The 61061-nt window shown below is 42.2% G+C and overlaps 1 protein-coding gene across 1 annotated transcript; it reads right to left on the minus strand.

The window, feature by feature from the left end:
- Positions 1–1448: 1448 nt before the first annotated feature.
- On the minus strand, positions 1449–40217 carry PAPOLA (poly(A) polymerase alpha; the record flags this gene model as incomplete). Its single annotated transcript, XM_018572148.1, has 19 exons — positions 39984–40217; positions 29088–29258; positions 28776–28842; positions 27339–27448; positions 24239–24377; positions 23660–23771; positions 22861–22950; positions 22016–22154; positions 21279–21351; positions 19967–20087; positions 19563–19647; positions 11159–11212; positions 10338–10457; positions 6422–6531; positions 4957–5078; positions 4168–4310; positions 2285–2385; positions 1980–2203; positions 1449–1533 (listed from the first exon to the last, which is right to left on the minus strand). Coding segments are annotated over exons 1-19 (2074 nt in total), but the record flags the coding sequence as incomplete, so codon positions are not given.
- Between the last annotated feature and the right edge of the window lie 20844 nt (positions 40218–61061).

Consider the following 61061-nt stretch of genomic DNA (forward strand, 5'->3'; position numbering starts at 1 on the left):
ATTATATATTATATATACACACACATACATAATATACACACACAGAGTATATTTACCTACACGCACTGTACTATACAGTTTTTCTAAACAAATTCACCACATAGGCTATTGTCAAAGGAAGATTTGAACTTGTGTTGGATGGGTGCCCTTCCTATATCTTTCCTGACACAAGTAAAAAGCTTTCCGGTAGGTTAATTAGGCTTCGGTCTGAGCTGGCCCTGGAGTCATAAGAACGTGCATGGGTATACGACTGTGGACTGTAGATTCTCTAGATCAGTGGTTCTCAACCTGTATAACCTCAGGACCCACATTTGTCCCTGGTCATTAAGTCACGACCCAAACTGCACTGCACTGGAATGAACAGTATTGCGGTACTGCATGTTCCAGTGCAAGTAATCAAACTGTGGGCGGGAGGTGTGTTTGGGGTACCATTCAAATGAATGGCAACACTAGCACCTCCCGCACCAGAACAAACAGTAGGTGCAATTGCGTGGTAGTTTGTGATTAAAACACTGACGGACACAGACGGACACAGACAACCACAGACACAATCTCACACACTCGCACACATTCTGACACACTTGCAGACATTCTCACACACTCGCACACATTCACACTCCCAACATTTTTTTAGGGGTTCAATGTAGGCTGCTGTGCCGTGATGGAGCTCCATTTATAGGTGTATTGCTTGTACAATTTCCTTGCACTCCCTGTAGGAGGTGCCAGAAGCCAGAATGTGATGTCAATCTGGTCACACAAGGGAGCTGTTAGCAATGCATGTATGGATGGAGCTCCCTCGCGATCATACCCCCAAGCCCACCCCACCTCAAGCGGACACTTGGCGCTAGGCAGCAAATTTTGAATGGCTGCTTGGGATGAGAACTGACACTGCTGTGCTATGGGGGAGGCTGAAGAGCCTCTCGCCTAGTGCACTGGAAGGCATGCGGCGACCCACTGAACATGCGAGTCCAAGGTATATCCCACTGCAATCCTGACCTCAAAACAAACCCAAAACTCGGGTGGGTGCTGATGCGACCGCAGATGCCTCCGCCAATAGTACAAAATCGATCAATGGTCACTCGCACTCCAACTTGATGCAAAGTCAATACCTTTTATTGACTGGGATAGTGTCCCATTTATTGCTATAAATGAAACACTATCCCAGTCAATAAAAGGCAATGACTTTCCATCAAGTTGGAGTGCAAGTGACCATTGATCGATTTTCCACTGAACATGGGGTCGCAACCCACTTTTGGGTCACAACCCACCAGTTCGGAACCATGGCCCACCAGTTGGGAAGAAGGCAGCAGCTGATGTAAATGGTTCTACCTGCTCAGTAAAGAGCAGTGGAATTTGTTGGTACTATGAACATAAGACAAACATGCCCGCTGCTACTCTGAAAAAAAAAGAAGGAATGGTTATAGGAATCTCAAAACGAAACATCGTACTCTTCAAGTAACTCACCTTTAATATTTCCATTTCACATGGACTTGACTCATCTGAGTCTACAGCAGTGCAGCCATTGGTGTCATCCTATACAAAAGAAAGAGAATTCTTTATGTAGTTTGTGGCCAGACAAGTGATCTCTCTGATAGGCCCCCATCTCTCTGTAACATACCCGTTTTCATGCAGACTTGTATAGCTATGAGTTTTAGCATATGTAAGTGTAAAAATGATTCATGGATATGTAATAGGACGGCTACCTGTATACTACATACGTGCGTTCTGGTACTTTGAGCCCAAGCTTCCTGATCTATCATATAGAGCTGGAAAAGAATTACTGTGGGAGACAGCTTCATATAGAAGTTGAGCTTTTCCTGTTAATGGGCTCTTTTTATTTTTTTTTGTAGCTGGAGTACCACTTTAAAAAGATACAATACATAAGGAATAGGAAAAAAGCCTTTTCATACACATGATAGTAATTATGTGTACAATTAAGGAGCACTTGTGTACACCACAAATAAAAGACAGACGATCACCTCTTCAGTTTTGACTTTCTTGGGACTTTCTTCCTTCTGAGGAGAGGATGTCCGTTTCACACCCGCTACTGGACTTGGCAGTTTCGCTCCAATGCTTATGAAAGGCTTTGGAACTTGGTTCACCAGCCGGGTAGCGGTCACCACCCGGGACACCACAGGTTTTGGTGTAGAAGAGTTGGATGGCGACATGGCAGGGTCAGCGGGGATGCTTTCCTGCATATTACCTGCAAGAAAAGAGCAATTGTAAAAACAGCAAGAAACAAAGTCAGTGTTTCTCAAAGCAGGGAAGAACATTCCAAACTTACCCCGTGACAAGTCTATGGAATTATTCAAGGACTGCACAATGCTCTCCGCATTTGGTACATTGGTCAAGGAAGAGTTCACTGGTGTTGCTGGACTGCTTCTACTGCAGGAAGAAAAAAAGGGTAACGATCAGGAGGCTTCAAAACTGAATTGTACCTACGGCCTAAACAGCTTTACCAGGCTTAATTTACAAGAACTGCTCTAAAGCATCATCCCTCCAAGAACATATTGAGCTGGGCATCAGCGCAAATCAAACAGTGGCTTTTCTGTGAATTTACAGTATTTTAAGCAAATATTGTTACTTAAAAGGAGAATTATGGGGTTAGGGCTTTTTCCCATAGTTCTCCTAAGGGTAATGGGAGGACACAAACCAGCATCCTCCCGTCACCCAAAGCTCAGTATACCGCGAGCTACGGCGGGGGGGAATCCAGTCCCTCCCCTGTCACGGCTCTTTGCAGTGACAGGATCGAAAATTAAGCGAGCGCCGGTATGTGTTCGCTCACTTCCCCATCTACTGAGCCGACCTGTGACAGTTTCATTGTCACAGGTCAGCTCAGATTATGAGGGTGAATGAAAATCACTCACCTCATAATTCTCCTTTAATCCCCAGTGTCAGCTGGTGTCGCAGCCGGGATAGAGAGTGGTGGTGCAAGCATTGCAGCATGGGAGGAGGTCACATGCTCCCCCATACATGGAAGATCATGTATTTTGGTGGTGGCTGTGGCACAGGAAGGAGTGGCCTGGTCTTTACATAGACACTTTGCTGAGATTTAATCCTTTACAGCCTTCAAAAGACTAAATGAGCAAAGATGCTCATTGTACTAATAGCCATAGAGATAATACAGAACAAGTAAAATTGGGCATCCCAAAAAAATACAAGTTGCAAACCTTACAATTGTTCAAAATGTGTTCTCACGGAAAATACACTGGGGGGAAATTTATCATAAAACTGGAACAGACAAAATCTGGAGCCCATGGCAATCAATCAGCTTCTCTCTTTAGGTGCCCATACACTGTGCGATTATCGCACGATAATCGCGGGAAATCCCGCGATTGTGCGATAATCGCAAAGTGTATGGAAGGCGTGCAACCGTTTTTAATGTATGGTCGCACGTCTTTTGTCTAAGGAGCATGTTCGTTTGTGGCATGCTCGGGAGACAAATGCCGAACGGGCCGGGCCCCTCAGGGGGGCGGGCTTGCGATGATCGCAAGTACGATCTGCCTGTCCAAGATGGGCAGATCGTACATTTTTTAAATTACTTTACAACCATGGCAAGACTAAGGTCTTGCCATGGTTGTAAAGTGTATGTCCACCTTTAAGATTTGAAAATGAAAGAGAGAAGCTGATTGGTGGCCATGCACAGCTGTTCCAGAATTTGTCTGCTCCAGTTTTGATAAATTCACTTCTCTATATTTTACCATTAAATTAACATACATCTGTTAGATAGGAAGATGCAATTGCATCTGCTTCACACTCTGCCCCTGCAGATCTTTGTAAATTCCCAATTAAGGTATATAGTAAGGAATATTGCATCCGTTAACCTCCTTTCATGTTCTGGTCACATGGCCTTATATGGAAACAAGCCGAGTTGAGGTTGAAGGGAACTTGCACTACTCTTCTTGATATTTGGAATATGCCTGCCGGGAATACATTTTCACCCCATGGGACAGTGGAATAGGCAATGAACACACACCAGGCTTGTCCGTCTCTAGCTATCTAAACCTATCTGTTTACGTCTACTTGGATATGTGATAGATCAACTAAAACCAGCTAACCCCTTTCAGCTCCTATAACAGAATAAAACAGTTAAACTAGAAATACGTTTGGTGTACTATGTTTTGTTAGTGGTTTAAAAAAATAAATAAATTCAAAAGGTCACCTTACCCCTGAGACAATCCTGAGGCATTTAATGGATTGGTCTTGGAGGTGTTGGTGGGAGAAGGCACAGACATACTGTTGTCACTGTCCACTGATAAGTCCAGGCTGCTGTCATGCAGACCCACCAGCCTTACACCGTCTGTAGAATGCTGCAAAACAAAATCCAAAGCTTAGACTAATTCTCGGAATCATAATACTACGCTCCTCTCTATATAAAGTCAACTAAAAAGCTTAGGTTCCTGAAGCTGTATAACGGGTAAATAACTGATATTTCAAACTGGACAGACAAAATCATTTTGTATTGGTCCAATAATGACCAAGGAGTACCCAAGTCCCTCCTAATAGCCATCTGATCAAGGAATGTGGTGAACACAACTCCCATGTTTTGTTTAAATCCATTTGGGTCTCTATTGGTTGCACAAGAATCAAGCTGGTGATGAAGCATCCTTAGGATGGAATAATCTGGTTCACCTGCATTCGGGTGCTTAGGAGGACAGTTGATGTGTGCAGCTGTCCTAGGCGAGTCACAGCTAGAGCTCTCAAAATCAGCAGGGGCCAGCTGTGTAACCATGGTCCAGCAGGGGTGGGTTGGGGGATCAAGCTGCATGCCTAGAACAGTGGTCCTCTCAGCAGCTCAATGTCTAAAGCAGCCCCAGTGCTGGTAGAACAAAGGTAAGACCTTCTTTACTATATGGCTGCACCCCTGGGAGGTAACTTTTCTCATAAGACTAGAATATGTCGGGAGCACTAACAAAACTGATGATGCTTGACTTTGCTAGATGTCTCAGACATTACCTTTTTCTTCTTAGGGAGCACGTGTATGGGGAGGAGCTGATGAAGTTGCTTCCTTTTCACATGCATGGCTGCAATCTTCATGTCCACTTCGAACATCTTGCTGTTTATAGCTTGTCTATAAACTACAAAAAACACAATACCGGGACAAAGGATGTGAACAAAGTGTCCTTTTACAATGTTTTTCACTCACAAGTTAGGCAAACACCTTAACAAACAGATTTACAGGGGGGCCATGGTAAAAGATATAGGCTAATGTCATAACCCAAAACGGAGTACACTTTGTTACTTGTACAATATCAGAGTGCATCCATAGTGTACTTCAAGACTACGGAGGCTCAGTAGGGCAGTCGCAGTGAGATCCAGGAGCATTCCTGCTGGGGGAAAAAAAAAAAAAAAACTGTGCTCCTTGGCTGCACTGGTGAAAATGCCACAACCAGTAAGGGTGGTCTGAATCCACCATTGATAGAAGTACCCATGCTCTGATGAGGGTAAGTCTACAAATCAGAGGAGCTGAGAAAGCCGTCCAGTCATCCTAGGACTATAAACCAAAAAAACTGGTGCAATCTGGTAATGGGAGGGGCTGGCCTACAGTTTTTTTTTGCCACTGTCCAATCCTATAGATGGCATTATAACCCATTTCAACACTCCTGTGTCCCTCAATGGATGGGAGAGAAATTGGAATCAAAGAATCCTATACAGAACTAAAATATCATATTTTCTCAGCAGTTTGAATCTGCGATTTTAGGCTAGATACCATGTTTCCCCGAAAATAAAACAGTGTCTTATATTTCCTTTTGGCTCAAAAAAACAAGGTCTTATTTTCGGGGTAGGTCTTTTTTTTTTTTTAACGTACAACAATCCAAAGTTAGTGCAAATCCAAAATGGCAAAGTTAAGAATAGGGTGATCAGGGCAATCAGGGGTGTCGTACCTTTCCAAGAGCAATTTGGTAACCAATCGCCGGCCAGAATGAGCGAAGCGCGCTTTCACTATCGATTCCTCACAGGGGGAGTGCATTTGGTATCACTCCGCCTGTGACAGGAGACGGCGCTATAGAGGAAGCATCGGCTTAGCGGCTCTGCTCCCTCCACTGCCGCCTCCCTTCCTCTAGCGCTGGCTTTGTTGGCACCACCGATTCTCTCCCGCCTCTCCTGCAGCTCTTCAAGTTCCCCCTTATGCCACCACCGGCCCTGGGAATGGTCACAACTAGGTCTTATTTTCGGGGTAGGTCGTATTTTCAGGGAAACAGGGTATATTCAATACTTGTTAACTTGATACAGCATTATCGGTTATATTTCATGGAGTATTCGGAGATCTTGTGTGTTGGTGTTTTTATATCAGCTTGGAGCTTGAAGCCTTAAGAAACTATTTCTGGAAGGTCCACATGGTTCTACCGACTGCTCTTTATAAAACATTATTAAAATAACATTTTAATAATCCACATAAAATACTTTGAAGTCTGGTTACCTGTATCTGTGAAAGACTGAATGTCAAAAGTGAGGTCAACGCTGAGGTTTTCGGAGTTTTCCATCTTTTTAAATACAAGTCCAATTACCCACATAGTCCGGAATTCTTCCCTGAAAGAAAACATAAATCATTCTAGAATTTTGTATTTAATTATATTTAGGACACTCGTAACCCTTTCACTGCTAGATTTATTTGTTTTTTTCCACCATAGTGCATATTTTAGGCCTGAAGATCACTTAAAACCCTCAAAATTCTATCATTTCTGAAGGCAGAGACCCTATAGAATAAAATGAGGGAAGTTGCAATGTTTTGTCACACGATATTAACGCAACGGTTTATCAAACTCAAATTTTTACTCAAGTAAAAATGCATTTAAAATATAAAAGACGAGGTTGTGCAAAATGAATTGATACCTGAAAAAAACAACATACCAAGCCTCCAAACTGTGTGGCCGGGAAATGCCAGAAAACGTCAGTATTCAAATGTGTCCATAGATGATGCTATAAAAGCCTGTACAGGTCATCAACTTAGAGTCGACAGTGAATGATGGCCATAGAATTGTTGCGGCGAGTGTTTCTGGCTGTACCAAACATATGTGGCACAATCATTACTCAGATTTTCACTCTGTCGCCCTCTATCCCAAGGGTCATCCTAGGTACCCAAGGGTCATCCTAGGTACCCAGGAGGGACAGGTAAGCCGCCCACGGTACATGGTGGGGCTAGTTTTGCTGGTGGGAAAGGTGGTGATGGTGGTGGTGATGGGGTGGGGAGGGTGATGGGGTTTGGGAGGAACACGGGACTGGGCATTGCACAATCATCTAGGTGCTGCAAAACAAATAGTACAGCTATTCAGCTGCCCAGCACGCAATACAATAAAAGTGCAATGCAATCTCATCCTCCTGGGAACTTTCTTCCATTAATAATGGAAGACTTGCACTTGGCTTTTTACCCACCCCAATACAAGCATGTTTCTTCACCTCCAAAAACGAGATCACTTTGGGGTGTCCACTTTCCAAAAAGTTCATTTTGGGGGTTTTCTTACTGTCCTGGCATTTGTATTTGATATGTTTTATACTATTAAAGGATTTTTATTTTTTTTAATTGGTAGTTTGTTTTTTTTATTCATGAAGTAATTTTTTTTTTATTAAAAAGCAGCGTTTTTTTAATATCACCTAAAGAAAGCTCTGTCTGAAAAATGATATAAAATTAATTTGGATCCAGTGTTGCATGGCTGAGTAATTATTAGTCAAACTATCACAGCACTGAAAAAGGCAAAAAAAATCGCCTGATAATCCTACAAATAATTATCCTGGGGGCTATGCTTACTCCCCCACTGTATTAATGGAGGCCACCCAGGCTGGACTTCAAACATGTCTGCCTTATTTCATCTTTCCCCATGTAATGGAGATGAACAAAGTAGTTAAAATAAAGACATTAATGCTTCCATGGCAGCTCACTGGAAGTATCAATGACAATGCATTTCTGGCAAGATCAACAACTATTTTCTGTAGTTGCCGACTGGCTGCAGTCACGGTTCAGATGAAGACGTTCCACCTGGCTCCTTAGCTCCATCTAGAAGTTCAACACGCCACTCAAATTTTGGATAAGTCAGCAGGACTTGGCTGAAATTCAAACAGCATATGACCAGCTAAACACTGTTGACCCAGCTTCTCCCCCCATTCCCTTCCTACATAGGTTGGAGGGGAATACTACAGTGTCAATTAAGGGACAGCTTTGAGTCTGCTGGGGCTGATGACATCACATCTAAGATGGAGGTACTCAGCAGCCGACTCTCTCTATATTTGTAACAATCAGAAATTTCAGGTTCAGGGTATTAAAAGGCAAGTGTCTCAAGTGTCCGTTTGGTTGTGGAGAATTCAGCCATCCATGCCATACTTAAATGGAAGAAATTTTACAGCAGTGCAGCCTTTGTTTTGAAAGCTCAGGACAACATTGCAGGAAGCAGCAGATTCCAGTGTGAAAAGAAAGACTGCATTTAGACTCTGCTCAGCAGATTGACGTCAATGAACACGCTTTCCCCTGTACAAGTTAACTGTGCAGACAAAAAAAAGCCATCCCTTTCATGATCTCAGCAGTATGAACACAACCTATTTTTTTTTATTATTTACCAAACAAGGGAAAAAAGGTGACTTCAAAAGTGAGGCCGCAGACAAACTTATTACAGTAAGCCATTTATCATTAACTGTGGGAAATTTTCTGAAATACATAGGCGGCGTAAATGAAGAGACCTTTCTTCACAGAGAGGGACTTTGCAGTTTGTTCCCTAGGCTTCTTACCCTGGGGAAGATGGGTGCTCTTAACAGTAGCATCCTTGATGTTGTCAAGAGCTGGCCTAAAGAGATGCTCTAAGGTCATGTGGCTGAAATGCTTCCTAGACAAGGGTACAGTCCAGCCCTATGCATAAGCACTGACATGAGGCACATGTAAGAAATGAGTGGAGAGGATTCTAACAAACCAACACAGATGAAATTTAACGCTACAGCCATCTGCTCCACATGCTCTATAAGCAAGGCATCAACCTCGGCGCAGATAGATTTTTTTTTTTAAAGGATTTTGACCAGTCAGACATGATCTTGCAAGCTAAGTTTACAGCTAGGATCTTAAGAAGGGTGGGCCTGCCAGCGAGAACAGAGCTCTCAAGAAGGCTCTCAACTGCTTATCAATTGTGTCCTCAAAAAGAGGCATTTCTTCTACTGGAATAGGAAGGCAGGAGCTGCAAAAAGGTGCTAGAATCAAACATGTGACAACATGATGGAAAGGCAACGTATAGACTCAGGGTAAGAGGCAAGACATCAGGTACTCACAAAATCTAGGCATGTGAGGGTTGGATGGCTGGATGTGAACAAAAAAAAAGTCACCGTAGGTGGGCAGCAGAAACATATCAAAGGATGGAAGCTCCATGTGGAACTGCTTTGCAAGCAGAAGCAGCAGCGAGGAGATGCTTCCTCAACACTGTATGGCAGGAAAGAGCAGAGTGCAAGTGACACTCCACCTAGTGAATAATATCAATGCGGTCCATCAGCATTAACCCTTTCTGAGGCAAAACCGGCGGTAGTTGGAAATAATGGCACACAGCAACCTGAGGTATATACCAATGCTTGACCCGACCAGCCTACTCACTGAGTCTTCAGGGACGGGCAAGTGCTAAGGCAATGCCAACGACTCTGGAACCGGAAAGTGCTCTGCAGCTCGCTTTTACCAGAAAGGAGTCTGGAAAGCACCCTACATGGAGCAGAGTGCCTGAAGATCACTTCCAGGCTATTCCTGGGGGGCTGGACATGGTACTCCAAAAACCAGGTTGAGGATGACCTCACCGTAAAGCTGCAATCGAAGAGACAAAGCAACAGGAATGATGAAGACTTGGAGAGAGAAAAAAAAAAAAATCTCAGAAAAAAAAGGGTGCTAGCAAATAATCCATCTGAACACAGCAGAGCTGTAAAAAAGGCGTTCATCCACCTCGAATACTAGCAAAAAACTGAGCCTTGCTGGTAGTGGGAGGGGTAATTCTGGCCTGGCCTACAGTTTTTTGTTTGCCAGTGTCCTACCCTCTTATAAGCAGCCGTAGATTTGAAGCTTCCGGTGTCCCTCAGTGGAGAAGCACGAAAAATACCTTGTGATCATGCCAAAATCCCAAGCACTGTTGCCAGCCCTACCCAAGCTCTTCCTGCTGAATTACATTCTAATGGAAAGCATTTCATCTAAGCCCTTGTTCTGAACTACAGAAGAAACATGTTAGTTAAAAATATTAGAACAAAAATAGAGCAGTAAGGGTGGGAGGGTTCTGGGAAAGAGGGGCAAAGAACAACTTCAATGCACGCTTTATGTTTAGAATAAGACCTAAATGTTTATTCAAAGAGAATATCCACAAAAATTTTTTTTAAATCGCAAGACTTACTTTTCTGAATTTTCAACAGGGGCTGGGAATGATTGAGGATTCACATGAGCGAGTGTGATGAATTCATTCTTTTCCAAACTTCCGACAAGAATACGAATCTTCGACTCCACTAAACCAATCCTATAAAAATGATTACAGATAAACACGTGATGTGAGTTATGGATGTAAAGAGCCATTACATTTTATATGCAGTCATTTCATATTCTCCCACTGATGAAATCTGGCAATGCCATTCTGGTACAACTGCAAAGAGGTGTCAGTGTTTATCATACATACAGCCTTGACTGTAAAGTTCGGTCTTATGAAAAGGAAAAAAAAAAAAAAGTGAAACTAATTTCTGGACGTTGCGCTTCACTGTAAAAGAAGAGGGTTCCTTACCTGAAAATCAGCAATATTCTAGAGATATCTGGAGATAATCATACTGAAAAATATGTAGGTTTCCACTGGTGACCCCTTTCTTCTTTGGGTCAAAAACGAATTAACTGATCCAGAACATGCACATCACCACTTTTATGTCTGGCTCCTATATGCACCAGCACCCTAATTAATTCCTATGAGCGGGGCCGTACTGCTCTGGATGGCTAGGACTGCCATAAATACGGAACAAATCATAGAAAGAATTGTGCTGAGCTGAGTGAATGCGCAATAGTCTGCAACCCATTTATAGGAGGCTTGTTTTTAAAAATATAAAGATGCTTGACCAAGTAATTTAATAACAGAAATGATAAAAGAAGGCAAAAAGAACAATTTGTGCTAAATGTACAAACATTTTTATGATACAGTTTAACATCTTCCCGCCGTCTGAGCAATTCTGTACTTACCATTCTAGGTGCTGCTTTTCGGTCGGCGCACTTGCAAGCAGGATTATATAATGCCTTGGAAATAAAGACAATGCCATTTTATTTAAACAAGATTTCAACGTAAAGTTTGCGTATAACATTTCACAAACTGCAGATGAGGACACAATACGTCTATTTTAGAGCTAAAAAGAGAGGGAAAAAAAAGTTATGACAAAAAAATCTTTTAGGGAAGCCAGGAAAAACTGGAGAGTTTTGTGATCTCACCTTCCGTTGATGACATGCTAAAACTTTATTAATACAGTTTAATGGAGGCAGATATCAAGCATGTAGTCTACACCTTAATACATCCTTACCATCTTGTCTTGAATTGTATTGTGATTGTAAGGTCTTCCTTATATTGTAAAGTGCTGCGCAAACTGTTGGCGCTATATTAAGCCTGTATAATAATAATATAAATAATAATAATAATAATAATAATCTCTAAGAAACCTATGGCACTGGCACCATTCTGCGCACAGGCTGTGATTTACTTGCAGCAAAGTGAAGCACCTGCTAAGCTTCAAGTGATTGAAGTGACGGTCATGTAACTAAAGCGCACATAAGTTGCTATGGTTGAAATACTTTAAAAAAGCTGTCTGACTGCCCAATAATACTTCATGGATCACGAACCCAGAGCAAGCATGCAGCAAGTAAAGTCAGATGCAGTCCATGATTCAAAATACAGACTATTCATTTCTATCAGCACAGGTATCCTTTAAAGCCCAAGGCTCAAAGGGAATCCGAGGACACAAGAACTGGGGCTGCCATAGCAGAATTCACCAACTGCATGCTTCCTCCAGGTCCGTAACAGATAGGCCAGGATCTGGATGACATGCAAGGTGCCTCTTGTAAAAGCCAAGTCTATGACTGCTACCATATATTTCTACCATCAGGAGCTCACTGTAAGCAGTACGTTCATCCTCCGCTAGCTTATCAAAACTCTCTGGAACTCCTTTTTTGTCAAAAAGTTCCTGGAGAAATAGTATGCAAAATGTATATTTTTGCAGTAGGGTAACAGAAACAAACCAAGTACAGAATTCTAATCACTTCTGTGGAAATGCTATTTAGCTAGGGTGCAGATTCTGTAGTAATCCGCTTCTCAGAATGAGAAAATTAGGCGAGAGTCATTTTTCATACGTCGGTGGTTTTCCGAATCCAGTTCTGCGAGGTTCTGCAGTCCACGATACATACAGTAACTAGGATGCAGGAAAAATCAGCACTTTTGCTAAATACAATGCACTGTCTTCAGTGACCTGTAAACTACTTTTGGTGGCAAAAGGGACAAAATATTTACCGAGCCAAAAACATATGGTATATGCTTTAAAAGTAACCTGCAAGAACAGAAGGAGCCAGTGCGTGTTTATTGTAGGTCAGTGACTAAGGTGGTAAAGCAGGGATCAGGCTGAAAGCGCCAGAACTCAAAACAATTAAAAAACACCCAAGTCAGGAGAGCAGCTTTTATCTTTCCATCCTAACAAGTTCTTGGCACAGGTACAATACCAGGCTTGTGCTAATGCCTCCCAACAGCACACTCACCCTTCCTTCATCATACCAGGAGCAAAGGAAATACCCAATATTTCCAGGTATGGGGAAGCCTGTAACTCCCTCACCTTCCTCTTATTTGACAGCATCAGTGCTTGGTCCAGTTCTGCCAGGTGAAGGTAGGGAGGGAGTACTCAGCCCCATGTAAGCTCCAACTAGAGCCACTCAGAGCAAACACAAAAGAAATGCGCCTTCCTACGCTTCTGGCAGTTGAGTGGCAAGTGAAGGCAAAGCAAGTATATGCTCCTGGGGAGGAGGAAGTTAAAGTGAACCTGTTGCTTTTCCCTGCATGCAACAAAAAAACAGTAGCCTTAAAATTTAGCTTTAGCATTATGCAAGTGTATAAATAATTTTGATACCTCAATACATATGTAAAGCAAACTCTAACAGGAACTGCACTGAAGTGTGTCACAAGCTTGCGCAGCACACTCGGGACGAACAAATAATATCAACTGACCTTGCCAAACCCTTAGTTTTATAACAGGAAATCAGAAGTTCCGATCTTTGCTGAACCAAATTATATAGGAAAAATATACTTGGATGCAGTACACTGATCCAATAGTGATAGTAGTAGCGTAAACTGCACTACCATCACACACTACGCAACACAAACATATAGACCTTTATATAATCTAAAAATGGAAAAGAAGGGTTAAAAGGATTTAAGTGGAGTTTTGCTCACACCTCCTGTCCCAGTGTCCACCATCTCAAGAACAAAAAATTATGAACAATCTTCCCAACATAAAGAACAGAGAGAACAGTACAAATCTGAAAAGGGATTATAACCTTTTCGCTGTCCAAAAGCAGAGATTTATGATTTAGGACACCGATCAATGAAGTGAGGGGTGACTGTCTAACTCAGGATGCGTTTCATTAGAATTGGCGCTGTTGGCATACATTTTTTCTTGGTTCTAAAAATGTCTACTTAATCAAAGGCTCAAAGTCCTTGACTGTACCTCCTAGTTATATGAAGAGAAAATTCTGCTACTTTATTTATTACTGCTAGTAATCAATACATATTTATTAAAATAGCACTAAAGGCAGGTCTGTCAGCAGGGAGAGTTGGGGTAAAATTCAGAACACATAGCAATGCAACACACTTTATTATGTGCATTGCCAGGCGTTATCACAGTTGTGTGACTACCCTTAACAGGGGCACACTCTGGGGGGAATTTACCAAGACAGGAGCAGACAAAAAACTGGAGCAGCTGTGCATGGCAACCAATCAGGTTCTTTCTTCAGTTTGTTCAGTTAAGATTTGAAAATGAGAGAAAAGCTGTGGCCGCTCGTCTCCTCCGACAGGACCAGGAAGATACCGTACTTCCTGGTCCTGGGGAGGGCATTGAGGGCAGCGGAGCCATGGGCTCCTTCTGCTATCAGTCAAACTGTGACTGAGTGCGGGGGACGTGGCTTGCCGCACGTCTATGGAAGCACAGAGTTAGGTGCAGGCCACAGCCGGAACACGCATGCAAGAGTGCCCCCTTAGCAGCCAGCTAGTTGGACACCCACACACGGTGGGGGGTGCTAGCGGTTCATGGAAAACTAGAAAACGAGGAAATAAAAGTGTGAAGAAAGAAAGAAAAGTTGTAAAAAAAGCAAAAAGAAAAAAAGAATTAAACTACCTCTGGCACTCTTGATTATGAAAGAAAAAAAAAAGTTAAGGTTTAAGATCACTTTCCGGATATGTATATCTCACAAAGTAAGGGTGCACATTCATTGAACAATTAACTACAAAGTCTGTGCATGCTGTTTATCACCACAAGAGGAAAGAGGTTTATCACTATTTACTGAAACAACTTCCAATGCTCACAGGAGAGAAACAAAAAAGGACAATGCCCTGAGAGAAATACCTACCTGCTACTGCCCCACTTATTCCTACTTCTTGTTTCCTGGCTCTGTAACTTTACTACTTAGCGAGTAACTGACCCGACACAAGTTCACAGCCGGTGAGCTCAGAACTCCTGATCTGTATACTTTGCTGCAGGCCAGTGATTAAGGACAAAAGCTCAAAGCCAGGGAACCTGCATTTTAATAAGGCTGGAAATGCCAAGTCAGACATTGCACTCATTAAAAGTTTAAACTGCTCCAAATATTAAAAACAAAAACACAGACACATTTGCTGACTTTTCTTTTTTAGTTTTTTCATTTTTTTTTTTTTTCATTTTTTACATATTTATTTTCGGTTCAATATGGAAAAAAAAAAAAACAGCACAAAACGTCATCATATAAACAGGAAGGGAAAAAAAAACAAAAACAGTATTTTGGGACAAATCAAGCACTTCCCAGTTATACAGAAATCTAAAAATAATCCACTGCACCAGACTGGCCAAAACATGAAAAGATCTGATGATCATGGCATTATAATTTGCAGTTCTAATGAATCTAAACAGGAAGGAGGTTTCCACAAGATAGTGAGGATGAAGTATGTTGAAAGCAGAACTCCAGGGTTGATGTGTGGATGGGGGGACAGTCTGTATCCACCAATACAGTGACCTGGAGATTATAAGTCGGACATCAAGCATATGTTCACACTCTCTCAGACTGCACAATACAAGCCTATGAGGACATTTTATGACCTACAGGCCAAGAAAGTTCCTAAGCAGATCTGATTTTTGTTGTTGTTGTGGCTGATGAAAGTTTCAGCTCCATGGAGCATTCTCTACTAAGGTCGTACACATTTATGAGGCCATGCTTTGGGTTAAATAGGAAGTCTACTTCTGCTGAACATAAAAAACCCTCCATCTCAGCTTTCCTAAAGGTGCAAACAGCAATATCGCTATGCAACCTCACTATCCTTGCTTTCTAAAAGGTGAACACTTATAATGCTTAGTATATGGATCCACCTCCAATTTATATACCTGATGTTACAGACACTTGTCGTTGTCAGAGAGGATGGAGAAGAAAGGACCAGATAGAACTAAAAGGCTAAAGTTCATCTAAACCCAACAAAAATTTTATATACTGCAGATTAAACCTTAGCTATGGTGGGTGCAATTGTGTTTTTACCATTTATTTTCCACTAGTGATCCTCCCAGTAACACACTTTCCTGTCCTAAGCTGGCTCACTGTATCCCAGCTAAGGAAAAGCCATGGTCGTCAACCTAGGATGGGACTTTAGAAATCTCCACCTCTACACACTACATGGAAGGGGTATAGTGGTCCTCAAAGATAGCTGGGAACAATGTAATTGATAAGGAAGTGATGCACCCAAGATTTCTGACAAAACCAGGTTTGTTTTTTTGCATTTCTCAAACAAATATAACAAAATCTTTCCACCCATGTTAACTACAGAATACATTGGCTGCACAGGATAAACTCCAAGACAACAAAAATGAAAAAGGACCCACGTGACATGTAAAAGTACTACAGCAAGAAACATACTGCATCCTTGTTACAGATTACACTGAAGCTTTGCAGTAATTTATATGAGGGGTATGTACAAGTACCTATGGGGTATTTACTATCAAATATGCCATGCTTTATAATCCTGAAGAAGGTAATTACTTTTGAACTTTTACAGTAGACTTTCTGATGTTAACGCAGGATTCTGCCCGATTACCTAACGTGAACATTATTATGCCAGTCCTCAAGCATCTTTTAGACACTTCCTGTCTACATGCATACACTCCAGGGCTGGCCGCACCTCATAACTATCGACAACAGTGGACCAAGTCTGCTCAATGTGTGTCTGCCTTGCTGCTTGTAGCCTCCACCAGAGGTGCTTGTGACACAATACAATCAAAACAAGAACACAATCTGAGAGAACTGTGCCACCCCATAGCAGCAGATGCACAAATAAAAGGACCTTTTATTTGTGCATCTATATATAAATCTATTTTTTAAATGGAAGCTGTGGTTTTAAAATAATTTTGTGATTGGGTTTAGAACTAATTTAACCCAGTAATCACTTAGGGCCTATTCACACTTTTATTTTTACAGCTGTATTCAACAACTTACTGCATGTAAACTAAAAATCCAAATCAAGTGACTAGGTCACATTCATGTGCTGCAATTTAATGCTTTAAAAAAAAAAAAAAAAAACCCCGGATGAAGGGTCCCATTCAAACTTAGATGTGGGTATCACTACTAGCTTACATGTTGTAAACAAGCCCTAAGTGAGCAATGAAGGCTCCTAAAAAATCCTGCTGGCTCCTGTATTGCCTTGTCCCTTGATCTATGGCTCTGCTCTAGATCAGGGGACAAGGCAATATACATTTAGATATACAGGTTGTGTAGATTACCTGCTAAGAAACGGCAGTATACTGTGCAAAGAAACACTGCTTCTTGCCTTCTGATTTATTCTCAGGGGAAGGACTAGAGGAAGATGGGCTAATTTAAAGCTTCACACAAACTCTTTGAATATTCACTTCTGTTATCCAATCATGTGAAAAGCAAATCTGTTCACTTTGAATATACAATCATGTGCAGATGAAATAAGTAAACCGGAATTTGCTTTTCTTAGTGACTGTGTAATTGAAGTGAATATTGACGCAATTTATTGCAATTGAGATACATTTTTAAAGGTATTGAGCACTTTAGTATGAAAAGCGCCTGCGGCAAGCAACATTATTCCTAGAGGCTTTTTATCACAGCACTGACGAGAACAACGGAATACAAGGAGTGTGTACAGCAAGTCCTCTGTCTTCCAATACTGAGAATGTCCCATAGAAAGGGACACCTACCAGCCTTGGCAAAGCAACACTGCTAAACCGCTTCCGTGGGAACGTGGCATTGACAGATGCTGATTTTAAAAGTTATAAAAAAGGTAATGAGGCTACTCTGCAAAAACTAACATGCAGATCTATTCACTAAAAGGTGAAGAGTTTGGAGAAGGCAGGAGAAGTGATCTAGGAGAACATAGCAAATATGGAAAAAATTCTCCATTTCAGCTCACTGTCCAGTTCAGCTATGTTGTCCTAGATTGTTCACGTCTCCGGCCTTCTCCAAACTCTTCTCCGTTTTGTGAATAACCATGATATAAAAAAAAAAAAAAAGGAACACAAAAACACATCTGCAAGTTTGCATTGCCCTGTGTATATAACCTGCAAAACCAAATCTTAAAAACAAGTTACAGTTAAGGCACAGCAATGTAAGGATTTACTGACAGGAGATTAAATGGTTTACAAACTTTACAGTCAGGGAGCAAAATTGAGAAAAAAAAAAAGGCCAGAATAAAGATTTGGCAAATACATGTATTCCCAGAACCACACAAAGTTTAATGGTATATCAGTTGCATAGAGAGAAAAAAGAAGGGAGGGTTCCACTAGAAGGGATTCATTTTTTTACAGTGGGGATAGTTAAGATGCAGAATACCATATTCAGAATACCCTATTCTATAAATAATGTATAATAATATTCTATAAAAGCAAAATTGGAATGTGAAAAAAAGAAAAAGTGGATTTCTAGTACAACTCATGATTGTAATTACTAAAGAATAGTAGAGAAACATTTTGATGGAGGAAGAAAAAAAAACCAAACAAACCACTGGGGTGGTTATTTTGCTTTCCAATACACCAAATCTGATGCAGTTTGCAACAGTTTAGAAAGTGAATGCGTCAACTATACTTTCATTTCGCAGTAAAAAGACTGATAAACCTGAATTTCTATAGTTCCACTTTTCTTTTCCCTTGCACCTTTTGTAATACATCAATTTCTAATCACAATACTTAAAAGAATATCACAGAACAATAGCTTAACATTACTATTTCTAGGAAAGAAGTATACTCCACACATACCTCATTATAAGATTTTTTTTTATTACACCCACAAAATGCACATTATTCCATAATTGTTCAGGGAAAAAAAAAAAAGGGGGGGGGGGGGGGGTGAAAAACTTACCAAACACCAGCGCAACTAAAGGAGGAGAACTTCATACGAAAGGTAACATTTGTAAGTGGCATTACCTTTCTAATATAAGCAACTATACACTTCTGCTCTTAATGCAAGACACCCCATGTGGAGACCAGGCTGTCTCAATCAATCTTATAGGTTGAACTCGATGGACATGTGTCTTTTTTTCAACCTGACTGTCAAAACTCCAGCAATTTTGTTTTCTTTCTAAAAAGGTAAGGGTTGGGGCCTATTTCTTTTTAATGCTCTCTATATCCCCATTTGGGAGCATTCATTATTTTTTGTACAGTCAATAGACAGAAGTTATTGGTTTCAAACAAGGACACAGATGGCACTTTAATGTTTCTCTTTCAACAATGTAAAGAAACACAAGACCCTCTGTCAGTTTATTACTGCTGTCTGGGTTCCCACTGCGGAGATCCCTTCTTACTTCCTGTCTGGTCCTTGGGCTACTCAGCACTTGAGTAGCCCAAGGACCAGACAGGGCGTTGCAAAGTATGCCTCACCCGAAGACATCAGGCCGTTGGATCTATACAATCCTCAGAAATTGCTGGGCTTGCCATCGACATTCCTAAAGATGGCATTTTATAACAGCTCACTAGATGTGCAGTTTAATACTATGCACAGGATGTTTTCTAAATTTAAAGATCATCTGTTTACGACCTACTCTAAAACAACCCACGTTACCCATATAAAAATATACTTCAAGGAACCCATTGAAAAGCTACATCATGAATGGAGAATCCATGAGTAAATCATAGACGTGGTTCACAAACACAACTCTGAGAAATCGTATTCATTCCCTACAATACACTTGTGACAAAAGTACTTCTAGCACTTAGCCCTTAAATTCTTTAATTGATTATATGATAAGACAAAATGAGTTTGCAACTGGTTATTCTAGTTGAGCACCTATGAATCCCGACTGACTATTCTTGGCCTTTTGCAACTGCTCACCCATTACACAAAAGTAGGCAGATAGTTAAATACATACTTGTACTTCTGAAAGAAGTTAGGAGCCTCGAAAAGTTTTGACCAATCCGCTTTTCCCAACAAGATTTCATCTGTTATAGCCAGCCCTGAGAACATAGAGACATTGGGTGAAGCCATGAGTAACAATTTCTGCTACTATTTTACCAAAAAGACAGAACCTTTACTCTAAAAACTAATTAGGGATGTCCAGATACCAGTGCCGATACTTGACATTTTCAAGAGAAGTATCAGGATTGCAGCGGGGACCTGGCTCTGGCACTCCACCACTGTCCTGAAATCATTCGTCTGTATTGTTTTAGAAAAATGGTCACATGACAATAAACAAAAATGTATCAGTAAAGAGTAAAGTACTTGGTATATGAACATCCCTAAACCTAATGCAAGTTTATTATGTGTACATTGTACCTCGTTTAAACTCTTCCACCATAACCATTCTTGTAGAAACAGATACATTGTAGGTGGAATTCTGCTGAGGGTAGGCTGGGGTGATGATAGGCATCAAGTGGTACCGATCACTGGGATTCACCTAAGATGAAACAAACAAAAACCACAGCTTTAATTGTACACTCAGGCGAGTAGCCGTATTATTAGGTTACCCAAGACCAACTGTGTTAGATGTAAGGTGATATTCTGTATACACAGAATGCAGGTTTAATGTTTATGTGTAGGCAAATGGGAAAAAATGATTACCATTAATATATGCACAAGTCCCAATGTTTTGTCTCTTTCAAACTGCATGTAGTACAAAGAAAAAAAAAGGATTTTTGAACACTAAAAAAACTCCTCCCATTCCCAGCGTGCCTTAGTTTTAAGGAAAAATTGTACCAAGAGCACTATCAAACAGAGGAGAGGAACCTGTGTCCCTTAAACTCCAAGGAGTAGCAAGTACAAAAATCCATTTTTTAACAAGACCCTAACAATCCCTTATGCCCCAAGCTGGCATCAGAAGAAAAAGTATCTACCATAAGGGTTAGACTTTTCCCAGCAGAGCAAAGAAAACCATCATTCTGGATACTAGGAAAAAAACAGGTATGCGGACAGTAGAAGGGATGGCCACAATTTTTGTTTTGTGTGCCAAAGTCAACTCCTCTTGTAGGTGACAAATGCCCCTTAATGTACAAGAAAGAAATACGGTTCTTGTGAATCTCATCAGCAATTCAGTGAGTTCCTTACTTCCTGTACTGTGCTGAAAATGCTGCACAGAAATCCCAAGCACTGTTATGAGCAATGCCCAGTTCATCTGTGAAGTACAGAACAACTTCCCCTTATGTTGTATAGGCAAAGAGAAGAGGATGTGTTCTGTAGTTCCGACATATTCTGTTCTAGAATGATTGCTCCTCCCTCCAAAGATACAGTACAGTGAGTGGGCATATTCAGTCTAGGACTGAAGTGTGTTACTGGGATTAAACCTGAACTTCTATCCTTGCCCTTGTAGCACATTTCAGGCATACCACACACATCTGTATGCTAGAGATTAGGATTATGGGTGTAGTTTGGAGACCTGTGGTATCAAAAGCTGGGTGATTCCCTTAGGTAACAGCAGAACTCCAATAATAAAGATATCCGGCAGCTTTAATTAACATCTTTGTTCGAGTCCGTCTAAAATAACATTTCCCATAAATGAACAAAATGTAAACAATTCTCCCAAAAACATTCATGTTATGACACACACAAACAGATGAGTGAATGCAATGTAAAACTGGGAAACATTACTGACCCTTGGGTCCCACACAGGCAAATTAAGATTGCACTCTTCTGGTTGCTTCAGCAACACTGGATTAGGCCATTCCCTGCAAAGGAAAAATAAAAGAAGAAACCATCAGACAATATGAGATTACCCGAGTTAATACATTATGTAAAAGTGTGATGGGTACCTTAAATATCTAACCAGACACTAAACTTAGGATGTAAATCTTAAAAATACATTCAAGTACCCTACCTATTAACAAAATGTATCTTATATGTGTATCACTCGGCTGTAGATCCTGTAATCATCTCTGAATTGGTGCCGACACTGTCCTTCCTTCTGGAGGGTGGACACTTTTGTTCCTCATGGTCCCTGTGTGTGTTGTAAAGTAGCCACTTCTCCAAGCTCACTCCCGTGATAAACTACAATCTCAATACAATGTAGAAAACTAAAAACATGACACTGTAGTCCATCACAGGAGCGAGCTTTGAGCGGTGGCTACTTTCTATTGCACAGGGACCACGGGGAACTTGGACGTGCAAGTGTTCGTAAACCTGCGACCAGACATGAATAAACTCCGATAGTATATTACACTGAATTGTAAGCCTAGGGTGCATTTTTGATTACAGGAGTACATTGCAAAATGCATCCCTACATCATAAAAGAAACTAAAAATGCAAAAAAGGTTCTCCTTTAAAAACTTACTCCGCACAGCTCTCCAATACAGCGATAATACTGCACTACAGTAACCTCTTACACAAACTCACCATTTGGAAAAGACCAAGAAAAATTTATGAACAAGAGTGGACGCTATGGCATTTGGATACAGTTGGCATGTTCTTGCCACCAACATGGCCCAGGAAACGCCACCAAGAAATCCAAGGATGTTTGAATATATGTTATGGCCTATGGAAAACAAAAATAGGGTGTATAATAAATTTTCTGTAATGTTAAGAGTTTAAAAAGTGACATTAAAGTGACAATCCCCCCCCATGCTGCTTTAACCTTTCTGGCGGTAATCCCGAGTGTGGCTCGGGGGTAAATTTTCCGTACCAAAAGCTGTAACCCCCGAGCCACACTCGGGTGTCTTCCAGGTACCTGCGAGCGCCGGCATTGCAGGGGGGCGGAACCGGCGGGAAATAAAAAAAATACTGAGATAATCATACCGCCATGGAGGTTAAGGACTTACCTTAAATGATGCCTCTCGACCCGATCATCTTCATTCCTGTAGTTTTCAGGAGTCCCTCCAGCGCAGGTGGCGGTCTCTGATCCAGCGCCAAGTGCTGTGTCTTGTGTCCCACGTTGTCTGCCCGACGTGCACGCTCATGGCTGCCTGCATTCACTTACCCCGTGTCTCTACTCTTCTCCCCGCCCAAGATATCTACTGCGAATGCGCCTGCCCCATTATACTGCATGGCCGCTCGAGAATCTTCAGACGGGAGCGAGAGGCAGAGACACAGGTAAGTAATTACCTATTTGGTAACTTTTACTTTTTTTTTTTAATGGTTTTGTATATATCCACTGTTTGTTAGTAGTAGATACATGTAAAAAACAAAAGTGACTTCAATACTACTTTGATACAACTGTTTAGTAGGAAGGAATATATGCTTACGTTTGGCCCAAAGCTTGATTGCTCTCAAAGTCAGTCTGAAGTTATCAATGTTCGGAACTAAATGGAGGATTTCATCAGTTACGCGACAACCTGAAAAGGATTAAAGTTGAACTCTTTGAACCTGTTTATGTAATCCGCTGCGTTTATAAGACATTGCACAGACAGGAAGGGGATAGGTAATACTTCCCATTAAATAATTTTTCTTGTAGAGTTTATCAGGATATAAATAAACAGAACTCTAGATACAATTCTTGCCAAGAGGAGGCTGAATTTTTCCACCCTCCTTGCTAATAAATCAAGTGAGATGTGGTGTTCCATGGTGGAGACTAAGGCTTACAAACATTTAGAGCACTCTTTGAATTTTAAGGACATAGTTACACAGAGATTAGGAAAAAAGAAATACAAAAGCATGCTAGTAAAGTTCCTGGGGCAGAAATAAAGTATTTTCTTAAATATCTGTACAGAGATTTCCGTGGAATGGTGTGTGGACAACACATCTTCTAATATGCTGCACTATGTCTGCAAACTTCCATGTTTCCCCATGGCAGGGGCTGTGGTTGAGGGCCTCTACAGCTAGTAAGTTGATTATTTTAACCCTTCTCCACCCTATCCAAAACTGAATATTTTTTTCAGTGTTTCATTTCAAACATACTGCCTTAGCCCTAACTGTGCCATCGGGTAAAGACAAATTGTCACAAAAGAATGAAAATGGGCAAGTCCATAGCTGGCCTGTATCTTAAAATGCACCCCACCCCCACTACACCAATCATGCCAACACTTTTTTTTATAGTAAGCATACCATTAAGACTCCGTATACATCTGATATCCAAGTTCTTCAGCAGACTATCATCTCGCAGGTCCAAGTCCTCAGGAATTGTCTGAAGTGCAAGTCTTGCAAATAAAATATCAATCTAAAAGTAATTTAAAGTCACATATAAGTTATGCAGCAGAGTAAATTGGCTTTAAGGGACACAATGCAAACACAAACAATATATTTCTGCTATACAGATCTGAAAATTTAGAACCTTTGTGGATACTGTATTACACTTACACATCTGCCTGCATGTTAGCTTTAGAAACTGGACAATTTACTTCTAAAGAGCCACTACGAAATAGCTTAATTACAATGCAAGTTATACAACAGTTCAAACAAATGTAAAATTAAATTACTTAAATAGGTTTTGTTTTTCGGGGTAAAAACAGCTCAATCAAGGAAAAAGCAACGGTTTCGATCCCAAGATGGCAGCTAAATACACTTTAGTAATAATTGCCCCAAGACACTGGAACCCCAACTGCTTTCTTTAAAAGTGAAAACCCAATTAAGTTAGTATTTGCATAAGAACACATCACATTAAATATAGGTCATTTCAGTTTTTACCTCAATCCCATCAAAGCAAAGTTTAATCACGGGCACATATGCTTCTTCCACAGCCTGTAAAGAAACAAAAAAAATGACAGAATTGATAACACTGAACATCTTACAGTAATGAATAAAATGGCAAACTGCGATACAGATTCTAGAAGAGTTTTAGAATACATCTCTTCTCTGCAGCAGACCGGAGATGACATCAATGTGATGCTTCTTCTTAAGGCCTCATTCACACACAACGCAAGCAAAATTGTATATTGCGTATATATGCGCGTATATCCGTATATGCGTGCACTATATGCAATCCCAGAATGCATCACTCATAATGGAATTTTTAATGTGCTGTACGCATGTATTTGTGCGTAAATAAGCAGAAATACGCTGCCCAGACGCATCTCTGTTCCATTCTGTTTTTACGCATATATACGCTACGCAAATATACGGTTCTATACGCGGCTGTGTGTATGGAGCCATTTATTTGCATAGGTTGCATGTGGTACAATACGCACGTACACGTGCGGCAGTGTGAATGAGGCCTTACCGACCATTCACAGACAGGAGCAGGTCATGGAACTAGTATACTTATCATGAGGGAAATAAATCACAGACCCGCCCACAAGCATGCTTTAAGAAAGTATGAGAATTCCAATTTTGTAGACGTGTTAGGGGTCAGCACCTCCAAGTGTCAAAGACAAAGTTTTATCATGGGAGCCAGGAAATATACTTTCTCAAAAAGAGAGCTAAGCCATTGCAGCCTACATGATTTTCTTGACAGGTGTATCAACTGCAGTGTAGCTTGCAGAGATGATATGGTTCAGCCAGCCATGGTGCTATAAAATACTGGCTGAAAAACACTTGCATGTATCTCAACAGCACATTCAGTTTTTAAGGGTTTACCTGAAGAGGGGAAGGATTAAAACCTGTCAGTTTTTATGCCATCTGGGACTGGGAAATTTCCCTTCACTTCCTGTCCTGAAGGCTCAACAGGAATTCAGAGGATATCTTTCCAATGTGAGGAATATCCCCTCAGACAGTTGTCACAGAAAGTGTCCCCACTGGAAGATTTTTTTTTCCTCAATTTCTTTTCTGGTGGCAACTCAAAATTCTGGGTTTACCCCTACTTTCATGTTCGATTACAATGATAGTGGTTCTAACCCGGGGTAGGCAACTTCGGCACTCCAGATGTTGTGGAAGTACAAGTCCCTTGAGCCACTGCAAAACTCTGACACCATGATGGGAATCACCATGATGGGGTATGTAGTTTTAGCACAGCTGGGAGTACCAATGTTGCCTATCCAGCTCTAATTCTTCACAATGCTATCCAAATCTGCCTTTAGTTATACTTTAATGCAAAAATCAGACAAATGTGGAAAAACTGACAATATTAAGACCTATGTGAGGGTAATTCTTCTCAGGACATCATGGGCTAGCAGGTCAAAACGAAGACACACAAATCAGCTCTCATGATTTAACCCCTTAAGGACCAATGACGGAATTATTCCGTCATGGTTGTCTGTGCCATAAGGACCCATAACAAAATAATTCCATCATGGATCCTTAAGGGTTTAAGCTTCCCTCATGTACTACATTAGAACTTACATATACATGTCACATCAAATTAAAGCCATTTTGGCCTTTAAAAATGTGTTGGTGCAATAAATGAGAAAGACGAAAATTTCGGTTAAAAACACACAGCAAAAATTGCTTTGGTCCTTAACAGAGACAAGCATCTGAAGCTTGCTCCTTAAGGGGTGAACAGGCATTACCCTAAGTAACACTGTAAATGGAAATGGAGAAATAGACAAATGTATTCAAGGTGTCAGGAACACCATATTAGCTTTTTTTTTTAAATGCAAGTTAAAAAAAAAGGTCTAAAAATAATGTGAGAGCAATGCTCTTCACCTGCCAATCACCCTGACTAGACAGTTCAGCCCTAGGCTTTCCATCCCAAGAATATGGTAAAATCCTGAAACTTCAAAGTGTTACACACATTTAAAGTGACCAACACTAAAAACACATCTTAACACTCAACCCTGCCCCTACCTAAATCCTTCACGTTTACCATAACCCCTTAACCTCCAGCCAACACTTACATCCCTGACGTAAAATCAAACATATAACTCAACACCAACATTTATACTAAACCTAAAAACAAGGAGCAATTTACCCTTGTGTCCCAATCTCTAGGGAACTTAAACAGCAGCACCCTGGCCCAAAGCTCAGTATATAGCGAGCTACATACTGAGAGCGCCGCAGCTGGGTTGGATCCCGACAATACTGTCAAGAGCCACCCAGCTGGCTGATTGACAGCAGGCTCTGCCTATCTAGAGGCAGAGCCAGCTGTGCCCAGCCCCTACCCCGTCCGTTCCTCCACTCAGCGCTGGAGGATCGGGGAGGGGGATCCCTGCAAGGAGTGGTGACTAACAGTCACTGCTTTCTGCAGGGAGGTGATCGCGGGTATGTGGTTGCTCACTTCCCGATCTATAGACTCGATGGACTTGTGTCTTTTTTAACCTATGTAACTATAGAGCCAACGTGTGACAGTTTAAAAAATAATATAAAATATATTAGACATTTTTCAGCAATAATAATACAAACCAGACAGTCAGCTCAAGCATGAGAGCCATGACAGTTTAAATGTCACACGTCGGCTCTAACTATGAGGTTGAGTGGAAATCACTCACCTCATAGTTCTCCTTTAATGCAATCTCAGTGCAGATTGAATCACTTTGATCAGTACTATGACCACATTATCATACTTCTTTCTGAACTGTATGACATAAAAGACCAATTACAAAGTTATTAAAGACATCCAAATCAAGCCACTTTGAGATAGTTTTGGAGTAGAAAGTGATAAGGAAACTCTGATCAGAGAGCTTTGTCTAGCAAAAAGGAGCTCTATGAGGTCTACTATAGTAAAATGGATGTTTTCCTTCTACAAAACCTCTATTAAAGCACAAAAGGATGGGAGAGATTGCCAGAAGTATTGAAATCTTCATATAATTGCTCAATTATATGAAGATTTCCAAACAAACAAAAAAAAAAACAGGATTTTTTACATTTGACTAAGAAAACAAAACTGAAAAATGTGTTGATCAAACAAAATTACATAAGAAATGGCTCTGCATCTACATTACCTTTAGTATGGACCCCTAATCGGTACGATCCAAAAGTAAATATTTTGCCTCCAACATTCTCAATTACAGACTGAGGCAGGTGCTGGTGGAGTAAAAAGGTTATGTTAGTGGTATGCGACTTACTATTCATTATCTAATAGAAGTATATCATATTATAATACACACATTGTTAATTGATTTAATTTCCACCAAAAAAAATAATAATTTAAATGTCCCTAAAAAAAGAAAATTCATTAACAGTTTCCCATCATTCAGACACAAAAAAAGGTAGAAAAAAAAAAAACACAATCTGGAGTAGTTTTTCCTTTAAAGCAAATCAAAGTAATTAGGTTTTTTTTTTTTTAGCAATGCATAAGGCATGCAGAGCTTTACATAGCACTCATCAAAAACACATTGCCTACCAACCCCTCAGACTTCAGTGTTGTATTACTATGCTACATGCGGAAACAGTATATGAATTATAACATAAAAAAAAGGAATAGCACGTGCCAAAGCTGTAGCTGAACTCTGGGCACAAAAACTCCATAGAGTTATAGATCCACTTTGTGTGTACCAAACGCCTCTGTAAACCCATATATTACCTTGTAAAAGCAGTGGCGATATCACTGCGCTGTACATAGCCTATGCAGAAAAGAGAGCTGTGGGAGAGACCCAACAGGTCCTCTTACTACAGCCTGTAGAACACTGCAGAGGGTGCGGATGGAAGACTTTGGATAGAAGACACCCTGCATCAGGAGAGCAAGCAGTAGTAACTAATCTTTATCACAGCACACCCCTGCACAGAGGCAAAGAGCAGGAATCGTTGCATGCTGGATTACTGCACAGATATGGGGGGGACCGCGCAGGACGCAACATTCAAGTAACAATAGACATAGCTCTTCTATTTAGACAATATTTATATAGCCCAGGTCTCAGCATTAATTACCTTGTTTAAAACGGATATTCTTATCAAGGGTTGAGAGGGCCATGAAGGACCACCTACTGGGTCTCTGAAGCCTTGGTCTTCCCCAGCAAGGCTTTTCAGCTAAGTACTCAGTGCATCTCCTATAGTAAGTGCTCCATACCTACCTATGAACCACTAGATGGCATAAAGTTGATTCTGCAAAAGTATACAGCAAGTAAGGCTCCATTCACACGGGGCGCTCTGTGAACCCTGCGGCAGGATTCACAGGTAACCCCGTTGAGATGTGGCCACTGTACCCATTCAAGTTAATGACAGCGTGACACCTAGGATTCCTGCCACAGGAATTCCAGAACGCAGTATAAGTCCCCGTGTGAATGGGGCCTTACTCTGCTTCAGCCTCTATCTCTTACTACAACAAAAGGGCTTACCTATAGCCTTTTGCTGAAATTTTAAAAAGATCTTAGATAAAATATCTTCTGGTGTCGGCAGACCCACTTTGGCTTACCTTCTGTTCACTAATTTCACGAATCCATTCTTTCACCAAATTATTCAACTTCCCCAAAATTATGATTCTGTTAAAAAAAAAAAAAAAAATCCATGAGATTAAAGCTTTACACAGACGATTATTCTAAATAAAGTATCTGAGGAGTTCGCAAAAATAAAAGAAAATAGCGATGAACACAGCAAACAATAGCATTCAATAGGCACTAAAAAAAAAAGTTATAATTTTATTGGTTGCTGGGGGCAAGACATGTATTTAACGGTGCATTGGTCTCTCTCTGTAAGGCCCTCTGATTTCAATAATCAATAGACTCACCTGCGCTGTAATTCCTCCTCTTCTTCAAAGACGCCATAAGGTTTCAATGTCTCTATAAGTTTCTGAGTGAGACTGCAGTCTGTCTCCTTGGGTACCGCTAAGCTGATAGGGGAGGTGATGCCAAAATTCTTCGAGATCTGTTGTTGCGGGGTTCCCTGGTTTACGATTGGACTACAAAAAAAAAGGCATGTTTTAGAACAAGAACCTAACTGGAAGGCAAAAAAGGCTCATAACCAAAAACAAAACAGTAAAATCCCTCAGCCAAAACAAATGCTAAAAATCGGTCATGATGTGCACTAGGCCAAAGAGCAGAAGCGACCAGTCTTTATTACAGTAGACACCTGCAGAGACAAAGAGCAGGAGTTGTTTCATGCTGGATAACTACCCAGATCTGGAAGAAATACACAAAGTACACCAAGATTTAGGTAACAATGAAGATATATCATGCTTCTCAAACTAGTATTTTGTTTAGAGACAGGTTCCCTTAAACCGCTTCCAGGCAGTAATATGTCAGCGGCCCACAGAAGTGGTTAAAGCAAGAACACAGCTGCTGCAGCAGCCATGTTCTTGGTGTCATTAACAGCCAGCCATGGCCGTTAATGTACAAGCTATCCGGTGTCCATACAGCTGCCGTATCGTTTGTACTGTGCGGCACCACCCCTGCCGCCGGTTTCCCCGGGCGGCGGGCCTCCCCGCATGGATTGGAGAGCGATTCAGTGGTTTCCAGTCGCTGATCTCTCCTCTGATCCCTGTACCCGGAAGTGATGTGTATTACATCACTTTGGGTGTCACCATTTACATTCTCCGGCTCTTAGAGACGGGAGAAGAAGCTGGGGAAGCAGATACCTCAGCTTTGGGGTTCCTAGGTGACATTAGGGGTCTGAAAGACAATAACACTAGAAACTAGGAACGCACCGATACTGGTATTTCGGTATTGAGTACATTTAAAAAGTAAAGAGTAAAAAGTAAATTTTTTTTCTGGTACTCGCTGATACCGAATACTGAGTACTGGAAGTCCCATTCAGGAAGCCAGGCGGCATGTAATGACTCGCCACCCAGCTTCCCGATTAGCAGGGAAGCCGTCCGACAAGCCGTCACTTGTGACGAGAGAGCATGGAGTCGGCTTCCCGGCCAATCAGGAAGTCGGGCAGCGTGTAATGACGCGCTGCCCGGCTTCCTGATACCGGAAGTATCGGGCTAGGCATCTGAGCCCAAATACTCGGCATCGGCACCGATACTAGTATCGGTCCATCCCTACTAGAAACATAAATCTGACGCAAAGCACGTCAAATATATCCCATGCGAGTTCAAAAAGTCACAACTGCGTTAATAAATTCCCCCCAATTTTTTTTCACATACATTTAAAAGAATCTTTAAAAAAATTAAAATTGAAAAAAAATGATATATCTCAATAGAACACGTTAGCAATACCACATTACTTTACGAAACAAATATCATTCAGATGATAAAAAATGCTGATCCTCCATTACCAGCCTAGATCACATGATTTCTGGCTAACAATTACTGCAGTCTGTCTCCAACTCCCCAACCATCAGTGAGATAAGAAGTAAAAAAAAAAAAAGCTGCTCCATGTGAACAAATAATGATACATTACCACATTCAAAATGATTTAAAGATAGAAGAGCTCCAACTAAAATGATTTTCTTTTGAATAGGATAGAGAAGGGTTAAGTCGGGTGAATACATGCTCCTTTTTTCTTCATTCAACCTGCCAGCAGAACAAAGAGAATAGAAAACATTCCTTCATCAACCCTTACGAGTATTGATCGAGGAATCACCTGCTGTTTCCTTCGTGGCTGCTGTCAGAATAAATGAACAGAGCTGGCAGCTCATTGGCTGCTAGCTCTTTTCGGCTGACAATTTTCTGACATGCGCTTTCGATCAGCTGATCGAGGGATCGCGGTCAGAAAGATGCCGACACCAGCCGCCACACATCGAATTTTGGCTGGTTAGATCCTGGCTTTAGATCCTTTGTGCCGTTTTAGGCTAGGTTCAAACCTAGGTGATTGAGCTGATAAGCTGTTTTTGTTTGGGCGATTTTGCTTTGAAAACCGTGCGGTTGTCTTTGAGACCCAAACTGTGCGACAACTGGCCGAAAATAGCTCCTGCACTTTGTGAGACAGGCGATTTCTAACATGCGACAAATCGAAAGGTGTGAACGATTTCCATAGACTTGAATGTAAAAATAGGATTTTGGTACTCACCGTAAAATCCTTTTCTCTCCGTTCATTGAAGGACACAGGGAACAGATCGGAGATCCTGTACTGTAGGGTAATATCGCCACCTGCAGGAGAAGGACGCTAGGCACAAAACTAAAGACCAATCACAGCCTAGGGGCGGCCCCTGCCGGTGGCCAAAACCCCCCACCTGCTGACAAGTCTCCAGTTTAGTAACAAGCAGTAAAGGAGTACACACCCATATAGAGGGGCGGGCCCTGTGTCCTTCAATGAACGGAGAGAAAAGGATTTTACGGTGAGTACCAAAATCCTATTTTCTCTCCCGTTCATTGAAGGACACAGGGAACAGATCGGAGATCCTGTACTGTAGGGACGTCACAGAGCAGTACCAAAAAAGAGGGGTGGGCCAACAGAAACAACAAACCCAACTTAAAACAAAAAAATCCCCTCAAACGGCCGCCTGCAACACTTTGCGCCCCAAACCAGCATCCGCAGATGCCAAAACATCCACCTTATAAAACTTGGCAAAGGTGTGAACAGAAGACCAAGTCGCGGCCTTACAGACCTGAGAAACGGAGGCACCATGACGAAAAGCCCAAGATGCCCCAACAGCCCTTGTAGAATGGGCCGTAACAGAAAAAGGAGGCTCACGCCCCTTAATAGCATACGCCTGAGAGACCGTGTCGCGAATCCATCGAGAGATGGTGGCCGACGAGGCAGCCCGGCCCTTCCGAGGGCCATCTGCAACGACAAACAGGGAATCCGATTCCCGAAACGCAGCCGTAGCACTCAGATAAACACGGATGGCGCGGACCACGTCCAGACAGTGCAGCGCCTTCTCCTTCCTGTGGACAGGCCGCGGACACAAGGAAGGCAGGACAATGTCCTCATTGAGATGGAAAGCCGAAACTACCTTCGGCAGGAAGGACGGTCGCGGCCGCAGAACCACCTTGTCCCAAAGCAGGACCAGCAACGGGGATGAGCAAGAGAGGGCCGCCAATTCCGAGACCCTGCGGATCGAGGTGACCGCCACCAGAAAGGCCACTTTTTGAGATAGAGTCAGAATTGGAATGTCACGCAGAGGCTCAAAGGGAGAGTCCTGCAACACTGAGAGTACCAGATTCAGATCCCATGGCAGCAACGGGGAGCGAACAGGGGGGACGATACGTGTAACCACCTGCACAAAAGTGCGAACGAAAGCGTTGGAAGCTATCGGTCGTTGAAAAAGGACCGCCAAGGCCGAAATCTGGCCCTTGATCGTACTCAAGGCATGTTTTCTGCAATATCGCGCAGATAAATCGCCTTATAGTTGCCAGTCTCCCAGCCAAGGATGATATTCCTCAATTTCTGTTCCAACAGCAGGGGTCTTAAACAGGAGATGCACTATATTGCCAAAAGTATTGGACACCCCTGCAAATCATTGGATTCGGGTGTTCCAACCACCTCCATGGCCACAGGTGTATAAATGAAGCACCTCGGCATGCAGACGCTTCTACAAACATTTGTGAAAGAATGGGTCGCTCTCAGGAGCTCAGTGTATTCAAGCGTAGTAACGCGATAGGTTGCCACCTGTGCAATAAGTCCATCCGTGACATTTCCTTGCTACTAAATATTCCACGGTCACCTGTTACTGGTATTATAACAAAGTGGAAGCAACTGGGAACAACAGCAACTCAGCCACGAAGTGGTAGGCCACGTAAAATGACAGAGCGGGGTCAGCGCATGCTGGATTATGCAGAAGTTGCCAACTGCCTGCAGAGTCAATAGCTACAGACTTCCAAACTTTGTGTGGCCTTCAGATTGGCACAACAACAGTGCGTAGAGAGCTTCATGGAATAGGTTTCCATGGCCGAGCAGCTGCATCCATGCCTTACATCACCAAGTGCAATGCAAAGCGCCAGATGCAGTGGTGTAAAGCACGCCGCCACTGGACTCTAGAGAAGTGGAGACGTGTTCTCTGGAGTGACGAATCACGCTTCTCTGTCTGGCAATCCGATGGACGTGTCTGGGTTTGGCGGTTGCTAGGAGAACGGTACCTGCCTGACTGCATTGTGCCAAGTGTAAAGTTTGGTGGAGGGGGGATTTTTCAGGGGTTGGGCTTGGCCCCTTAGTTCCAGGGAACTCTTAAGGCATCAGCATATCAAGACATTTTGAACAATTTCATGCTCCCAACTTTGTGGGAACAGTTTGAGGATGGCCCCTTCCTGTTCCAACATGACTGCGCACCAGTGCACAAAGCAAGGTCCATAAAGACATGGATGAGCAAGTTTGGGGTGGAGGAACCTGATTGGCCTGCACAGAGTCCTGACCTAAACCCAATAGAATACCCTTGGGAGACTGTGAGCCCGGCCTTCTCGTCCAACATCAGTACCTGACCTCACAAATGTGCTTCTTGAAGAATGGTCCAACATTCCCATAGACACATTCCTAAACCTTGTGGACGCCTTCCGAGAAGAGTAGAAGCTGTTATAGCGGCAAAGGGCTGACCAACTCAATATTGAACCCTACGGACTAAGACTGGGATACCATTAAAGTTAATTTGCGTGTGAAGGCCGGATACTTTTGGCAATATAGTGTATTTGCAATGGTGGAAAATACAGCGATGACCCTAATTATTAAGAAAGGGCCAGAACCACAACAGATTTCATATTTCGGTGCTTCTGAAGACCATGTTTCCTTTCTATGTGACAGTGGTCACAGGAATAGGAAATTAAGGAAAATGTCCCATCAGAGTCTAATACATCAACCAAAAAAAAAAAAAAATCTAACCCCTCTCTGTTCTATAATCACAGTGATCACCAATGGAGAAAATTAGCACCAGCTTTAGTGCAGCTGACCAGCAACATAAAAGCAGTATGAATCACAAAAGGTAATTTAAATTCTACTACTTAACCCAAAATTACATTTCTCTATTTCAGACAAAGGTGTGTGAGGTCATCCGACTGGCAGCCATCCAATGAGACGTTGCCTTTACTGTATGATATCATTATCTGCCTTGCAGACACTAGCAAATTGGCTGCTTGATACTTATGCTTTTATCTATACCGCTGCGGACATACCCATGTACATAGAAACATTTCTGTGCACACGGAACAATCCAACAAATGTAAATACCACAAGAAAACGGAAGATAAAATATAAAATCACATTGATCCTGCACTCTGTTCAGCTGTGTGAAGGTCGCACATGGATAGGAGAGACTTCAATACTAACAAGGTTATTCACAGAAGGGTGAAGTGTTTGGAGAAGGCCGGAGAAGTGAATAATCTAGGACAACATAGCTGATTTGGAAAAATTCTCCAATTCAGCTCACTTTCCAGTTCAGCTATTTTCTCCTAGATTGTTCACTTCTCCTCCCTTCTCCAAACTCTTCAACCTTTTGTAAATAACCCTGTAGGTGTTATTTCGGTGTGTTTTTAGCAACATATGGCAATTACATATTTTTTACTTGCCATATGACAACATCTCAGGTTTTATTGCCATCTGTGTCCCTGTCTACCCTCACTTCCTCTTAGGACAGGAAGTGATGGGAAACCTCTTCAATTGTGGCACAGACAAAAACTAAAAGCATTGGGCGAGTGACAATAAACGTTAAGTTATTGAGGAATATGCCTGTTGGTCGATAACGTCAATTATTTGGTAAAATGTGTCTCAATGGAATCAGCGTGATGTGTACACATTCATGACGTCCATCAATTTCTGGTGAGGTCAAACTCATGACAACATCTATGAGAACATATCTTGCAGCTGGCGTCCAAACCATGAGGATACATTTTACAAAACAGCAACTACAGTAAATATTTAGGCCAAATTCAGAACAAGCATGTCACTGCAATTTACTGTAACTCAGAAATTGCAGTGACATGTGTGTGGGTGCACCATTCATTTTCTATATTTGCATTATAATGTATAAGCAATCTGGGCATTTTGAAATCAGTAATCCAATGCACTATTACAGTAGCAAGCAAAGCAGCAGCACTGCACTGCACCACAACATACTGAGGGGAATTTACCAATACTGGAGCAGACAGAATCTGGAGCAGTTGCCCATGGCAACCAATCATCATCTCTCTTCAGTTTGCTCCGGTAAGATTTGAAAATGAGACAGAGAAGCCGATTGGTTGCAGTGCAAATCTGCTCAAGTTATGATAAATTCCCCCCATTGTGTCTGGTTTTACAAAAATGAACGTGCACTGCCAGCCCATTCACAATAGAGCTGAACGCTGGGGAAATTAAAAAAGAACCCCAAACACTACCACCACTGCCCCCCATTCCACCACTCCAAGGGTTGAATACTAATTTTTGCCTAGGTTACCACTAAGAAGCAGTTTTACTTCTCTTATCCCTTGCTTCCCCCAGCACCACTCTCCCCTTCCCTCCGACACTCCAAGTTGTGGGCAAGTCCTCACTTACAGTGCAGGACTGCTGTTCCAGCGTTGTACATAAGGATGTCAGAGTATGACCGAAAGAGTGAGAAATAGAAGCGGCTACAAGTGACCGGTCAAGTGGTGAGAAGGAAACCTGTGGGAGTGAGGGATAAGGTAATTAAGACTGCTTTTTAATGTTACCCTAGATTAAAAAAAAATAATGAATGTTTAACCCTTGCAGTGCAGGAAGGACAGGGGAAGCCCCACTGAGAAGGTAGATTTTTCATATCATTAGTTCATTTGTTTTCTTAGCACTAACACAAGTGAGAGAAAACAATGAGAAATCTGAATGGGCCACGCACAAAGTATATACAGGAAAAAAATACAAGGGATGTTTTATAAACATTGGAGCAATGACCATATTTTACCTTCAGAAATCTAATTACATGACACCAAAATTTTTTACAGTCCCTAGAGAAGCCATGCACACGTTAGTGTTAAGAGTTCTGTGTGCGTATATTTAAAAGCACCACTCCAGTCAAAAGATTATTTGGTTTTAGATAAGTGTGGGAATGGTTTCGAGTAGGCAAAATCTGGCCCTTTAGCTGTTGTGGAACTACAAATCCCATGAGGAAAGACACTGACAGCCACAGGTATGGCTCCCCGAGGCATGATAGGATTTGTATTTTCAACATCGGAGGACTGGAGTTTTCCCACCCCTGGTTTAGAGTTTCTCTCAGGTTTTATTGCCATCTGTGTCCCTGTAGTGAAGATTGTCCCTCACTTCCTCTTATGACAGGAAGCGATGGGAAATCTCTGCAATTGTGGCACAGACAAAAACATAAGGTGGCCATACACTTTACAACCATGGCAAGACCGTTCAACATGGCGGGCTTGCGATGATCGCAAATAAGATCTGCCTGTCCAAGATGGGTAGATCGTATGTTTTTTTCATCACTTTACAACCAAGGTCTTGCGATGGTTGTAAAGTGATGAAAAAAACACGCACTGACCTTAATCTTGCGATGGTTGTAAAGTGATGAAAAAAAACGTACGATCTGCCCATCTTGGACAGGCAGATCGTATTTGTGATCATCGCAAGGGGGGGGGGAGAAGTACAGATGTGTACGCCGCACCTGGGCTTCCCCTGAATGCACAAAAAAAACATCAATTTTTGCCCGTTCGGCATTTGTCTCCCGAGCATGCCACAAACCAGCCGAAAATCGTCAGATTTTCGGCTGGTTTTTCGAACATGCCCCTTAGACAAAAGATGTGCGACCGTACAGTAAGAACGGTCGCACGCCTGCCATACACTTTGCGATTATCGTGTGATCGCGGGATTTCCCCGTGATTATCGCACAGTGTATGGGCATCTTTATATTGTGTACAGTGGCAAAGGTTAGAACTGCTGGCCATGTTTTAGGGCCTGTTCACACAACGTCCGTTTTCTGTACGGACCTGTTACGTACGCTCCTGCACTAAAAATGCATTGCAATGTATCCCTATGTGTTTTATGGGCTACAGTTCTCACGTGCGCAGTCCGTTCAGGTTACGACAGAAAAATACTGCATGTCACATCTTGTACGGTCAGGAAACGCAAAACGCGTCAAAAACGCACTGCACTGCAGCTAACATAATGACAGACCCACTCCAGCAAAAAAAAAAAAAATTTTTTTTTTTACTGGAACGCATCAAAAACACATAGCACCGCGTCTGCAGATCCGCACCTGATCTGGACCTGAAACTCATGTGAACAGGCCCTTAAGGCAGCCTGTGCCTTTCTGCCTCAGGAATGCCCACACTACCCTTCCTGCATGCGCATCCCAGGGACAGGAAGTAAGAGGGAAATCTCCTCATTAGGGCCACAGACGAAAACGTTATCCGTTTCCTTGCCTATTCAAAAGACTTTACATTTATAGTTCTTTTCATACAAACAGCGACACAGAGCTCTGAAATAAATGTAAGCAGCAGCAAGTCCTCCAGTCCCAGCTTTTCATACCAGTCAGATGCTTCAGGCATATGCCACATCTAGAAAGCAATTGGCCTAACCCCAATTTAGTGGGCACTGGAGTAGACTGGCATACACAAAATAATAGCTGTCATAAAACAGGCGCACAACACAAATACCGCTCAACAAGCCACAAAGTTGAGAATAAATAAGAAATGCACTTGCTGCACATAACCAGATTGTCTATTTTACTCCATCGCTGCTCAGGAACATAATAAACCAAAACATTTGATCAGGGAAGAAAAGGATAGGAAGCCCCGACAGGTTTTTACTGCTCTCCAGAGCTCCATTGGATATTTTTGCTCTCACCATGGGCTCATTCACCCCATAACTCATGTTATAGCCCATGTTATGACATACTTGTCCACAACACATGGTAAGGTTGGCCCTACAACTATCATTTTTTATTTTTCGTTGAACCCGCAGGCTGGATGAAAAAACATTTACATGATTTCCTCCATCAACACAAACAGCGTGTCGATCGAGGAATTGCCGCTATTTGCATTGTGTTCTGACAGGTGCCACCAGCACTTGTCAGAATAGCCGATCAGAGAGGGCAGCTCATTGGCTGCCAGGTCTGATCGTACGAAGATTTACCAGCCAGCTCCTTCGATCAGCTGATCGAGGAATGCCAGTTAACTTTGCAATGCACAGTTAATTACACCCCCAATGCATATCTACAATGCGCTGCAAGTCACCTGCATTATAGTGAACCCCAACACATGCATATATGCTCTGTAGGGGCGCTAGTGCCATGTGAACGTTATGTGCCAGGCATTCCGATCAGGCCCACCTGTCAGTTTTTCAGGAGGATCTCATCGGAAGCCCAGTGTTAGTCTATGGGTAGCTGGATCCAAATGGACGTGCATCTATTTAGATGAAAATTACCCCCGACTCTGGCCAGGTCCAGGAGAGCAAACGGATCAGAGTTCCATTTCAGTGGACCTGATTGTGGTGGATTTCTGGTGGATGGTGGGTAATCTGATGTAAACCGGGGGAGGGGGGGGGTTTAGGCTGGAGGAAAAAAAACTGGACAGACACAGATGTCAAAATGTTGACATCCGTTCTGATCAGCAAAGGAATCCGTGCATGGATCCCCTGCTGATCAAAACTGAAGCGCCTGTGTGAAAGTGGCGGTTGTCTCTTCTACAAACAAGGTTTCTTACCCTCCCGTATGCCATCTTCCTGACAATGTACATTGTATGAGCTGCGCATGAGCAAGCCAGTGTACACTTTCGGCATATCCCAGGTTGAACGACCTCCCGCACATGTGCGGGAGTTACATCATCCAGGCACTGCCATTGAAAAAGGTCCTTGAACCCGAAAGAAAGCAAGTCAAGGATGGCGGCAGTGGCAAGGCAGCTCCCAGCCGTTGCATTGTTGGAGGGGAGGAGAGTATAGATTTCCTTTGCAGCTCATTGTGACGTGTTATAACATGTGTGACATCTTTTAACATGTTGCGCTGTGTTAATTGCAGCATGTTCCATTTTCACCCAGCGCACATCAACGCAATGCATTTGTGGGAATTGAACTTTTTGGAAACAATGAAGTTCAGCTTCTTATTGGATTGAGCCCCTGTCTAGTGTGAAGGGGCCCTAATGCAGATAACAGTAAAAACCCACCAGGGGATCTAATCATATGCCACTCCACCCAATAATTACAAATATATATGTTTTGACAGGTCATGGCTATTGATCTCAGGTCATGTGCAACTGCCTATAATGCTCGGTGCACACCTGTGTGGTGCATTTATCATGCAGTACCACTGAGCTCTATACGAGCACATCAAAAGGGCAACAAGCAACACAGCGCACCTAAAACACACAGGTGTGAGCAGGGCCTATCACCTGACAACAACCAACCAGACACAAAGCCGAGCTGGAGACCAGAAGTCTGAACCTGATTGGTTTTCCGGAGAGGCTGCGACATCCCTGAGGAGTCATCTCTCTGATCCACAACAATGGCTGATGGATGCACAGAGGCCGAACTGGCTGACAACAAAACCAGAGCATGGAGCCAAGCTGTAAGCGGAAAGAGCAGTAACCATGGCAACCACAACCCATCCAGCACCGGGCTGGTAAAAGTAAAGCGAGCCCTGATTGGCTGCTCCGGGTGCCCGCACTTTGCTCTTGGCACTGTTTACTAAATAGGACCAACGGTCCTCCATAGCCGCCTCACCTGCATGGCCAGCCCCCTGAACCCCACCGGCACAGAGGCTGGCCACCCAGGCCCAGAACCGTGGCCCTGTACGATGCTGCACTATTCGCCCCGCAGCAGGGTCACGACGTCACCTGCGAGCGGAGAAACCCCCTACCAATACTCACAAAGGCATGGTGACCCTGGTCCTCCCGCCAGCCGCGACCCCCTGGGCATGAGGAAGCCGGCACACACCGAGAGGCGGAGCCGGCTGTGACAACAACAAAGAGCGGCCGGAACCTGCCGCCTAGCCGCTTCCCGTCTGTCCCAACATGGCGCGCGCCGCTACCACAGCAACGTCCCGGGCTACGTTCTGGAACGCGTTCCTGGGAATACGTCAGCGCGGCCACTACGCAAGCACGTCGGGGGAAGGGGAGCCCCGCCCCCGCGCAAAGCACGCCGGGAAATGTAGTAAAATGTTCATTGTTTTGGTGCAAAATGAGTCTGCTGCCTGTGACTGTAAGGAATGTCAAATTGGGTATGTGGTCCCCATGTAGTGTAAACTGACGAAAAGGGCATTGTTGGCACAGGTAATTTAGTTGTAATTATGATTTTTATTTTTTACTAAAAAGTTGCCCAATAATAAAATACATTATTTAACCCTTTTTGCTGCCTGTGTTATTTCTTGTTAAAGTTTAAATCCGGGGGACTAAAAAAAAAAAAACAACCTACCCTTGAACTGGGGCTCCTCATGCACTGCAAGGGTTAAATGCACCTTTTTGTCTTGGTTACCAATAACAAGAAGTTTTACATACATTATATTGCCAAAAGTATTGGGACAACCCTCCAAATCATTGGATTCAGGTGTTCCAATCACCTCCATGGCCACAGGTGTATAAAATCAAGCACTTAGGCATGCAGACGCTTCTACAAACATTTGTGAAAGAATGGGTCACTCTCAGGAGCTCAGTGAATCCAAGCGTGGTACCATGATAGGTTGTCACCTGTGCAATAAGTCCATCCGTCACATTTCCTTGCTACTAAATATTCCACGGTCACCTGTTACTGGTATTATAACAAAGTGGAAGTAACTGAGAACAACAGCAACTTAGCCACAAACTTTTGGCAATATAATTACTTTGCTCTTCGCTCCCCTCACTCTCCTCCTCCCCTCCAGCTCACTTAGGGTTGACACAGCTAAAACCCGTAATGCCTGCAGAAAGAACCAGCACTCCTGGTTTCCCAGAATGTCACACCTTGTTTATTGACATCCAATCAGGTCTCACAATCTATGGCAGCGCTTCGGAGTGGACAGCGGTTTCTTCTTCAGCCAAACAAAGTGAAAACCCGGACAGCTAAAACCCGGACACAAGATGTCAGGTGGAAAGGGGAAGCCACGGGGTCCTGGTGTTCCAACTTTAGTACATGGAGGGAAGCTGGAACTCGGGGAGCAGAGAGGCGACTGAAACACAGGGTGCAGAGAAGTCTTGAAGGGCACATGGGTTCTGCTACAGGCAGATGTTTTGCCCTCTATCACTCCTCACTCTCCTGGCTGTCTCTCCTCTCTCATCCTCCTAACTGTCTCTCCTCTCTCATCCTCCTGACTGTCTCTCCTCTCTCTCTCTCCTGGCTGTCTCTCCTCTTATCCTCCTGGCTGTCTCTCCTCTTATCCTCCTGGCTGACTCTCCTCTCTCATCCTCCTGACTGTCTCTCCTCTCTCTTTCCCCTGGCTGTCTCTCCTCTCTCATCCTCCTGACTGTCTCTCCTCTCTCTCTCTCCTGGCTGTCTCTCCTCTCATCCTCCTGGCTGACTCTCCTCTCTCTCCTGGCTGTCTCTCCTCTCTCTTTCTCCTGGCTGTCTCCTCTCTCTCTCTGTCTCCTGGCTGTCTCTATTCTCTCATCCTCCTGAATGTCTCTCCTCTCTCATCCTCCTGAATGTCTCTCCTCTCTCTCTCCTGACTGTCTCTCCTCTCTCTCTCTCCTGGCTGTCTCTCCTCTCTCTCTCCTGGCTGTCTCTCCTCTCTCTCTCCTGGCTGTCTCTCCTCTCTCTCTACTGGCTGTTTCTCCTCCCTCCCCTGGCTGTCTCCCCTAGCTGTCTCTCCCCTAGCTGTCTCTCCCCTAGCTGTCTCTCCTAGCTCTCTACCTGTAAAAAAAAAAGGTTAGATTTAAGCTCACCCCTGTCTTCCGCCCACAGAGCCTAGGCGCAGATATGTCACCATCTTTCCGGCGGGATCCTGAGGAATAAAGAGCAGCCAAAATCTATTGAGAAGTCGCTTGTAATGGATTGAAGTTTCTTCTCACAAGATTGAGCCTGCTCTGCATTCCCCCGGGAATCTTCCTGGAAGGAAGTGACATCATGGGAAGCGATATAAGATGGGGTAAAGTAGGTATAACTCTTATTCTTAACAGGTACATTTTGGAACTACTAACATTAGGTGATTTTTAAAGGTGGCGGCAGCTTCAGTAGGGTCAATAGGTGACATTAAGGGTCTAATAGACCCCTTGATATCTTCATAAAGAAGATTTGTCACTTCCTAGGTGCTATCACATAGTGGGCTTGCAATAAAGTTAAATGTAAAAAAAAAAGTATAAAAAATTAAAATGACACAAAAAATGTTTTAAAGCCCTCCACCCCAACATGCATGCACTTTCAAATGCAAACAGGCATCCTGCCTGTTGTGTGAAAACGACAGTTGCGACACACCAGGTATACATTGCATTGGAGTGACAGCAATAATTGTGGGGTCATCGCTCACTGTTGTCTGACCTCCAGGGAAAGACCAATGATTGGCAATATTGGTGAGAGGCCTCTTGCTACCAGTAATGATATCGACGTGGTTGCTGATTGCTTGGGAACAACATGAAGAGTCAGCCTTGGAACTCATAACCTTCCTTGGGATGTACTATCGATAGAGAGGGAAAGTGCTAGAGTCTATGGGCTGCAGCTCCAGCAGACTTTATGTTAGATACCCTCTGGCCGGTCTATAGTTAGGGCCTCTGAATTACAGACAGGCCATATTGTTGTGCTTTATAACAAATTATAACATGTATGGTACTGAAATTGTTATTAGGTTTGCCTTGTCATTGCCATGCTCCCTCAACCAATTTTGATCTGCAGCCTTTTGTTCTCTCTTAAATAACACCCATTTAATGCTACTAGTGTGATGGCGAGTTTCTGGTACAGTTAGGTCGGGTCACCACTGGGAAGGGCTAGAGAATATTCCAGCAGCTCCTAAAGAGAGTAAATGCTACATATATAATAAGCAAGGTTCCCTGAAAAAAACGGAATCCCAAAGTAGGAGCTGTCTATAATAATCAAACAGGTAATGATAATGTAACAAATTTTAATGAGAATTAATAATGAAGTAGAAAAACATATAAACTAGACATGTAAACCTGCAGGAAATTTGTTTAGTTTTGTTTCAGATTGATTCAGATTTTTTTTTTTCCAGATTTCGGATCCCAAATTTGATTTGCTTCAATATTCATCATTCAGATTTTGGAACCATTTGATTTTTTTGTATTCATTGAGGATCGATCCGAATTTTTCATTTTGAATCTGTTCAGGATGGGGTACTTTAATTAAAAATGAACTTATTTAAAAAAAAATTTTTTTAGTTCTGTACTGACCTTCGTGGTTCATACTAGTCCTCTTAGTCCGTACTGGTCATCTTAGTCCTTACTGGTCATCTTAGGCCTTACTGGTCATCTTAGACTGTACTGGTCATCTTAGTCCATACTGGTCATCTTAGTCCATACTGGTTATCTTAGTCTGTACTAATCATCTTAGTCCGTACTGTTCCTCTTAGTCCGTACTGGACATTTTAGTCTGTACTGGTCATCTTAGTCCGTACTGGTCATCTTAGTTCGTACTGGTCATCTTAGTCCGTACTGGTCATCTTAGTTCGTACTGGTCATCTTAGTCCGCACTGGACATTTTAGTCCGTACTGGTCATCTTAGTCCGCACTGGACATTTTAGTCCGTACTGGACATTTTACTCTGTACTGGTCGTCTTAGTCCATACTGGTCCTCTTAGTCCGTACTGGACATTTTAGTCGGTACTGGTCATCTTAGTCCGCACTGGACATTTTAGTCTCTACTGGTCATCTTAGTCCATACTGGTCCTCTTAGTTCGTACTGGACATTTTAGTCTGTACTGGTCATCTTAGACCATACTGGTCCTCTTAGTCTGTACTGGACATTTTAGTCTATACTGGTCATCTTAGTCCGTACTGGTCCTCTTAGTCGATACTGGTCCTGTTAGTCCATACTGGTCATTTTAGTCTGTACTGGTCCTCTTAGTCCATATTTACATTTTAGTCCATACTGGTCCTCTTAGTTCTTACTGGTCATCTTAGTCTGTACTGGTCATCTTAGTCCGTACTGGTCCTCTTAGTCCATACTGGTCGTTTTAGTCTGCAGTGGTTGATTGGCCAGAGAACAGTCAGATGTGCAATTTAGTTTAGTTTTGAACAAAACTGGATGAAATTCGGAATGAAAATTCAGATTTGTTCGAATTCAGATGTGTCCGAATTTTGAATGCATCCAAATTTCCGAATTTAACTAAATTTGTCCGAATTTCCACTGACAGTCACCTCTCTCTGCAGTGAGAAGATCAGGAACTGAGCACTTAGTGGTATGTGATTGCTCAGTTCCTGATCTATAGAGCTGAGGGGTGACAGCTTCAGTGTCACATGTCGGCTCTAATTCTGGGGATGAGTGCATTTCACTCTCCCCATAATTCTTCTGTAAAAACAATGCACTCCCTGTGTGGACGATATCTTATCTCAACAGCTGTTCAATAAAGAGAGCAAATATGTTAAAGTCACACAAAGAAATACTTAAAGGTAAACACCACTATAATACCTAAAAATATATGCTTACTGAAAATAGACTATTCTTTCCTTTTAAATTGCTTGCATACACCCCATATATTAAAAAAAACAATAATTTACCTTTAAGAGGAAACGTATGGGAAGATCTGACTTGTTTGCTGTCACTGGCTCTGTTCCCTGTCACTGTTACGCTGGGGAGATGGAACAGGTCATGCAAATTGGAGGCCAGGCTGTCGCGTTCGGTTTACATCTCCAGCCAAACAAACCATCGTTTCCTGTCCTGTCTCCCCCGTCGCAGAGCACATCTACTGATCACTTGTACTATATCCTGCTCCAGCACAGTTTGTTTACAATATGAAAATAGCTGTCATCCATTATTCAAGAATTTAATGCAGAACGCTTACCTAGCAAATGTTGACAGGTGGAAACACAGGGGCACTTTTTTTTTCTTATTATTTTTATACAAAAAAATTATTTATTTATATTGACTAAAATATTTATAACGATGCGCTTTTCCTTTACGTTGTCATCATTATGGGATAACAAAAGGTGTTTATTCTCACACAAAAAAATGACCTTAAGTGAACCTATCATTATAGAACTATAGGCTGTTCCCACTGGTGACTTGCTTTTGGAGGTGCAGGTTCCAGGGCTGTCATTGTTATTCTTGCTTCAATGCTCAGTGTGTCACGGACCTGGATGATGTATGTGCATGTTAGCGGTCCCGACTTGGCATTGGATGCATTCTTTGTTACAGGTCAGTGGCTTATCAAATAGTAGAGGGAAGGATAATGGTAACAGCCTGAAGCTTGCACCTACCAGGATAGAAGTATGAACTGAACTGGAACAAGCATCATTCAGAGAGTGCTGACATACTGATGTCAGCCCCACTCTCTACATCATTCTACCTCAGGGAGCATGCCAACTACGCCCTGCACTCACAGTATCTCCTCAGTCTTTCTGGTTGATTGATGTTGGGCATCTTGTAGTAAAAGAGAAGTGCTGCAGGGGACAGCTCCAGCTTAGAAGTGAGTAATGCACCCTGAGCTTCTTTCTTTTTTCTCATCCACTGGGGATCTATTTCTTTTTTTTCTTTTCAAAAAAGGCTCAGTGTTGGGATTAAAGTCAGCAGTGATAGCTTTGATATTTATATCCTGATATATTTCCTTTCATCTTTCTGCAGACACATGCAGAGCACTCTGGGCTTCATGTGTATGCATTTATTCTACAAAAGGTATCCTGGGAATCCATGCTGCCAATACTAGCTCACAGTTTTCAAGAGTCAGCTGTGATTTTCTTTCTCTTTATCATTCCTTTCTTTTTCATTTTATCCCCGACCTTTCTTTCGCTTTAGCCTACCTTCCCTCCTCGCTTCCTTCCATCCCTTCTTCTTTCCTCACTCTACCACTTGATTTCCTTTAATTCTTATTTTCCTTCTCTCTTTATCTCCTTCCATCTTTCCTCTCTTTACTTCTTTACTTCCTTCTTTCCTTTCTCCACCACCCGCTTTCCTTCATTGTTTTTTTTCCTTCCTTTCCTTTTCTCCTTCCTCTCCCTTCTTCCATCTTTCCTTTCTTCCTTCCTCCTCTGGTCTTCCCACTACACACTTTCCTTCCTCCTTATCTTTTCTTTCTTTCTTTTCCAGTGACAGCTTGATAATTTCACGACAAGGGGTGGCAACAGCATTAGTTGGTGGCAAGCCCGGGTTTTCTCTATATATTCCTTTTTCCTTTCCCCTCACTTCCTCTCTTTACCACATGTATTTCTTTCTTTCTTTCTTTCTTTCTTTCTTTCTTTCTTTCTTTCTTTCTTTCTTTCTTTCTTTCTTTCTTTCTATCTTTCTTCTCTCCGTTAAGGTGACTGTGAAACTACATTTGCATACATACTGTATATGCATTCTGCCAACAGAAATCTTTTTTCATCAGCAGTTTTGCTTTTTAGGATTAAAGGTAACTAGTGAAAAGAAAAATCCTCGATATTGCTGCGCTCTTTTTCTACAAGTCATGTTCTGTGTGAATAAATCGATTGATGTTTAATTTATTGCCCCCGTCAGCTGTTTATTTAACACTATTTTGTATCAATGATTTTCTGCTATCTTTTGTAACATCTGAGCAGCTGAGAAAAGTGGACATTGCTGTAGAGGAGAATATAAATAAATATATAAATCTGCTGATTAAATGAATATACTGTATATACTGTATCAGGAGAGCCAATGGAGGGAGGATAACATGACTGTTCATATTGTAGCCTATATGAGTAGAAGATACATTTAACCCTTTCATTAAAGCAGCCATCCCTCCCCCCTTCCCTAAAATCCTCTTATACATACCTTTTTTTCCAGCAGTCTTCATGATGGGGCTTTCTTCATCTACGCCACCGCTGGCAGTGGATGGTTCTAAATGCAGCTCAAAGGCCGGCACGGTGACCCAGGGGGTGTGTCTATGACAGCCCTGGGCTCCCGGAAGTGGTCAATTGACTCTGGACCTCCTATATGACCTATAACAGAAATACCCCTTTTGGGGGGATTGGCTTTTTAAAAGTATAAGCATTGGATGTAAAAGCAAGTATATATCATTTTCACATGTTTTTTTCTGTATTCATATAATATGTGTGGTTGAATTTTTACATTTAGCCAGGCACATATTTGAAATATTGCTGTTAAATATTTTATGTTTACCACTTGCAGCCAGCATGTGGCACGTTTTAGGTAACAGACCTGGGCTGTTTGTGTTTGTCTTTCTTTTTCTACTATGCTGCGAATAGCCTGTGCTTTGAATAGACGGATCCATATCAGATTATACACACACAGCTAAATGATTCAGAGAAGAGAAACACCCTTCCCTCGCTATCAGCAGTGACAGTGCCCATCTGGATTTTCTGTGTGTAGGAGCAGTCAACGAGTGCAACGCTAGTGCTGGACTTTCTTACCAATAATCAGTGGTATTGGCATATAATACATATTGATACATTAAAAAACACCCTCACATAGCATAGCTAGCATCTGCTAAACTTACCAGTTGTAACAGAATGTGCATGACGCCCAACCTGAGATCATACAGCGAACAGCTGAAGGCCGCAGAGTAAAAGGCTTGGAGCCTGGTTGTCTAGCAGTAAATAGAGCCTTGAGCAGTGCATTGGCGCTTAGTACCAGACATCCACCCTGCCTACTTATATACATCCATAATGATAAAAGTCCAGTCTTAAAGTATTGATCGTTGCCAGTAATGTACAACTTCCCTACCCTAGCTATTTAAGTCTATTGACAAGAAGAGGTGAGATATAACATGTGTCTATGATTGAGACTCAAATTGAACCAAAACTGATGTTCTCCTATGATCCATCCACAGTGATATATACCTAGCAGCTCAGTGCTTTGTAAGCTGAGTGAGAGAGTGAATTGTGACTATATAGTATGAGACTTGTTGGAATAGAGCAGGGGAAAAAAACAATGAACCCGATAAACTATTGTTTTTACAATGTTTTGTGATGTGTACTCGACCTGCTCTAAATCATCAATATAGTGCGCCTATGATAAGGATGATTTGTAAGATGTGTGCCAAAACCTGGAAAATCATGAATTGCAATTTGTTTCAAGAATGCCGCAGTTTCTGTGCCCTATAAACTATCTGTGCTACAATGTATAGCAGATCTGTTCACCGGACTGGCTCCCTCTGATAAGCATCTGTACAGATGGTCCCTGTGAGTGTTGTAAAGAAGCCACCGCTCCAAGCTGGCTCCCGTGATAGACTTTAACTTCAATACAAATGAGTAAACTAAACGTGAGATCGTGCTGGGTGTGTGGGAATGATTGATATAGTAGATGGATGATTTCGGAGTAATGTGGGACATGTGTTAACATTAAGAGCAATATATGTTAAATGACCGGAGAGATCTGGATCCCCTTTATGATGTTTTTCAGCTGCTTTCCAGCTCCCTTGTCAACTCCTCCCATACTCGCCTCCAGGACTTCTGTAGAGTCTCTCTCATCTTCTGGAACCCTTTACCCCAGCCTGTCCGTCTATCTCCCACCTTGACTGCCTTTAGGCGATTCCTAAAGACTCATCTCTTCAGGGAAGCCTATCCCACCTCAACCTAACCATCTGAGCCATCACATTCTCAAACAATTCATCCCCACACAGCTACCTCCTCATGTATCACTGGCCCCTCCCTTTTAGATTGTAAGCCCTCGGGGGCAGGGCCCTCCTTACAATCTTGTCTTGAATTGTATAGTAATTGTAATGTCTTCCTTATATTGTAAAGCACTGCGCAAACTGTTGGTGCTATATAAATCCTGTATAATAATAAAAATAATAATAATAATAATGTGCTGTAGAGGCATATTTATACGCATGGTACCCTGTCTTGAATAGTATAACACATTACATATTCTTTATGATAGGACCCACTGGGAGGGCCCATTGCTTGGTAGTTTGAACACTACATACATTACCAAGTTATATAAGGAACATAATTAATAATTCGTTTTTATTCCATCTGCCCCCTGCCCCCCATTATTTACAACTCTGCGGATGATATACAACTAATAGCCCATGTTATATTGTTTGTTTACTGCTAGCTATCTGGGTATGTACCTCTGGCAGCAGGTGCCTTGGGATGACCTTCTCCTGTGGTCCCCCACCCTTACAATAACAATATCCCTCTTGTATGTGTGAGTGTCTGGTACTGGTGTTATAACCACATACTAAATAGAACAGTGTGTTCATAAATAAATCTATAATATGTGTATATACTTATCTTTATGTCTACGTTCCTATAAAGGTCACCTGTGCTTAATTGAATGCCTTTCTCCTGAAGAAGCCCACCTGGGGCGAAACGCCTCCAGGACTTTTCCAGAGTGTCCCCCATCCTCTGGAACTCCTTTCCCCGATCTACGCTGCCCACCTTTAGGCGATCCTTAAAAACCCATCTCTTCAGGAAAGCCTACCTCATCTCGACATAACTGCCTTTTACTTCTTACAAAAACTCAATCTAAACAATTATTACCTTTTGTATCACTTGCCCCTCCTATTAGATTGTAAGCTCTCACGATCAGGGCCCTCCCTACTCTATTGTACTGAAACTGTATTGTATTGTAAATTGTATTGTAACTGTACTGTCTCCTCCATTTTGTAAAGCGCTACGCAAATTGTTGGTGCTACATAAAACCTGTATTATAATAATAATAATAATATAATATTAAAGATACATGGAGTAGCTGCTAATGGTGTATTTAGGACATTCATAATCATAAACATGCATATTGGTTTTACGCTTTCATCATGTATATAGTTGTACACAATGATTTTTAACTAACAATAATAAAAAAGTATCATTTTCAACATCATTTAACTTTTTATGAGGGGGTAAGTAGACATATGGACGGAGGTACTGTAAACAAAGCTAGCAGGGTTTTGTCTCCTCATTAAAAAGGGGATGTATTGCAGGGACAAGTCTATAATGTTGCCACTTTATAGATCATTGGTTCAACCTCATCTGGAGTACGCGGTCCAGTTCTGGTCACCAGTACTAAGAAGGGATGTCCTTGAGTTGGAAGAAGTCCAGCGGAGGGCAACTAAACTAATTAGGGGTATGGAGGACCAGAGCTACGAGACAAGGCTACTAAATTTAAACATGTTCACATTGGAGCTGAGGAGATTAAGGGGGGATATGATTTCCATGTACAAAATGTTCAATGGTGGTAGCAACATTAGCGATAAACTGTTTAAAATTAACTCCATTACAAAAACTAGAGGCCACCACCTAAAATTGGTGGAAAAAAAATTCCAGCACAAGGGGCGAAGGGGGTTTCTTCACAGTAAGATCAGTTAGGGTCTGGAACTCACTGCCACAGGCGGTGATTTCAGCAAATAATGTGGAATTGTTCAAGAAACTTTTGGACTTTCTTAAGGGACCGTAATATACAGGGGTACAAGTACTCCTAGAATGAGATCCTAATAGGTTGGACTTGATGGACTAATGTCTTTATTCAACCTCAAATACTATGTAACTATGTAATTTGTTTAGCCCCTTTAAGCCCTACCTCTATTGTTTTTTGGCTTATTCGTTTGATTGATCAGGGTGTGGTGCTTTCTAGGACTGTGCCTCTTACTTGGTATATTTATGTACAATTTATGCCAGCTCTCTGAGGAAGGGGAAACTCCCCGAAAATGCGTTCAGCTGAGTTAGCTTGTTTCTGCTGGTCTAGCAGCACATTTGGATTATTTTCTCTGACTGCTAGGAATCTGCATGTATCCTGAGATTTATGCTCAACATGCTTTTTATCCACCTCTTTTGTGAGTACCATTTATCACTTTTAATCTTTCTAAACAAATAAAAGGATTATTTGCACCAGGAAAGGCGCCCAGTGTTTCTTTTTTATTTATGTACACTTACCTTTAGACCCCGTTCCCATTGAGCGATTTATCGTGCGGTAATTCCCGCGATATCGCGGCAAATTACCACGCGATATCGCGCTCCAATGCAATCCAATAGGGCAAAGGGTCCTGCTGTCGCGGGTCGTATGTCGCTACATCAGGACCCTTTTTGGAGCGGATTTAGCCGCGATTGAAGCTTGCTCAATGCAAGCTTGAACGCGACATTGCGCGGCAAATCTCGCGATGTCGCGCTATTTGCATATCGCGCAGTGGGAACGGGGCCTTAAGCGTTCAGGCTGGTTGTGTGATGCGTAGAGTCCTCTTTGCCTCTTTTCTGGTGCTGGACAGTCCTCATTGATGCAGCGACCTTCGCTGATGTGATAACACCAACACTGTTCACTGCATACAGTTATTGTACTGTGAGTGTAGGGTGCCACGATGATGCCCTCCCATTGGGTGGATCCATGACACTCTGCACTAACAAGAAGTAAGTTGATTAACTCACAAACCTATGCATGCAAACACATACTAGGGCCAATACTAGGCCAAGCTATCAGCATTTCTTTGGAGGATTGTGGAGTACCCAGAGGAAACCCACACAAACAAAAGGAGGACATGCTTACTCAATGCAGGTAGTGTCCTGGCAAGAATTGAAACCAAGGAACCCAGTGTTGCAAGACATAAGTGCTAACCACTAAACCATTCTGCAAGGCGAGCACACAAAGAAAAAGCACCGCTCCTCCACAGGTCAGGAAAGGAATAAATTGAGCGCTTGCCACTGGGAGCACATCCTCCCACCAATATGAGCCCATACAAACGTAGAGTCTCTACAAATAAGGCTGCGATTGGGGGAAATGTGTCAAAGAGGGCTGACCTTGGGCTGGACACCAGTGATGTGGTACAAGCTTCAAGAAACTATCCCATCAGAATCCGGTGTGCGGCCATCTTTTCTTCTGTTTGTATGCATGAAACCATTCTGTTACAAAAGAGTACGGTATAGTACAGCAATGTGCACATAACAGACAATACAAACTCAGTAACTGATCAAAGAAAAACAAAAAATAAATATTGTCAGGGATTTACACCTTACCTGAGACAAATCCTCACAAATTCACGGCGTCCCTGAAAACCAGGCAAGAACTGACATCCTGTGCTGTATATAATGGATGTGTAACGCAAGTGCAATGGATCAGGCTCTTCGAGAAAACAGTTAAAACACATTAACGTGGAACCTTTGTGTCAAATTTTCCAGTTACAGTATTAAATTGCCCTGTCGGTTCCTGACAAATTTATGGTAACTTTGCACAGTAACTCCCTGATCTCTCTCTTTGGTACAGCTGTAAGATGAGCAAAATAACAATTTGTCTGAGACAAGGACAAATCGCCTGCATGGGCTCGCCAAATACAAAATACAATTGTTAAATTATATTGTAAAAGACATACTCTAAATTGTAAACGTGTATGTAAACCCCCAAACTGACTTGTAATATATTTCTGTATCTATTACCTTTATTGCTGTTTAAATTATGTAGCCTGGCTACCATCCCTTTAAGCCGCGCAGCAGAATGTCTTCCCCTGGTTGAAGATTGTTGCTCCCTCCGTGTCAGTGACTGACAGTGTTGTAGGGAGCAAAGTAGAATGCTTATTAAGTTTCTAGCAATGGGGAGGAAGGATCAATTTTTTGGCTGCAGGCTGGACTGAAACTCCACCCGCCTGTGCTGCTGAGAAGAGCAAAAGGGGTGCTGAGTGGCTGCCGTAGGCTGCTGCAGGACAGACTTTGGCTGGGTGTGTGTGTTCGGAGCCTTGGATTACAGAGCGGGCTGAGTTGCCAATATGCCCGGCACATTGAAACTGGCATCAGGCAACTGTACTGTGCTCAACTGAGAGTTGGGTGTGAATGTGTGTCATGGGGTGGCTAAAGAGCTGCTCAGTGCTTCTGCACCATAAGGGAGAGACCAAATGCAGAGCGCTACAGTGGCAGAGAATTATAAGGCAGAGCCACAAGGAACTTTTTTAAAGTGTTGTCCAGAGCTTCAGGGAGTGAGACTGCTACCTTCAGGTAGAGCAGGCCTTAAATCCAGCTTAAGATCAGAGCACTGTGTGTGTGGTATAACCTCTTGCCTGGCCTTCAAGGGACCAGTGGTTACAATACTTTGTTGTCTTTTGCTAAAGAATTGCCTGCTTAGACTCTACTGCCACTCAAATTGAGTGCTTTGGCTCAACATCGGCAAACTATATTAGAGATCCTACTGACCGGTGACATAGATAGGGTCTATAGGACCTCTTGTTTGTACACAGGCCACATAGTTAAGGCATTTGTTCTTGATATCATTGTTTGTACATGAAACTATTGTTGTGTCATTCATCGCTGTTTTACTGTGTTAATGGATCTCTTTCCTGCAGGGCTTATTGTTTTTCTTGAATAAAGCCAAATTTACGCTACTGGTTTGTCAGTAAATTCTGGTCACTTCAGGGCGGGTCATCACTGGGGAAGACAGAAGGACCTTTCTACTTAGTGACTCCTCAGGAGGTAGAGATACACATGGGGGTATATCTGGTATCCTTGTGGCCCTGTGCAGAGTGATGACTGAATCTGGAAGTATGAACCAAGCCAGTAAAAACAATGTTCGGCTAACCTAAGAAAGCCCAAGTGAAGTATTCACCACTTAGGGTGTTTCTTCACCAGTCCTCCAGAAACATTCTCCCACTTCCTTATTAATGATGCGAGAAGATTGTTAGAACACTTAGAAACTCCTATTTGGCTAGTTACGATTACAGGAAGATGCACAACCCTTAAATCATGGGGTCTATTCACCTAGCTGCGAGGGCAGCCGAGTGAATGAACGATCTGAAGTGAAGTGAGCCGAACACTGTTCGGAACTGTTCTACTAAACCGAAGGGGTCCTGGGGCCAGAGCTAGCTGAAGGATCGGCCGAAGCTACGGACAGATCCTTCGGCAGCTTCGTGAATAGACCCCATAGTCCTGAAACTAAGATCAGACTGATTTCCTGACATATTCCAAATGGATGGAGACAATTCAAGAGAAAGAGGTCCTGCTAGCAGCTAATACTCAGAAAGTCACTAGTTTTCCAGGTTGTGACCAGTGCCATGATGGTGCCTGACCAATCTTGGCACACCAAGAGATACCAATAGTGAGACCCAAATCCTAATGGCCCAGGTAGCATAGGCCTAGTTTGAGATGCAGAAGACAGTGGCTCAGGTTGTACAGACTCAGGAAGAAATGCGGCAGGCTCATGCGGAGATGCTGCCGTGGGGATAATTTACTAAAGGCAAAATAGGCTGTTTTCACTTTGCAAGATAATTGTCTCTTAGCTTAGTGAATGAGGTAAAACTCATCTGACTTCCATCATCCAATCATGTACAGGAAAATATATATATTTTTCCTTTGCATGTGATTGGGTGTTCCTTGCATATTGAATTCTGCAGGGATCTCTGCAGGCCACTCAAGTTCCTCCACACCAAACTTATCAAACCATATCTTTGGTTGGCTTTGTACACAGGGGCACAGTCATGCTGCAACTGAAACGGCCTTTCCCAAAACTGTTGCTACAAGGTTGGCAGTTGTCTAAAATGTCTTTGCCTGCTGTAATATTAACAGTTCCCTTCACTAGAAACACCCAAGGATCATAATTTAGAAGGATTTCCACATGGTTTTGTCCATATAGTGTACATATAGTTGATCATAATTTAGAAGGATGTCCATATGGGTTTGTCCATATAGTGTACAACCCCAATTCAAAAAAGGTTGGGACTCTGTGTAAAATCTACATAAATCTTCTTAAAAACAGAATACAATAATTTGTAAATATTTTAAACACATATTGTATTCACAATAGATAATAGAAAACATATTAAATGTTTAAACTGAGAACATGTACCATTTTAAGAAAAAAATAAGATCATTTTGAAATGAATGGCGTTAATGGGACAGGGCTATGTTTACCACGGTGTAGGATTCCAAACACACTAATGCACCCCATACTATCAGAGATGCAGGCTTTTGAACTAAGCGCTGATAACAAGCCAGAAGGTCCCTTTCCTCTTTAGTCTGGAGGATGCGGTGCCCATAGTTACCGAAGAGAATGTCACATTTCGATTTATCTGACCACAGAACAGTTTTTAACTTTTCCACAGACCATTTTAAATGAGCTTTGGCCCAGAGAAGATGGCGACATTTCTGGATCATGTTCAGATATGGCTTCTTCTTTACATGATAGAGCTTTAACTTGCAAGTTAAAGCTCTATCATGCAAAGAAGAAGCCATATCTGAACATAGATATGATCTGGAAAAGATAGCTAGAAAGAAAGAAAGAAAGAAAGAAAAAGAAAGAAAGTGTTAAATAAACAGCTGACAGGGGGCAATAAATTAAACATCAATCAATTTTTTTCACACAGAACATGACTATTAGAAATAGAACGCAGCAATATTGAGGATTCTTTTCACCAGTTATCTTTAATCCCAAAAAGCAAAACTGCTGATGAAAAAAGATTTATGTTGGCAGAATGCATATACAGTATGTATGCAATGTAATTTCACAGTCACCTTAACGGAGAGAATAAAGAAAGAAAGAAAGGCATGCGGTAAATAGAGGAAGGGAGGGGAAAGGGAAAAGGGAAAGGGGAGAAAAGGGGAAAAAGGGAAAGGGCCCAAAGAATATGGCAGCATTTCTGGATCATGTTCAGATATGGCTTCTTCTTTGCATGATAGAGCTTTAACTTGCATTTTTGGATGGCACGGCGAACTGTGTTCACAGACAATGACTTGTGGAAGTATTCCTGAACCCATGCAGTTATGTCCATCACGGACTCGTGCCTGTTTTTAATGCAGTGCCGTCTGAGGGCCCAAAGATCATAGGCATCCAATATTGCGTTTCTGCCTTGCCCCTTGCACACAGATATTTCTCCAGATTCTTAGAATCTTTTAATGATATTATGTACTGTAGATGATGATATATTTAAAGTCTTTACAATTTTTTACATGGAGGAACATTATTCTGAAATTGTTCGACAATTTTTAGATGCAGCTTTGGTTGAACCTCTGCCCATCTTTACTTCCCACACGCTCTAAGATGCTCTTTTTATACCCAATCATGTTACTGACCTGTTGTCAAGTAATCTAATTAGTTGTAAAATGTTCTTCCAGTACCACATACTTTGCCAGCCTTTTGTTGCTCTGTCCCAACTTTTTTGAGATGTGTTGCTGCCACCAATTATAAAATGACCTTATTTTTTTTCTTAAAATGGTCCATTTTTTCAGTTTAAACATTTGACATGTTTTCTATTTTCTATTGTGAATAAAATATGGCTTTGTGAGATTTGCAAACCATTGCATTCTGGTTTTATGTAGAATGCAATGCATGTAGAACTTTTTGGAAATTGGGGTTGTAGATGTGATGGTCAGAGATCCACAGTATCGATCCATATAGTATAGTTGTAAAGGGGCGCTGGCGTATTAAAATACATGTATGGTTAAAATAAAAAAAATAAAGAAATCAGGGTCTGTAAAATGGAAGCTAGATGGCAATGTTACACCACAAACAGAAAGCGAGCCTGAAGACGAAGGCTCGGGTTTAGGCAGTAAATATAAATGCATATTTATCTTAGGTACAGCATTAAGTCATGCCTGAAATGCTATGTTCTATTTTGACAGCCGGGTGATGTAATGCAGTGGCTCTGGCAATTAAATATACAATCAATCGAACCCTAAATGCACCAGGATTTCTGTAAAAATGTGTCCGCAATGCCAACATTGTCATTAAGGTTAAATTAAATTCCCAGTTTAGAGCTCATTTATTAATTCCTGCTAAGTACAAAATCAGCTGAATTTTCTTTCTGCTGGGTTTAGTGGCTAATTACATAGAAGAGCCACTTTCTAGCTCTGCACTGGTGGAAAACATCTAGTTCTGCATTTATATCAGCCAATTCTAGCTTAATTATGTGTTTTGTTAACCATGATACAGGTGAGGCTGGGGAGCCAACACTGGAGGGGTGCAGATGTCAGCACTGATGATGGGAAAGTGTTCAGCTTTGGCAGGAAGGACATCGCTCATTAAAAGCAAATACATTTTCTCAGTTTAATAATACAGTGATGGCAAAATGCTTGTGATACCTGTGATATATGTCATGAAACAAATCTTTGGCACCAGTCTGCCTTTTATGTAACCACACGTTGGTTCTGTGACAGGGCTTAGATACACTGTAGATGTCTGCCCTTTTCACTCTGGTCTATTGTATATTGATATTATGTCACCGGTGGGATCTGAGCCCCTCCAGATTCCGAGGAGGACATAAATATTACAATGTTGGGGGATTTATCTATCTATCTGTGTGTGTCTATTTATGATCATGTTATTTATTTATTACAGGTACAGTATGTATATAGCACCATCAATTTACGCAGCGCTTTTTATATAGCGTACATTCACATCAGTCCCTGCCCTCATGGAGCTTATAATCCCACGTCAGGGACCGTAATATACACGGGTACAAGTACCTTTTAAGAATGAGAACACACAGGGACCTATCCATACATCAGTAGGGCCATACACACAATAGGTTGGACTTATGTTTTTACTCAACCTCAAATACTATGTAACTATGTAATAATCTAAGGTCCCTATATCCTATGCATACATGCAGGGCCAATTTAGACAGGAGCCAATGATCAAAAATAGGAAAATCAAAAATTAAATACAGGTATTTTAAAGAAGAAGAAAAAAAAAACAATTGGGCGGAGATAGCAGTGACAGCTAGCTCCACCCAACTGTTTCCTATTTGCCGTCACCTGCTAGAGTCTTTTAGCAGGTCCCAGCCAATGAATAACAACTGGGCGGAGCCGGCCGTGATGTCACGGCCAGCTCCGCCCAGTTTTTATTGTTTAAGGACAGATCAGCGTCCACCCAGCTGTCATTTGCGAGGCGAACTGCTGACCTTCGGTAGGCCATTCTCCCTGCTTCGGCTGTCACTTCCGCTCAGTCGAGCCAAAGCATATGCCTGCGGCGCGGCTGAGCCGCTCGGCTGCCTTCGGCTGCTGTACGGGCTATTGTGAAGGATCAGCCGAAGCTAGGGCTGGATCCTTTGGCTCTTTAGTGAATAACACTCTATGTTTTCTATGTACGTTCACATTGTTGTTCTACATATGATTACACACTCTTAGATAGATAGATAGATAGATAGATAGATAGATAGATAGATAGAAAGAAGAATAAAAAGAAAGAAAGGCATGCGGTAGAGAGAGGAAGGGAGGGAAAAGGGAAAGGGGAGAGAAGGGGAAAAAAGAAAGAAAGAGAAAGAAAGAAAATAAAGCGAAGGAAAGAAGAAATAGAGGAAGACAATGATCCTATATGTACGCTCAGATTGTTCCTTTACACATAATAATACACTGTAGTAAATTTTGATATAGATAGAATATAGAGAGAAAGATATTGATCACTGATGTAGATAGATCAGATAGACAGACAAATGATAAAAAGATACATGTATATATTCAATGATGGACAAATAGATAGATAGATAGAGATACACTAGATTCATCAATAGATTACAGTCGGAGGCTCCATTCACACTGGAGCGGCTGTCTTTGTGTATTCAGCTGTACGGATACACGCGGAGCCACTCTAAACAGAGAATACAATGCACTTTAATGTGCATTGTTCATACTATTGTGGGGACCACTCCGTACAAAACTGCACGGCCCACAAAATAGTACAAGCGCGATAATCTGGCGGATTCCGCACATTCGTGGCTATTTAATAGCCATAAACGAGTGGCATCCGTGCGGATTAAAAATGTTAGCGTTTTCATCCCTCATGGTCTTCCACACAGAAAACCATGCAGGAAACACAAGCGCTATATGTGAATGGAGCCGTAGACACATCGGCGGTCACATTGTTGTTGTTGATACGTACATCCCCATTGTTGTTGTGCATATAATTACACACATTGCTCTCCTGCTGGTGCTGCTCCTTGCCTGCAATATTCTGCTCTGCTCAGCTAATGAGAATAGCTCGGTATTAATCACTGTAAAATATGAGCAGCTCTGAGATAAAATGTACGGCTTATCTTTTATAAAGGAAACAAAGCCGCGGTTTGTTTACAAGTTGTGCATAATAAAATATCCTTGAAGTATACAATTAAATGAGAATGTCACTAAGAGGGAGACGTGTGCCGCCGGCTGCCTCTGGTCTTCATGCGCGCACAATGACATCATCGCTGCCGTCATGGAGCTAATTGTGATGTCTGCGATGTCTTCTTGTGTGTCTTGATGATGTTGTATGATTCCAGATGAGCACTGCTCATGGCACCGGTCACTGAAAGAGTCTATGGCAGTAATGTGCCAAGGTCTACACACCGGCCTAGGCATTAAAGATGAGTTCCAGGCTCACAGAATACATGATGAAATACATACAAGGAGTCTTTTTTTTACCTGCCAAAGAATTGTATTTCTGTTCATCCAGTCCTGCGATTTAAACAGTTTTGTCACACGGCACATGCCTGTCTGGCAGGGCAGGAGACCTGATTCTCCCCTGCTGCAGTTAAGTAACAATGGCAGGTCTTGTCCCTCCCCCAGTCTGTGATTGGACAGCAAAAAGAGAAGCAGCAGACTGATGAGCCCAATTCCATTTTGAGCAGGTAACTGCCATGCTGGCCAATTCAATAGGGTTATTGATATAGTGATTTTCCAAATGGCCCTAAATGTGACTTTTGCAAGGAGAGCAGTTGATAATATTTCCTGGTTCCCAGCGCCGCTCCTCTAGCTGTTAGAGAGAGAGTTTGCGAGTCACATGACAAGAGGCCGCAGTCCCATCCAAAGGCACTAAGAAAAACCTTGCTGAATCTCACCCAATTGCTTTTTTCCAATGTAGAATCAAGTGTTGTTTCTGACTTTAGCGCAAAGCCATTGTTGCCTGGATTGCATCGGCATCTCAGATATTGAATTTATATGGTATCTTGAGTGGCTCTCTATCTGCAGACGCATGATAAAATATAAAAATAGAATCTATCAGATTGCGTTTTAGTGTAAGTGAATTACTTATTTATTTAGGCAGCACAGTTAATATTAATTCACAGCTGACTGGATAATGAAGCAATTGGACTGGGTGACTTGCTCTATTGAGTCTTTCTGGCCAGGTAATTAAACCCGGTTGAAGGGAACTGAAGAGTATGTAATTATAGACCATGTTCTTATACAGAAAGAGTAGAACTGAGTATAGTTGGGCTGGACGGAGCTGAAAAGCAATTTAGGTCAGGTATACTGGAGTGTGCTCTGTATAAGACACCCCTTGTGTTAAAATTATAATGCTGGTTATGAGTGTGGTCAGTGTGGGGGGAGTCTTAAGGGAATACGGTCATGTCACGGCCCCCTTGTGCGGTGTTGTTAACCCAGTTCCCCCACTGTGCTTACAGGTAAAATAATTATAGCGATGAGTAAGTAGAAACCTGGTTCCATCTCTTTGGTTCCAGTTCATCCAGCCTTCGAGCCATGTAGGAAAACACTCTACACTTATGGGCCCCTCAATTTGGTTCCAGAACTAGTCCACTAGCAGGTTCCTGGCTGCATTCTACGCGGTACACACGGGGTACCCCAAAAACCAAGACCCAGCAGAAAGACCCTGTATTACAAGGCCACTGATCAATGCTGGTCACCAGGCCTCTGCTCCCCAGGTAAAGGCTTACCCTCCTTTCCATAAGAAGAGACCCAGTCCGAAGAGACCCAGTTGTTTGATCTTTTTATTGATTTGGAAGGTGTACATAAACGATTCAACAATTGAGAGTAGATTGATTCAAGTGTTAGTCTACATTTCTGGGCTGCTCTGGTCCAGATCCATGGTGGGGTGATTTAATCTAAGCCCTTCTCCACTCTGCCATTTCTAGTTTTCCTGGCATAGCCCACTAGTGAAAAAAAAGGATTCAGGGCAGCCCCCAAAGGGGAAGCAGCAGGCTACTTCGCAAGGCTTACAATTCGCCCCAGTCTTTACTTTTGATTTATGTAAAGCCAGCTTGAGTTATATCAATGCACTGTAAATATATATATATA

Source organism: Nanorana parkeri, unplaced genomic scaffold, assembly GCF_000935625.1.
Source record: "Nanorana parkeri isolate BGI_ZX_2015 unplaced genomic scaffold, ASM93562v1 scaffold1951, whole genome shotgun sequence".
In the NCBI taxonomy this organism is placed as follows: domain Eukaryota; kingdom Metazoa; phylum Chordata; class Amphibia; order Anura; family Dicroglossidae; genus Nanorana; species Nanorana parkeri.